The 59,923-nt window shown below is 58.2% G+C and overlaps 3 protein-coding genes and 1 long non-coding RNA gene across 10 annotated transcripts; 3 read left to right on the forward strand and 1 right to left on the reverse strand.

The window, feature by feature from the left end:
- The first annotated feature begins 629 nt into the window (after nucleotides 1–629).
- Nucleotides 630–38,188, forward strand: MAST3 (microtubule associated serine/threonine kinase 3). 7 transcript variants are annotated; one of them, XM_026500513.4, is made up of 28 exons: nucleotides 8,547–8,944; nucleotides 9,236–9,325; nucleotides 17,580–17,668; nucleotides 17,748–17,817; nucleotides 17,998–18,018; nucleotides 18,535–18,613; nucleotides 19,061–19,221; nucleotides 19,410–19,485; nucleotides 19,764–19,973; nucleotides 20,059–20,160; nucleotides 20,397–20,529; nucleotides 22,084–22,145; nucleotides 22,551–22,636; nucleotides 23,479–23,687; nucleotides 24,349–24,487; nucleotides 27,667–27,799; nucleotides 28,034–28,199; nucleotides 28,746–28,847; nucleotides 29,533–29,655; nucleotides 30,468–30,577; nucleotides 31,506–31,642; nucleotides 32,163–32,404; nucleotides 32,907–33,113; nucleotides 33,401–33,627; nucleotides 34,114–34,236; nucleotides 34,854–34,990; nucleotides 35,097–35,278; nucleotides 36,142–38,188. In XM_026500513.4, exons 1-28 carry the CDS (start codon nucleotides 8,898–8,900, stop codon nucleotides 36,672–36,674), a joined length of 3,996 nt encoding a protein of 1,331 aa, XP_026356298.3. In that variant the 5' UTR covers nucleotides 8,547–8,897; the 3' UTR covers nucleotides 36,675–38,188. The 7 variants fall into 7 exon arrangements, with proteins under 7 accessions (XP_048082394.2, XP_026356298.3, XP_026356299.3 ...); XM_048226437.2 differs by lacking the exons at nucleotides 8,547–8,944; nucleotides 9,236–9,325; nucleotides 17,998–18,018 and adding exons at nucleotides 630–683; nucleotides 6,724–6,755 and having other exon boundaries at nucleotides 17,745–17,817; XM_026500514.4 differs by lacking the exon at nucleotides 17,998–18,018 and having other exon boundaries at nucleotides 17,745–17,817.
- A 1,078-nt stretch (nucleotides 38,189–39,266) lies between these two features.
- PIK3R2 (phosphoinositide-3-kinase regulatory subunit 2) lies at nucleotides 39,267–51,673 on the forward strand. The gene is made up of 16 exons (XM_026500523.4): nucleotides 39,267–39,371; nucleotides 41,204–41,947; nucleotides 44,671–44,763; nucleotides 45,134–45,184; nucleotides 45,266–45,397; nucleotides 45,482–45,695; nucleotides 46,239–46,324; nucleotides 46,474–46,582; nucleotides 46,670–46,768; nucleotides 46,930–47,110; nucleotides 47,203–47,328; nucleotides 48,347–48,489; nucleotides 48,717–48,893; nucleotides 49,744–49,815; nucleotides 49,993–50,163; nucleotides 50,510–51,673. Exons 2-16 carry the CDS (start codon nucleotides 41,626–41,628, stop codon nucleotides 50,715–50,717), a joined length of 2,184 nt encoding a protein of 727 aa, XP_026356308.3. The 5' UTR covers nucleotides 39,267–39,371; nucleotides 41,204–41,625; the 3' UTR covers nucleotides 50,718–51,673.
- Nucleotides 43,905–45,550, reverse strand: LOC130543605 (uncharacterized). The gene is made up of 3 exons (XR_008959076.1): nucleotides 45,458–45,550; nucleotides 44,808–44,921; nucleotides 43,905–44,281 (listed from the first exon to the last, which is right to left on the reverse strand). It is a non-coding gene; the product is annotated as an uncharacterized LOC130543605 (long non-coding RNA).
- A 2,763-nt stretch (nucleotides 51,674–54,436) lies between the features above and the next one.
- Nucleotides 54,437–58,226, forward strand: IFI30 (IFI30 lysosomal thiol reductase). The gene is made up of 7 exons (XM_026500524.4): nucleotides 54,437–54,770; nucleotides 55,994–56,176; nucleotides 56,264–56,338; nucleotides 56,581–56,673; nucleotides 57,456–57,608; nucleotides 57,785–57,838; nucleotides 57,931–58,226. Exons 1-7 carry the CDS (start codon nucleotides 54,645–54,647, stop codon nucleotides 57,991–57,993), a joined length of 747 nt encoding a protein of 248 aa, XP_026356309.2. The 5' UTR covers nucleotides 54,437–54,644; the 3' UTR covers nucleotides 57,994–58,226.
- The last annotated feature ends 1,697 nt before the right edge of the window (nucleotides 58,227–59,923 follow it).

A 59,923-nucleotide genomic window follows, 5' to 3' on the forward strand; every position in this document is an offset into this window, starting at 1 on the left:
CCAGGTGCCCAGTTGGCTCGGCAAAAGCAGCCATCCTCAAAACAGAAACTGACAACAGTGGCTTCCTGTTCTTGTAAATAAAGTTTTATTGGGGCTAGGGCCAGGATTAGGGTGAAACAAGAGAGGTAGGGTCATGTAAAGGCAGAGTCTGATACTGTTTTTGTTTGAAATTGTGATGTTTAGTTCATCAAGCATCGTTTGCATTAGTTTAGATTCTTTAAATATCATATTAAAATCTCGTGTATCTTAATTACTTATATTTGTGGGCCCTCTTAAATTTTGAATGGAACTGAATGCTTCAGTCACCTCACCCTGGAACCAGCCCTGTTGTGTGCCCGGGGTACATTAACTTACTTCTAGGAGCCTCAGTTTCTTCATCTGTTCAATGGGGATGATAATGTTCCCTTACTTCTAGGAGAATTCATTGGGGAAAAAAATGTTTTCATCTTGGCTGGGGGGGTAGGGTGGGGCCTGGAAGGGCGGTCCGGCGATCCAATGGAGGCGGGGCCTTTCCAGGAGGGTTCCGAGGGAGGGGCGGGACCAGGCCACATCAGCTGACCGGCTTGACCAATGGCGCGGGGTGGCGGGGCTTGGCAGGTTGGGGCGGGGCCGGGGGCGGGCCGGGCGGTGCGGACTAGCGGGCCATGGACGAGCCGAGCCTCCTGCGGCGCCGAGGGCTCCAGGTGAGGCCCCTGCGTGGGCGGGCGGAGGGCACAGCAGAGCAGACCTGGCCTGGGTGCCAGGGGCGGGGCTTCGGCGTCCGGAGAAACTGAGGCGGAAGGCGGGGCGCGCGCTCCGGTCGCTCCCTCTGCCCACCCGCTTCTCAAAGTGCTTTTTGCTTAGTGGGAAGGGGATATACCCCGTTTGACATATGGGGAAACTGAGGCTCCAAGCGCTAGCGTGGGAGAAAGGGACTGAGGGCTGCGCCCCTTCCCACCAGCTGCTCTAATAATAATATGAGCAACAGCAGCCTTTGCGCGCTCACCATATGTTCATCCTTGTATTAATCATTTTACTAGTGGTATATTAATATTAATTAATGTGTATAATTACCTGCCTCATGCGGTTGCTGCGCCACCGCGCCCCAGCCTCAGATCACCCCTAAGCTGAGCCGGGGAGGCTGGGGCTGTCCAGGCGCCCATTTGTCAGACAAGGAAACTGAGGCTGGAGTCTGGAAAAGTCACAAACTCGAGGTGGCCCAACGGGGATTCAGTCCGGCGGCCTTAACTAGCTCTCTATCGCACAGAGCACTGCCAACTGGCTGCGGCGGTTGGGGGGGGGGGGGCGGGAGCCACTTTTGCTTCTGGGGACCTCAGTTTCCCCATTTGCTGTAAGGACCCTCCTTTTCTGACTTCTGGCCCTGGCTTTGTGTTTGGGAGGCTGCGTTACCAGGACGTAAGAACAGGGGTGTCAGAATTTGAGCCCACGCAGGGGGCCCTGTGACGCCCGGTGGGCAACTTCTTTGACCTTTCTGGGTCTCTTGTGCAAAGGGAATTAAGGTGATCTAGCCAGTTCCCTCTGGGGCTTAGACCACACCCTTAAGAAGCTCCCAGGTTGCCGGTCGGGAACCTGAAATGCATCATTTACCCAACAAACATTTATTGAGTGCCTGCTGTGTGCCCGGCAGTGGAGAGGCAGCGGGGTCTCCTGGATCTCCCAGCCTGTTGGGGGAAACAAACCCAGGGAGTGGTCAGCTGCAGTGTGGGACGCTCGGGCACACTTGGAGAAGGCGCCTGAACCAAGCGTTGCTGGGTGGCCTTGGAGCAGAGGAAGCAGGCGCGGGTGGCGGGGCAGGTGGGGTGGGTGTATGGGGAAATAGAAGAGTCTGAGGGACGCTAAACCCTTGAAAGGACGGGGTGGGGGGTGGGTCAGGGAGGGCAGGGCCAGAGCTGCAGGGCAGAAACACCCCCACCCCTACCCCCACCCCCGCCAGGCGTGGCGGGGGAGGGGGCCGAAAGGGGAAAGTCCCGAGGCCAGAGGTAGGAGTGAGGGGGGCCTGGGCGTAGAGGAGGGGGCGGTGAGCAGTGGGGTGTTGTGGGGGGACAGGCCCCGCCCCGAGCCCCAGTTAGACTCGAGCCCCGCCCGCGGCCTCTTAAAATAGAGAAACTGCCATCGGGTAGGCGAATGGGGGCGCTGCTGACGTCAGGAAGTGGGGGCCTGTTCCATGGGGAGAAGGCATCCGTACCCTGATGACGAGTGCCATGCTACAAAAGGGGAAACTGAGGCTCAGAGAAGTGTAGCCACTGTTCAGGTGTCACAGCATGCAGGTGACAAGAGGCAGGATTTGAACCCAAGCAGGTCTGGCTCCCCCTCCAGACCAGCCCTGCACTAGCAGGCCTTCCTCCATGGAGGCAGAGGGACAACTAGGGACCGCCCAGATGGGTGAAGGAATTCTGGGCGGAGGGCACAGCCTGTGCAAAGGCCCAGAAGCATGTAACGCTATGTGTTGTATGGGAAAACTAGAAGCCATTTCTTAGTGCTCGAGCTGGGTGTGGGAGAGGGGACCGTCTGCCTCAGGGGCTTCCAGCGCTGATTTCCAAGAGGTTAGACTTTGCCCCAGAGTGACGGGGAGCTATGGGAAGTGCTGGAGCAGGGAAGGACACACCAGATCTGAGGGCTTTGGAAGAATCCTCTGGAGCCGGTGGAGGGTAAAGAGGGGGCTAGAAGCCTGAGAGGGTCCTGGAGTGAACGACCAAGTAGGACACTATGAAAAATAGATTTTTTTTCAAGATTTTATTTATTCATTTGACAGAGAGCGCGAGCACAAGCAGGCAGAGCGGCAGGCAGAGGGAGAGGGAGAAGCAGGCTCCCCGCTGAACAGGGAGTCCGATTCCGGGCTCGATCCCAGGACCCTGGGATCATGACCCGAGCCAAAGGCAGACGCTTCACTGACTGAGCCACCCAGGTGCCCCTCTTTTTTTTTTTTTTTTTTAAGATTTTATTTATTTAGATAAATAAGTATTAAAAATATATATATTTTCGGGGCACCTGGGTGGCTCAGTCAGTTCAGTGTCTGCCATCGGCTCAGGTCATGATCCAGGGTCCTGCGATGGAGCCACGTGTTGGGCTCTCTGCTCAGCGGGTAGTCTGCTTCTTCTCCCTCTGCCTGCTGCTCTGCCTGCTTGTGCTCGCTCTCTCTCTGTCAAATAAATAAATAAATAAATAAAATCTTAAAAAAAAAAACAACCAATATTTTATTTATTTATTTGAGAGAGAGAGAGAGAGCACGCGTGCACATGAGTGGGGGGAGGGGCCCAGGCAGAGGGACAAGCAGACTCCTCCCCGAGCAGGACGCAGGGCTCAATCCCACCACCCAGAGATCGCGACCTGAGCCGAAATCAAGAGTCAGACGCTCAATCCACCAAGCCACCCAGGTGCCCCAGATAATGAAAATAATTTTTAAAAATAATATTAGTATGGTTATCGCATTAACGGGCACCTGCAAGTGCTAAACACTGAGCGTGCATTTAATTCTCGTCACAGCGCAAGTGATCAGTGCTATTAGTAGCCTCCTTTTTCAGAGGGGGAAACCGAGGATCAGAGAGGGAGAGTAAGAGATTTGGAATTCTAGCCAGTCTGGCTCCTGTGGGTACAAAAATGTTGAGGGCCTCAGTTTGGGCCCTTAGCTATACAGTCCCCCAACTGGAGCTCTGTTAGTGGGCCCAGGAGCACCCCGGGCCAGCGTGCTGGTCAGAGTCATTCAGGTACTCTGGAGGCTGACCCTTGCCAGAGGTCAAAGAGTCAATTCATAAAAGCTTGAGGAAGCGGAGGGGACTCGGGTCAGTTGCTGACTGGGCAGTCCAGGCTGTAGCTCTGGGCATGCTGGCCAGTCTGGTTGTTCCAATGTCCCACGCGCAGTTGGCTGTGTGCTGGGAGGTGGTAAACAGGACCTGTCTGGCCCTCTGCCCACGAGTTTGTGTTCGGTCACGGCAAGAGCCGGCCCCTGGGCCCTCCTGCTTTGACTTAAGCTCCGTCTTCTGTGCAGCGTTTCTGGGTGCCAGTTCATGCAAGCTGTTATTGCTACAACTATTATCTTATTATTTTATCATCATTTTTATCATCCCCCACTTGGACCTTTGCTTCACAAAGGACAGAATTTTAAAACCCCAGGTCCCCAGATCCAGGGGCAGTGAAGGTGGCCAGAGCTTGTGTCTGAACTTTGTCTCTGCTGCTGCTGGAGGGGTACCCGGGAAGGTCCATCCTGCCTCCTCGTGGCCCACATCCACTCATTCTGCTCCTCCCAAAAGCCCTCAGGCTGGTGCTATGTGGTCCCTGCTGACTTCTCTCCCTGCACTGCAGCTGCCAACTTCCCATGGGGCTTGGTGCCAACCGGGCTGAGTCCCACCTTCACCCTACAGATTCCCATTAGCCTGACACCCCCCTCCAGGAAGCCTCTTGCCTCCCCCCAACCTCCAGCCCCTTCTCTCCCTCTGGGTCCTCACTAATGCTTCCAGAATAGGGTTGTCCATGCCCTGCTCTGTCTTCTCCAGCTTGGGGGTTCCTCAGGATGGCACTGAGGCTTCTGACTGGGAGGCAGCATGGCCCAGCCCAGCCAAGAACACAGAGGATGCCGTAAATATTATCTTTAAAGGGCAGTTCCAAGGGATCGGGCCCCCACCTATCCCAGTCTACGCGGGAGTCACTCCTTGGGGAACAGCCTGCAAAGAGGGGGCTGAAGACGGAAGCAGATGGCTCTGGGAGCAGAGGGTCCGGGGGCGGTGCCGGGAGAGTTCCATGTGGTCCTAGCTTTCTACAGAGCCTTTGCAGGGGGCTGCCGACCTTCCCTCGCTGCTCTCTGCCACTTCACATCTTGTTGTATTTTGGAAGCAAATTAAAATTTGTGGTTCAATTAGTGGTTATTATTAACTTCACAAAATCACTGTCTTGGCTCGGATTTATCGAAGCCTCCCCCCAGTGTCAGGCGCTTGGCTTGCTACTTGATTCCTTCCAGGACCTTGTGTCACCGGGAGGCTTTCCAAATGAAGAAACTGAGGCACAGACGTGTGAAATTGCTTGGCAGGGGCCACACAGCTTGGATGAGGGGGAGCTTGACGGGGAACCCAGGACTGCAGGGCTTTGGAAGGAAATGCTTGGGATGGGGGGAGGAGTGCAGCCAGTAGCCCTGGGCTCAGATGCCGGCTCCTCAGTCAGGTTAGAGGAGAGGGGTATTAAGCTGGCATAAGATCCCAAAACAATTGGAGGGGGCTGAAGGAGGCCTTAATGGTGGTGGTGGTTCCTGGGACTATGATCAATTGCCCTGAATGATAGTGAGCTCCTGGTCCCCAGAGGTATTCAGGCAGACAGAAACATCTCGGGATGGCAGGTCAGCCTCTTCCCATCTTGAACAGCTCGGTTTTGCTTTGTGGACTCAAGGTAGCTGGGGTCAGGCCTCGGGGTGACACCCCAATCCTGTGGACCCTCCCCTTCCCCAGCTGGGGGACCCAGCCAACCTCTCCCAGCCCTGTCCTGCGCGGGGCAGGTTCCGGCCCCCTTGAATTGGCTGCGGAGGCCGATGACGTCAGTGGTTGCCATGGTGAACGCCCCGCTCTGGATGTGGGCAGCCCAGAGCCCACCTAGGTAAAAATAGTCATGTGTCCTCGGCGCGATCCCGCCCTGGCGTGTGTGTGTTGGGGGTGGCGGGGTGGGGAGGGATGTCCGGAGACCTGGATTCTCCGCCTTGTCTCTGCCAAAAGACATGGGCAGCTGGCTTCCCTCTGCGCCTCAGTTTCCCAGCCAGTAAAATGGCCCCTGCTCCTGGTCTGTAGTAGGCGGCTCAGTAAATGTAAAATGTATCCAGTCTTATGATAGTCGGCCTAGGCCCTTGCTGAGCCCAACAATAACACAGCAACACACAACAGCAACAGGAATACTGACCGATCATCATTACCGAACCCTCCTGATGTTACTTCCGCATTAGAGATGGGAAAATCAAAGCAGAGATAATACAAGTTACTTGCTCAGGGTCCCACAGCCAGGAAGGAACAAAGAATAAGTAGATCTGGACCCAGGTCTGAGTATCCCCAGATTCTAAACTGGCGCTACATGGCCTTTTGAGAATTTAAAAACCTTGGGTGAGCCACATTTGAATGTGGACTCTGGGGTCACCGTGGACCCCAAGTGCAGGGCTTTTTGCCCTGATGAGGACACCCAGGGTTGGTGCAAGTCAGCTTGCTGAGCTCTAAAAGCGTCTTCAGTGGGGAGTCACAGATCAGGGCCCCCACCCTCCACCAGTTCCCAGGACACAGATCTGGGGAATGGCTTTCAGATCTGGGAGGGGGCAGGGTGAGGATGAGTCAAAAATCTCCCTTTCCTCAACAGATTGTTAGTATTTAGCCACTATTGACATACTTCTTTATAAATATAACTAATTTGTTACTTAAAATAATGAAGCTGTTTTTAGTGCAGGCAGGGTATGAGCTGGGCAGAGCGGTGACTGGGAGTCTGGGAGGGCTTCCCGGAGGAAGGGATGCCTGAGCTGAAGGATGATGTGCAATTAACTAGCACCAGAGGGGAGGGAAGGCAGTCCTGGCAGAAGACACAGCTGGCGCAAAGGCTCGGAGGCAGGGCAGAGCCCAGCGTGTGGGGCAGCAGAAAGGAGGCATTGGCTGGAGCTGGGTGATCCAGGGGCCAGCGGGGCAGGGGGGTGTGTGTGAGGTGGGTGGAGGGCCAGGGATGTGAGGGGCTTGTCTCCATGGGAATGACCCCTGTTTCCTCTCATTTCAGAAGGAGCTGAGCCTGCCACGCCGGGGACGTGGGTGAGTTCATCTAAGGCCAGTGGGCTGGGCTGGACCCTGGGGTCCTGAGCACAAATTTTTCATCAGCAGCCTCCAAACTGTGAATTTATTTAATAATTATAACAAAGCTTTTCACCTTGATCCTTTCCCCTGGTGTTTGCGACATGCTTCAGAAGTGCTTCGCTTGGCTCTCACGAGCTGGGAGGCCCAGGCCAGTTTGCAATTGAGGAAACAGAAGGGCAGTAGGGTTGTACCACTGACACAAGGGCATCCAGCCTGGAAAAGGGAAAATTATCTTGCATCTAGAGTCCAAACTATAGAATTCCAGCCCTGTATCCTGGAACCAGCTTGCATGCTTCCCATGACGGGGTGCTCACTCCCAGGAAACAGGTAGAAAAGTGTATTCTTCAGGGTCACATTAGCGTTCGTCGGTAGTTTGGCATTTTCGGATCCCAAAAGCTCACAGAACATTTTGGTCAGTGCCTTTGCCAGTTTATGGATGGGAAACCAAAGCCCAGAACCAGGAGGGGGGGGTTTACCTTGTGTTGGTGGTCCAGAGGTGTGTGAGTGCAGACAACCCCTCTTTGGGGGCTGTGTTGGCCTGAGGGGTAGGAATTCTCTTGCCCCGCAGTGAAATCACCCACTTAACAAACTTTTTTTTATAAGTGCCTACTGTGTGTTGGTCCCTGTTCCAGGCACAGGGGCCCCAGAGACAGGATCCAATGCTGGACCCTGCCCATGAGCTCACACTGTCTTGGGGAGAGTGATGGTGAAGTGATACTATGCAGGGGAGAAATAAACTGAGACAGAGGGACTAGGGGGCAGCTTTAGCCCTGAAGATGTGGGGCCTCTTGGAGGAGGTGACATTTGAGCCTAGATCTGGAAAAGGAGGAAGAAGCAAAGGGGAAAATCCGAGGGGAACGGCATTCCAGCTAGAGGGAACAGCATGGGCAAAGGTCCTGGGGTGCAAACCAGCTTGGCATTGAAAGAACACCATGGAGACAGGGATAGCTGGAGTGAAGAGAGCACAGGGGAGGAGGAGGGAGAGGGAAGGGGGAGGTCCTGGGGGTTGGATGAGAGTTTGAAGTCTGATGGTGGGGGTGGGGTCAGACTGGCCCTCAAGCCCAGACCATCTGTTCTAGTTGTACTGGGGATAGTGCAGCTGGTGGGGAGGAGCCTGAGGGGCCCAGTAGGGGCAGGGCTCCGACATTGACCAGAAGGCGGGCACTGTCTCTGGCCTTTGCCCAGGCTGGGGGCGGGGTGGTGGACAGGAAAAAGTCAAACCATGGAGGACAAAGTCCTGGGCTACTGGGGCAGGACGAGGACAAAGACTCCCTGAGAGCTGTCTACTCTCTGGTACCTGCCGTGTTCCTGACTGGGTCCAAGCGGGGTGTCAAGGGGGCCATAGCCAGACACAAACAACCCCGGACTCTTGGGATCTGCGATGGACAAAGGGGAGGGTGGGACTCGGGGTGCCATGGGTCGTTGTGTAGGGACGGCTCCGCGAAAGAGGGACCCGTGGGAATGAACTCAGATGTGGGTGAGGGGGACGACGCTCCTGACTGCCAACCCGATGAAGCAAAGGCCTGGAGGCGTGGACCCGGCCTCTGGTGTGCGCGGGAATGCGGAGACCGCCGCGAGGGGCACCGAACGCTGTGCTGAGCTGCTGGGGTGGGGGAACAGGGGCCGGACGCGCTCAGAACCGGGGTGCGAGAGACCCCCCCCCGAGGGGCGGGGCGAGGGCAAAGACCCGGCCGCAGCCGGGAAGGGGCGGGGCCAGGCGATGGAGCAATATTGCCGATCCAGGAGACAGTGACCGCCCTTCCTTTCCGGCAGCGCAGCCCGGGGGCCCGAGACCCGGCAGCCTTGGCGTCGCTCTCCGGGAGGGGGTGGCACCTGCGACTCCAGCCTCCCGCAACCCGACTTTTCCTGCTGGGCTGGGCCTGCGCGCAGGTGCGGGGCTCTGAGCCCCGCCCCGAGGAGGAGAGAGCCCGCCCCCCGCGCCCCCAGCGGCCCAGCCTCGGCGCCGCGTCTGTCGCGCCCGCCAGGCGTGCTGTCCCCACGTCCGCGTCTGTGGGTCTGTCCGATCGCGCCACGATCGGGGTTTGGGGCCACAAAGGGGGTTTTGGTACCCGGCCGCGTAGACGCAGCCCCGGCCTCGGCATGAAGTCTCGCAGGGACAAGCTGCACATCCCGGCGCTGACCCTCGAGTGAGTGCTTGTCGGAGAAGGGGGGAAATAGGGTGGGGGTGGGAGAGAAGCAGACAGACAACCACCCTTACCCCGCGTCTCTGTTTAAATCGCCCAGAGTCGCGCCGCCGCCTCCGGGGAGCCCTCCGGGGTCATCATTCAGGCCCCGCCCTCGCAGCCTGCGAGAGACCCAGAATTCCGGGCCTTGGGGCCCCTTCTCCCTAAGGGAACCTAAGCCATGGTCCGTCTCCGGATTTGGCCACACGCAGGGGCCACCACCAGGTTCAACGTCCCCGGCCTCTTTCTTTGCAGTCTGTCTCTGAGCAGCCAGAGCCCATCTTTGCTGAGCCCCAGCAGCCCCTGCAGCCCCTGCAGCCCCTCGCTGGGCCTGCACCCCTGGAGGTAAGTGACAGCACATGGGGGCGGGGCTCGGACGTTGCCCTGGCACCCTAGAGCCTTGGAAGCCACCTAGACCCAGCCTCCTCACCAAGGTACTGTGAGCTGGTGACATCACCTCTCTGGGACTCAGTTTACCCTCCATAAAATGAAACTGCTATCCACACTAGGGCCTTGATAGGGAAATTCCATTTTCAGCCCTAGCCAACAAGTCCTCCATCCGACAGGTGGCTAAGATGAGGCGAGAACTTGAGCTGTTGCCCAAGGACATCCTTGAGACAGGTGCTGGGTTCCCAGCCTGCTCTGGGCCCTCCCTACTGAACCAGCCTGGCCTTCCAGGCTAGGACCTCAGGGGCCCTCCCCACACCCAGCTCAGCTGGTCAGAAAGCTCCTCCCTCTGAATGTATAACACACACACACACACACACACACACACACACACACACACACCCAAGGCGGAGAGTTCACCAAGACAGCCCCATGCACTGAACCCGGCAAAGTGGTGTAGGGAGGAAAGAACCAGTCTGACTGAGTGCCAGCTCTGTACCACATACCTTCTGTTTCCTCCACAACCCCCGGAGGGAGGTGCCCTTCCTGACCCCGTTTCTTAGCTGGGGAAACCGAGGCTCCGAGAGGAGACACCTGTTCTCCTGGTTCGGTATGTCTGGAGATTAAGCATCAGGGCCAGCTTGGCTGCCAGAGTCTTTTGAGGGTTTGAGCCACCCTCTGTGACCGGCACATCGCAGGGTCTTGCCCGCTGTACAGGAGGGAACATCAAGGTTATCATGGACTCTTCGCAGAGCTTGGGAAAAGTTCAGCGAAGTGACAGATGTGTGAGTCAGTGATGTCTAGAATTCGAGAGCCCATCAATCATTTATACCTTAATATGAATGAGCTGCTTAGATTCTTTCCATAGACCTTTAATGGGGAGAACAGAGAAGAATTTGGAGCCCACACTGGGTGCTGGGTAACAGACAGTTACCTTCATTAAGTGGGCACGTACTGCAAGCCAGGTGCTAAGGGCATAGCTGTGAACAAGACTGACACAGCCCCTCCTTCAAGGGGCTCTCAGTCAGCCCTCAGGAGGTGGGCAATAAACAAGTGAGTGGACAAACAGGATACACTCAGATGGTGACCTCTTGGGTGAGGTGGTATTTTATTTTATTTTATTTTATTTTATTTTATTTTATTTTATTTTATTTTATTAAGATTTTATTTATTTTGACAGAGAGAGAGAGCACAAGCAGAGGGAGTGGGAGAGGGGGAAGCAGGCTCCCCGCTGAGCAGGGAGCCTGATGTGAGGCTCGATCCCAGGACCCTGGGATCATGACCTGTGCCAATGGAAGATGCTTCACCAACTGAGCCACCCAGGTGCCCCAGGGAGGTGGTGTTTTAGTCAAAGCCTAGGCAGAGCTAGGGGAAGAGAGGCACCGGACAATGGGAACTGCACATACAAAGGTCCTGAGGCAGGACCAAGATTTTTAAAGCCTCTGTGGCTGCTTTGGGGGAAGAAAGGTCTGCTGGGGGCAGGTGACAGTAATGGAGGTGGCAGAGTCAGGGAGGTGACTAGGACAACATCTGGGTAGGAGATGGTGGGGCGTGGACCAGGTCGGTGTGTCCAGTGGGAGGCAGGGACTGCCGTACCCCCCATTTAGGGGAGGAGGAAACTCAGAACTTAAGAGTGTGTTGTCCAGGGGTACCCTGGGAGAGAGTGTCAGGCCAAATCTGACACTGACTCCTTGGCCTCCACTGCCCGTGAGGAAGAGATGAGGGGAGGCACCTGTTGCGGATAACTGAGTTTTACCAGGAGCAAATGGAGGCTGAGTGTTTGGGGCTCTGAGCAGAAAAGCGTCCTCACCCTCCACCAGAGGGCAGCAGAACCACATCACCTTGGGCTAGGCAAGGAAATGGGCCCCTGCCTCCCCTGCCCCAAGCACCCTAGGAATAAGCCTAATTTGTTCCTTCAGCCTCTGAGGCCCGGTGAGTCTGGCCCCTGCAACCCCCCACCTCCTCCCTGTCTATCTCCCCATCTGGCTCACCCTACTTTAGCCATGAGACATCCTGGGCTGCCAAAACACAAGCCTCCAACCTCAGGGCCTTTGCATGTGCTTTCCTCCTTTCTTCATTTGACAAGTCTCTATCAAGCCCTCAGATAGGAAGCTTTTCCAAACCACGGCCCCCCCATTCAGGGTCTCCCAATCCCCGATTACATCCATTACGCCTGTCCATTTCCCTCATGGAGACTGTATCATGGGTGTAATTTCCATGTTTTCTTGTGTGATTATTGGGTTGGTTTTCTCACCCAGGGGCTTGGGAGCCTCTTGAGGGATCTGTCCTCTATCCTATGGCAGGACTTGGTATATAGCAGATGCTCAGTTATTGTTTGTGGCATGGAGAAAGGGGAGGTAGGTAGGAGAGCTCTGCTGGTGCTGGTGGTGGTGGTGGTGGTGGTGGTGGTGATGGGTGGGAGGTAATTGAAGAAGACCAAGGGTTTGGCCCTCTCTGAGGGGATCGCAACAAAAGGCATTGTCAGAAGAGTCTTCTCTCTGGGGCCTTGAATGCCAAAGACAGGAAGAATTTGCATTTTTCTCTCCAGGGTACTGAGAACCACACAGCATATGGGGCTGGGAGGAGTGTGGACAGTGCATGGGCAGGTGGGAAGGGCTGGGGTGATCAGACCAAGGAAAGGTTGGGGGTAGGGGTCTGTATGCTCACTGGGACTTCGCCATTTACACGGTCGCTCGCACAAGCAGAGGGGGGTGAATCCTGAGTCATAGACAGGGTTGGGATCTGAGCCCTCGGGGAGGGATTCACCCAGAAGTGTGGTTTTGCTGTAAAAGCAGTGAGGGGCCATGGAGGGTGTGTGAGTCGGGGAGGCACGGGATCTGGTGGGCAGTGGGCTGGCGCCGGAGATCAGTGGCTCAGTCAGCCTTTCATGGGAGGCCTTTGCCGTGGCCACAGGCACTCTGGATTGTCAGCTGCAGCCCTGTTCTGCAGAGGAGGAAACCGAAGCCAGATGGGTGTGGGAGAAGTGGCTGCTGGGGGTGCCAGAGCAGTGGGTGTAATGCGGGGCATGGAGGCAGTGCGGGGTGGGGCCACAGCTGGGATTGAGCAGGGTAGTTCCTTTCCTAACTGCGCAGCAGTGTCCCTGGCACACGTGGCGGGGAGGGTTCGTGGGCAAAGCATGTTAGCATAGGGTGACACAAGACCACGACTCTGTCCCTACTTGATCCCCAGACCTGTGGGATCTTGCATTGCCCGCATGCAGGAGGTGCTGTCCTTGGCCCTTGGCTCAGATGGGATACCTAAGGGTCAGAAGTGACTGCTTCCATCCTCCCTTCCACATCTGGCCCCTTGGCAGGGCCAATCCATTGGCTTCAAAACAAGACCAGAATCTACCCGCTTTTCTCCACAGCCTCAACCTGGTCCAGGCTTCAGTGTCTCCCCCCTCCCAGACCCTGTCACAGCCTCTCACAAGCCTCCTGCCATCTGCATTCCTGTCCTTGAGAGCTCCTGTTCCCCATGGCAGACATGGGGGTGGCGGTGACAAATAATTCAGATCACGCTCCTCCCCTGCTCACACATCCTGCGTGGCTCCCCATTGCTTCTACTGTACAACTGCACTCCTCTTGCAATGCACAAGTCTTACATGGTAATCTCTGCTGGCATCTTCCCTTCAGTCCTGTCTCAGGGCCTTTGCCCAAGCTGTGCCCTCTACCTGGAACACTTGTTTCTTTTTTTCTTTTTTTAAGATTTTATTTATTTATTTATTTGACAGAGAGAAGGAGGGAGAGAGAGAGAAAGAGAGAGAGAGCCCAAGCAGGGGGAGCGGCAGGCAGAGGGAGAGGGAGAAGCAGGCTCTCCACTCAGTAGAGAGCCCAAGCAGGGGGAGCGGCAGGCAGAGGGAGAGGGAGAAGCAGGCTCTCCACTCAGTAGAGAGCCCAATGCAGGGCTCGAACCCAGGATCCTGGGATCATGACCTCAGCCGAAGGCAGACGCCCAACTGACTGAGCCACCCAGGTGCCCCTGGAACACTGTTTCCATGGCTGCCTCCTCTTCCTTCTCAATGTCTCAGCTGACTATAGTGTCACCTCCTCAGAGAGGCCTCCAGGCTAAAGTCATGCTTTGCCATTGTCACTTCTGTTCCTTTCCTTCCTTGACTTCAGTGTTTGAAATTACCTCGATCATTTCATTGTTTCCCATTTACTCGCTGCCTCCCCCACCGGACTTGGGGCCTCTTGAGGGCACGGTCCTCAGGGTTCAGCACAGGGTCAGGCATACAGTAGGTACTCAATAAATGTTGAGTGATTGAATGACCAGATATGGGTGTTTGAGACCCAGGCCTGGGGGACCTGGAGATGGAGAGCATTCTGGGAGACACACCCAGGAGATACCTGAGAGTGACACTGGCCGTGAAGACAGGATGGGGAGTCTCTTGAGAGACCCGAGAAGCAAAATTGGCGGCAAGAGGGTTGGGGAGAATTAGGATTACATACCAGGCAGGGGTATCTCTCTATGCCTTCTCTTCTCAGATGTGGGGTCTGGGCTTCAGCATCAGGCCTGGGTTGGTTCCCAAAGTGTTGTGTGGCCTGTGAAGGGGCCACTGTTAGGGTGACACTGTCCCTGCCTTCTGGGACTGTCATGAGAGGAAGAAGCATTAATTCACTGCCTGTTGTGTGAGGCAGTCCTATTCCCGTGGTGAGCATGTACTGTACTCCCAGCACTTTCCATGCCTCCGATTTGATTCCATTTTCATGATGGGACATTTGTAGATGGAGAAGCAGAGGCCTGGAAGTTAGCCTGATGCTAACATTTATCAAACATGTATCAGGCACTGTGGGCGCCACCTTGCATCTAATTCATGTAATCATCCTGTCAGCCCGGTTCCCCTCCCATTTTACAATTGAGAAGACAGGCCTGAGAAGTTAAATTAGGTGTCCCCTGAGTCCTGACTGTAGCCAGGCTGATGGCCTTTCCATCACATAGGCAGATCATGTCAGATGCCCTGACTCGGTTTGCTCAACATGCCCTTTCCGGCAGTCCAGTGCTGGGAGATGCTGGGACCCCAAGGAGCCCAAGCCTGGGGAAGACAGAGCCAGACACAAGAAAAGGCTTCCTGGGAGAGGGGATGCTGAATTTTGCCAGGCAGGAAGAACATTCCGAGAAGTGGAGCCAGCGTGGGCGCTGTAGCATGAGCCAGGCCAGGCCGTTGGGTAGTTCTCAAGTGCCACACTCAGAAGGGGTTAGCGCGGGGCGGGGAGAGAAAAGGGGACGTGAACAGATTTACATTTCGAGGGAAAGGGGCCAAGTTCCAGGGCCTAACCTACCAGGCGCCAACGCCCCGCCTCCGCTGCTCGCAGCCCTGGCAACGCCCCGCCCCTCCGCCCGCGGCCCTGGCAACGCCCAGCCCACTAGCCAGCACGCGGGTCCGCCAGCCTCGTTTCCGCGTCGCTCGCCCCGCCCCGCAAGGCCCCGCCCCCGCAAGGCCCCGCCCCCGCGCTCGCCTGGGCGGGGTTCCCGGCCGCGCTCTGGGGCGCGCGCTTCCTCCTCGCCCCCTACCCCCAGCCCAGCGGCGCGCACCCTCTGCCCCGCTCCGCGGGGCTCCCGGGGCCAATCCGGCCGCGGAGGTTCGCGCCCCGCCGCCGCCGGCTGCGCCCCCGCGCCTCCCGGGTCTCGGGCGGCGGCGGCGGCACAAAGAGAAGCAGCATGTCCGACCCCAGCTACTGGACGGCGGTGGCTGCGCCAGGCCACCGGAGCCGCCTTGCCAAGGGCGCGCTGCTGCAGCGCTCCAAGAGGTAGGGGGCACCGTGCGGGCAGAGGCGCGGCGGCCGGCCAAGCAAACACGAGTTGCCAGAAGTATATCCCGGCGGCGTGGCGAGGGCCGCTGTGTGTGGCGGTAGGGGGAAGGGGGAGGACGCTTTGGGATCAGGGTATTCGCTAGGGGTCCAGATACCCTCCTTTCGCCCCTCGTTACCCGGAGTTGGGTGTCTGCCTGCCCAGGTCGCAGCTAGGGTGGCGATACAGGCAGCAGGGAGTTGGGACCGAGGCAGAATTCGAACCCGGGTCTCTAGGCCTGGGCAGACCGGGGGGGGAAGATGTTCTTGGAAAAACTGAAGCTAGTCTGTCCCTGGGGCCCCGTCAGCGGAAATATTGTTTCAGAAGCAGATATTTACTGCACGAGGCTGGCGTGCAGGTGGCCTGGCAGGATCGGGTAAGTCGGGTAACATACTGGGTTTAACCACAGCAAAGCCTGGCCTGGCTTGGAGTCTCCGTTTCCCTTTTTGAAAAGCAAAGGCCAAGTAAGGGCCGTGGACTTTACAGGACTGGGTTCAAATAACATGCCCAGCCACTGCCTGGCTGTGTGACCTCAGGCAGTTCCTTAACCTCTCTGTTCTTGAGCTTTTCACTGGTGCTGGGTTGGGGCATTCCTAGAGGGGAGCACAGGCAAAGGCTGGGCAGGGACAGCAGCTGCTAAAGGACCCCGAATACTAGGTTCAGGGCTTAGGCTCTTCTCCCGGATCCTGTGGAGCGACAGAGAGCTTAGGAGTATCTTAGGGATCAGGTGCGGGCAGCTGGGCTCCAGCCAGTGTTTCTGCCATATTCTCATTCTGTGTTGTCCCACATGGGTGTTTATTGAATGGCCAGGCAGCTTCACAGGGTCCTGGGCCTTCTCCAGGGAGGGCTGAGCAAACTGTGGACACTTGACAGATGCTTGGCAAGTGAACAAATGATGCCCAGGTTTCCCTTTGAGACCTCAAATATGGCTGTGTTTTCAAGAAGGCCCTGCCTGAGCGCGAGAGGAAGGTGGGCCAAGTGTTTTTCCCAAAGGCTGCTGCTGGTGACAAATGCTGCAGCGTGGGGCTGAGGACCCAGATGAGGGCTGGGAGAGGATGTGGGACTGGCGGCTATATGGGTGGGGGGTGGGTGTTGGCAGGAAGTTTTGCAGGAACCTGTGGGTTTCACTTTTGCTTCTGCACATCAGACTAGAGGACAGTTCCCTGCGGCTGTTGACGTCTGTGGCCTCAGTTTCCTAGGCTGGGAAATGGGTGCAGGTGGTCTCTCCCACCAGAGTTGTTGGGATAGGCAAACGGTGACTGAATTCACCGGGGAGGCATTGCCTGCCCTACCACTGCGCGTACTGGGCCCTGCAGGAGTTGTGGGGAGAAAGACGACACTATACCTGCCCACCGTAGTCTACCCAGTGCTGGGCCCAAAGCTGAACACTGTATGTCGTTCGTCAAATCTTCCCGGCGCCTTGCAAAGGTATACAGATGGGGAAACAGACTCAGAAGGGCAACTGCACATGGAGCCGTGGACAGGCTGGATCCCTCCTCCTTGCCTGTCTTGTTGCCTCGGTGGCTTGCTGACCATGCTGTCCCATGCCTTAGCCTGCGCTGTGCCTTCTGCCTGGGACACCATTCCTGGCCCCGTGAGGCCCTGAGGTTTTCTCTCTCCCTCCCTGAACCACTGAGCTGCGTTGGCGGCTCAGGGTATGTGGGCTGATGCACTTGTCGAGAGCAAGCAGAGCCGTTGCTGGGCGACTGCACTGGGGAGGGAGGGGAGACCGTGTTGCTCTCAATTTCCCTCTGCCAGGGCGGGGGCTGGGGGCAGGGCTCAGGTGGGAGAGGCTGGGCAAGGGTGGGAGTGGCCTGGGCCAGGGGGTCTGGAGGAAGGGAACTGGGATGGAGGGAGGGAAATGTGTGGGCAAAAGTTAAGGACGGGATCTAACTGCAAGATGCTGACTTGAGGGTTTTTAAGGGTCAGATTGGCATTTTGGGGGGGACCCGGGGGAGGAGGGCTGCCAAGACATTTGGGGCCGTGGACCTGGGAAGGGGTGCCTGGGATGGAGTGGGGACCTGCCTCAATTCCCCAGTGGGCCCCAGGGTCCTCTCCACCCTCTGCCTTATTTGCCACTGCTTCTGGCAGTGGGCATGGCACAGGCAAAAGTGTGGGGGTGGGATAGTGAACACAGAAGCGAGCGAAGGCCAGCCAGGGGCTCCTGGCCATGGGCGGGGTCTACCGATAATAACCACAGCAGTCTTAATACTAGGTAATATTTGTCAAAAATGGCTACCCCAGGCCTCCAAGACTGAGCTAGGGGCCATGCGGCCGCCCAGCTGGGACCAGAGTGGCAGTGGTCACACCTAGCTTCCCGTCCCACCCCAGAGCTGGCCATGTGTGTGCTCTGGCCTGGGCATGCTGTCCTCTGAGCCCAGAGGTCTGGGCCAGCTCCTGATCCTGTCCCCACCTCTCCCGACAGCTGTCGCAGCGGGAACCGCAAAAGTCTGGTGGTAGGAACGCCCTCGCCAACCCTTTCCCGGCCCCTGTCTCCGCTCTCCGTCCCCACAGGTGAGTGTGGGAATAAGCATGCAGGGGCGGCGTCCTGCCCTCGCCCGCTCTGACTCAGTGTCCCCCTCGTCCTCAGCAGGCAACAGCCCTCTGGAGAGTCCTCGGAACTTCTCAGCTGCATCTGCTGTGAACTTCCCCTTTGCCCGAAGGTGAGTGGTCACTGGCTTTGAGGGATGGTGTCGGCACAGCTGGTGAGGGGATGGGCAGGGGCATGTGCTTGGTGGCTGGGCCTGCCTCCTCATTCACTTTTTCCCCTCCCCCATCCCCTGCCCTGTGGTGGTCTCTCCCTCTGGCTTCTGCCCCTGGCAAACACGCACGGCCTTCTGCAGCCACATCCCACGTGTGGACAGGTAATTTCAGGGAGCCCTTGGGGAGGAGGAGGGCACACCTTCCAGTCTAAAAACTATTAACTCACTAAAAGTCACGAATTCACTTAGTAAGAGCTAATGAAGGACTTCTTGTGTACCAGGCACTTAAATGTCACTCATTCACTCTGTAACATTCAGTACTTGCCACGTGCCATACCCTATGCTGGGGGCTGAGGAAGGCGAGGCTGGACTCTAGCCCTTGGGGAGTCCTCAGTCTGGTGGGGGCAACCAGCATGTATCCCAGCAACTGCAACTCAGAGAAGTCGGAGCTTTGATGGAGTATACGCTGGCAGCTGGGTCAGGGAGGACTTCCTGGAGGAGGCGTCTGAAGGATGAGGAGAAAACACACAGCAGACTGTTCACCTTGAATCTCTGTTCTCAGCCTTTTTAGGAGATTCTTCCTCCAACAAGGCCAGAATCTGCCAGCCGTGGTATCTTAGTCCCCCCAAACCGTGAGGGCCATGCCTTCCTTCCAACTATTCTGGTTCTCTTCTCTAGGGCTGACGGCAGAAGATGGTCCCTTGCGTCCCTCCCATCTTCTGGCTATGGAACCAACACGCCCAGCTCCACCGTCTCGGTACCCACAGTCCCACCTTGGCCAGCAGACAGGCGGGTGCGAGGTGGGGCGGGACACGTCTTTGGTTTTTATCAAGGTGTTGGATAGTTGTCCAGTCAGCCGACATCCTGGCTGCCCCCTTTGTGCCCCATTCTGGGCAATGTATGGGTCCCTGAAAAGACCCAGCCTCAGTCCCAAGGAGTCCCCCAGTCTGGAGGACACAGACATCCTCATCCCATGGGGTTAGTGCCTGGCCAGAGGGAGTCTTGGGGTTGCCTGGGGAGCAGGCAGGGAGGCTTGCTGGAGGAGGGGGCATCAGAGCTGGGGTTTTGAGGGATGCATAGGAGCCAGGCAGGAACGTATTACCATCCAGTGACCAGCAGGCAGCCTAGGCCTTGACGGTTAATGCTGGGGTTCTGGCTTTGGCGCTGACTGTGAACTCGTGGCCCTGATACCCCCTCCTGCCAGTCAAGCTCATCCTCCCGGGAGCGCCTCCACCAGCTTCCTTTCCAACCGACGCCGGATGAACTATGCTTCCTGTCCAAGCATTTCCGCAGCTCAGAGAGCGTGGTTGACGAGGAAGGCGGCCACCGCTCACCCCACCTTCGTCCCCGTTCCCGCAGTCTCAGGTGGGTCTTGACCTCTGACCCTAGCCCTTCCTTGGACTGGCTTTGGGGGCCACATTATGGCTCCTCCTCCATCTCCGCCCCTGACCCTGTCCAAGCTTGGCCTCTGATCCTTGACCCTCCCCTGGACTGGGTCTCTGGGCCCATGTTGCAAGCTGACTGTGTGTCATCCACCCCCCCCCCCCCCACAGCCCGGGACGCACAACAGGGACCTTCGACAATGAAATCGTCATGATGAATCATGTGTACCGGGAGAGGTTCCCCAAGGTGGGCAGGGCTGATGGCTGGACCGGCCCTAGCTCCCCTCCATGTTGTTGTTCCTCTTTGGCACTCTGTCTTCTTGGCTCTATCCCCCCATCTATCCCATTTCTGCCTGTTCCTGTCTCTCTGTCTCAAAACATCCCCCCAACCTAGGCATATCGCTCCCCCCCCAATTCACTGACCCCATCGCCAAGTCTCTCTCCCCAACTGTCTCTCTTGCCCCCGTCTATGTGTTGCTCCCCAGCCCCATCCAATGACCAGGTTGCCCCGTCCACCCTGCCCAGGCCACGGCACAGATGGAAGGCCGTCTGCAGGAGTTCCTGGCTGCTTTTGCGCCCGGCGCCCGGCTGGCACTGGCCGACGGCGTCCTGGGCTTCATCCACCACCAGATCATTGAGCTGGCCCGCGACTGCCTGGCCAAGTCTGGAGAGGCACTCGTCACCTCCCGCTACTTCCTGGAGATGCAGGAGAAGCTGGAGAGGCTGCTGCAAGATGTGCGTGGGGGGCGGGGGTTTAGGGGTCCCCAGGCAGGCCAGGGCCCAGGGCCTGCCGGTGACGCCATCACCCACCTGCCCCCAGGCCCACGAGCGCTCGGACAGTGAGGAGGTGGGCTTCATCGTCCAGCTTGTCCGGAAGCTGCTCATCATCATCTCGAGGCCAGCGAGGCTCCTTGAGTGCCTGGTGAGTGTCCACACACGGCTGCGTGACAGTCCTGCCGAGGCACAAGGGACAGTGCCCACTGAGAGGCGCGCAGGCCACCCCCAGGCCAGGGTGGGCTTCTTTCCCCAGGAAAGGGTCAGGAGCTGAGACCGGGAGGGGAGAGCCGGAGCCGCCCCTCGGGCTGCTCTGGACAGAGGGAACAGAGGTGCCTGGAGGTGAGGCCAAGCCCCAGCTGACCAGCCTCTCTGCACCCCCAGGAGTTTGACCCTGAGGAGTTTTATCACCTGCTGGAGGCTGCCGAGGGCCAGGCCCGAGAGGGCCAGGGCATCAAGACGGACCTGCCACAGTACATCATTGGGCAGCTGGGCCTGGCTAAGGACCCCCTCGAGGGTGAGCTGACAGGGGAGTGGGGTGGAAAGGGAAAACCCGAGGAGAAGCCAGGGCAGAGCTGTGATTCGAACCCAGGCCCATCGACTTCACAGCTGCAATACTGTCCTTCGTCTCTCTGTGGCCCTGCCCTCAGCCACCTGCGGGGCCCACTGTGGGAAAGTGCCTGGGGTCCCTGCATCACACGGCCACACGTCGGACCCTCTGACCTGCCAGGGCCTAGGAGCCTCAGTGTCTTCCAATGCCAAGTTAAGATGGGCCAGGGAGCCACCATTAGCAGTGGCATTCCCGTCAGCCTGGAAACTCACAATGTACTTTCTCGATGTCATCTGACTGTGGCCCAGGAGGTGGACTCGGGGTCAGACAGGGCGACCCGTGGGCTTGACCAAGCCGGTCAAGAACTCCCCCCAGACAGTTGACACGGGAGAACTGAGACATGGTACTAAGGGAGCACTGAACTTGGACCTGGCCTGGGCCAGGTGTGGTCACGGGCGGCTCTGGGGAAAGGTCAATGGATAAGCTGAGTGCTGGCGGATGGAGAGGTGACCAGGTACAGATCTGGGGAAGAAAGGGGGTGAACCAGGCAGGGGGAAGGGTGAACATGCCTGGCGCGTGAGCAGAACAGCGGGGAGGAGGGGTGTGGCTAGAACTGAGGAAGGAGGGGAGCCGGGGAGAAGGCGATGGGGTTGTCAGGGCTCTGCGCCGTGGCCAGTGTCCACCCAGCATCATTGCTGTGTTAACCCTGGGACCGGGCTGCCATTGTCCCCATTCAAAGCTGGAAAGTCTGAGGCTCTGGGCAGATGAGGTTGAGCCGAGGTTCAGACCTCAGTGGGCCCAAGGCCAGGCCATTTATAGACTTGCTGTGTGGCCATGGCTGTACCCGGCTGTGCAGTGGAGATAATGCAGGTGGCGCTGTGGGTGTCCCCAGTATCAGAGGAGGCAGAAGGTGGCCAGTGGTTGGCGGCTGTGACTGTGGGGCCATCGATGCAGTGCCCCCTGGGGGGAACCCACTGAGTAAAGGGGGCTGCATTCAAACCCAGGCCTCCCTCGCCCCTGAGACTCCACTGTCCCATCCCAGCCCTGCCCCGTGACTGTGAGACACTGTCTTCATTGCCATCATCACGGCTCATGTTCACCAACCACTCAGTCGGGGCCACCTCTCTGCCAAGCCCTAGGGCTAGTAAATTGGGGGGGGGGGGGCTCCTTCTGGACCACACCCTAAGCTGAGGAGGATATTAGGAGCCAAAACCCAGAGGGCCCGTGTCACAGCCTGTGTTAACAGGCCCAAGGCTTGGAGCCAGGATGACAGCTGTGCCATTCAGAGGCTGGGCTTCCCACTGGTCCTTCTGGAAGGTTCCTCAGTCATTATTTAGTCTGGCCTCCTGGGTTTGGCCAAGGCCTGGATGTAATAGGGGCTCAATGATGATATCATGGGAACTAGTCAGGGAGGCACCACGTCCCCAGCCCAGGATGACCCTTGGAAGCCGTAGGAAATCTCTGGGGGATCAACAGGCAGGGCATGGAGGCCCCATTTGAGGCTCCTCCCTTGTCTTACAGAGATGGTGCCTCTGAGTCACCTGGAAGAGGAAGGACAGCCTCCAGCACCCGAGTCCCCAGAGGTAAGTCACAGAGCTTTGGTGCTCCCACCTGTCTTGTTCTTTTCAAGGTAGACTAGGCGGCCATGGGAGGGGCTGGGTTTTTGAGGTTTTGCATGTAGTAGGTGCTTCATAATTGCTTATGACTCTAGGGAGAAGATAGAGGCAAATGAGACTACCCTGCCATGGCGGTTGGGCAGGGCCAGACTGGAGGGGGCACAGGAAAGGGGAGTTTTGGAGGATGTATAGGAGTTTTCTGGAAGGACGACATAGCTTGAGCCAAAGCTCAGAAACTCAGAAGTTGGGCTGTAGAAGTTTGGAAAAAGGAAGTAGCATCAGATGCCTGACCCAATGGTTGAGACTTATGGGCACGGAGAGCCTGGCCTGCCCAGAGGTGGGGCAGGACCCTGACCCCTCCTTGCCCCATAGAGCCGTTCCCTTGTCGGCCCATCACGGAGGAAGCCATGTGAGAGTGACTTCGAGACCATCAAACTCATTAGCAACGGAGCCTACGGGTAAGTCCTTGGGTCCCCATAGACCCATTTCTCAGATGCTCATGGGGATGACTGGGGCCCAGGTGGCCCCTGAGTGTGGAGACAGGGAAACCAAGGCCTGAAGAGGGAAGTAGAGATGCAGTAGAGTCAGGCTAGAGCCTCAGACAGCCTCATCCACAGTCTAGGCCGTTACCTGCCCCAGGTGTAGGAGTTGTAGGTATTTCAGGACCATGCAAGGAACAAGATGGCCGCACGGTGGCTGGAGCGTGCAGTGACCATTATTTTAGTGCCACGCTGACAGATTTGCGTGAAGGTGTGGGGGGAGGGGGCATCCTGGGCAGCATGAGACTGTCCAGCGGAGGGACTGGAGAGGGGCTTATGTGTCTAAGTGACGTCCCTCAGCAGCGTGGCCAGGAGTCTGGGTCAGACGGCTCCGAAAGGCAGTGGTCCTTGGGGTCTTTACAGCCCCCGGGCTTCATCTTACGGAGGGTTAGTCAGTTCGAGACGGTTTTACTAGATACGCGAACCTGGCAAGCTCTGAATGGTTAAAAATCTGCTCATTTTGGCACTCCGTAAAGCTATTTGAGTCTGGCTCAGGGGGCTTTTGAGCGAAAGGGTCTCAGTCTGCCGTGAAGAAGTCACCTAGGGGCCACCTTTGGCTTCTCCATGTGACACCAGGGAGGGGCAGCTTAGACCCCTAGGGGGCTGCTTTCGGAGAGGGCCCAGGTAAGGAGAAAGGGTGTCCCAGGTGTGGGGCATGGCACGGGCAGAGGCCTGGCCGGTTGGGTTCTGGGCCCAGGCCAGGCCCTACTGCCTGCGGGGGGTGCCTCAGTGTCCGGCCTCAGCAACCGCGGCTTCCCCAGGGCTGTCTACCTGGTCCGCCACCGAGACACCCGGCAGCGCTTTGCCATCAAGAAGATCAACAAGCAGAACCTGATTCTGCGCAACCAGATCCAACAGGTCTTCGTGGAGCGTGACATCCTCACCTTCGCTGAGAACCCGTTTGTGGTCAGCATGTTCTGCTCCTTCGAGACCCGGCGCCACTTGTGTATGGTCATGGAGTATGTGGAAGGTGCGGCCACAAGGGCTTGTATGCCTCTGGTGACGGGGAGCTCACCCTCTACCCAAAAGAAAGTCCCGCCTTTGACCAAGCTGGGGTCTACTCTGTCCTCCAAGGGGTCCCAGCCTGCCTCAGGGGACCCTCAGTCTCTGGCTGGGGGCCCATCTTGGGGGGTTGGGGCTGAGGGAGCTCAAAGAGGAGTGCGAGGGGAGGACCTTGGGGGGATAGGGTACGGATGGACATCTTCAGCAGAGGAGACTGAGCAGAGGCCTGTAGGCCAGAAGTAAGAGCAGGGGAGGGAGGGAGGGAGGTGTGGGGCGGAAGGACCAGAATGGTTGGGGGCCAGGGAAAGGAGTTGTGGGATCAAGTTTGCAGTTTAAGAATGAGCAGGCCCTTCAGCTGAGCGCAGGGGCGTGCATTGATCAAGGTGCTTCTAGGCAGGGAGAGGGAACGAGCACTTAGGAGGCACCAGCTGGGTACAGGGTAAGGCCCTTACAGAGCTGCTGTCGTGCCAGGGGAGAATCAGGAGTCAAGGTCGGCTCTCCCTCCTGCCCCTTCCAGTTCCCCACCTTGGTTTGGTACAGACCGGGGACGTTTTGCAGGAGGTGGGAGTGGTCCTGTAGGCCCTGGGTGAGGCTATAGAGCCCAGGGGCTCTGTTTGCACCCCCCACAGGCGGCGACTGTGCCACGCTCCTGAAGAACATGGGCCCCCTGCCCGTGGACATGGCCCGCATGTACTTCGCCGAGACGGTGCTGGCGCTCGAATACTTGCACAACTATGGGATCGTGCACCGCGACCTCAAGCCTGACAAGTGAGCCGCCTGGGGCCTCGGGGGCGGGGGCAGGGCCTCTGATTGGGCTCTGAGGCTGCTCAGAGCCCCACCTGTCCGGATTCTGCTGGCCCCTGGGGCCCCTGATGACAGGAAGACGCGGAACAGTGGCAATGTTGGGCACCTGGTGTGTAGAGAGGAGAGCAGGTACTTAACAGGCACCTGCTGTATGCAAGGGGAGGACAGTACATTTCTGGAGGGGCTGCCAGTCAGAGAGAGGGTGTGCACTTTAGGGTGCACAAAATATCCTCAGAGCTGCTGCTCCAGGGGGAGAAGACGTGCACTTAGGAGGCAGCATCTGTATACCGGGAACAGGGATATGCCCTTTGCAAGACCTTACACGTGAAGAAAGGGACTATGCCTCTCGAGCACCTGTTGAGTGTTCGTGCAGGGAAGAAAGGAAGAGAACGTGTTTACTGAGAGCCTCGGGAGGTTTATTTTACTCTCGCACCTAAGAAGCACCTACTGCTTGCCAGGTCCTCTATGGCTGCCTAAGACACGTGTGTGAATAATCCTTCATGCTTTGTAACCCCTACGTAATTTGCAAGGCCCTCTGCCCTGCATTAATTGAGTACCTGCTGTTTCAAGAGCCAGGGGCTGCTCTTTTATCAAGGCCCTGGGGAGTCCAGGCAAGCACCTCGAGTTCCTCGTGTTCTGGCCGCGTGGAGGTGTGAATAGAAACGTCAAGAGCCTGCGTGTTTTCGGGCATCTTGCAGCCTGTGAGTAGCTTAGAAAACAGAGCAGATGTGTATTTTCAGGAACCCAGATGGCAGTATGACTAACTCCTCGCACACTGATGACCCTTTCGGATTTATAAAGCACATTTTTTCATCTGGTGCGTATTCATGGGGCACCGGCTTTGTGTAAGGTGATTAGAGGAACAGTTATTAGGCAATGGCTGTGTGCCAGGCCCAGAACCCTTCGGTTCCCTTTTTACAAAGATTTTGTTTTGAGAGCAGCATGGAGCACCTTACTGTCCCTTTCTCAGAGGAAGACACTTGCTACGTGGAGATGTGAACAGAAGCGTCAAGAGCCCTGCCTGTTTCCAGGGCATCTCGTAGTTTGCCAGCAGCTCAGAAGATAAAGTGTGTATTTGGCACCTGCTGTATACCTGGGCCTCTGTGTTCGACACTCTAAGGATGCCCTGTGCCCAGTAGAACTCTGCCCAGTTGAGTGGGATGGGGTCTCCTGAGTGTCTCAGGTCAAACCCCAAAGCAGGACCTGCCCCTCCCAGGCTCGGGACCCTCATGTGCCAAAAGTGCAGGCAAGTGGCCAGCCCCAGAGGCCTCAGGGAGGTAGGCACACTTAATAGGTGCTTGAGAAAAATATATATATTTTCTCACTTTGGAAAATTTCAAATACATCCCAAAGTCAAGAGAAGGTGCATTCATTGGCTGGGGCCATCAGACCAAAGTAGCAGAGGCTAGGAAGCTGAAGCCACAGAAGCGTATTCTCACAGTCCTGGAGGCCGGAAGTCCAAGATCAAGGGCTCAGCGGGGCTCCCTCTGAAGGTGCCAGGGAAGGATCTCTTCCAGGCCTCACCCCCAGCTTCTGGAGGTTTCGTGGCTGGTGGCAGCATCACTCCGGTCTTCATGTGGAGTCCTTCCTCTGCGTGTCTGTGCCCACATGTCCCCTTTTCATAAGGACACCAGTCCTAGCGGATGAGGGGCCACTGTCCTCTAGGACGTCCTCATTTAACTAGTCACACGACCATCCTCTCCAAATTAGGTCGTATTTGTAGTTCCTGGGGGTTAGGACTTCCACATGGGAATTTGGGGGTACACCATTCAGCCCGGAACAGAAGGGTCCGGTGCCCCCCACCGTCCACTCCCCACATCCATCCTGATCCCACAGCTTCCAACACTCAGCCAGTCCCGCTTCCTCCCCACTTCCGGCTCCCCCCCTTCCCCCAGGCTGGGTAATTTTGAAGCATATCCTGGACATCATAGCATTTCATTTCTAAGAAGGAAAACATTTTTCTTAAATAGCTCATATAGTCAGTGTTCAAGAGGTGAATGTTTTTTAGACAGGCATGTGCCCGTAGGAACTCCAGAAGTATTGGTTGTCCTAACAGTGGATGGCCCCAGGCCTGCCGTAAGCCCTTGGTTTGGTTTGGTTTTTTAAAGATTTTATTTATTTGACAGAGAGAGAACACAAGCAAGGGGAGCAGCAGGCAGAGGGAGAGGCAGAAGCAGGCTCCCCGCTGAGCAGGGAGCTCGATGCGGGTCTCAGTCCCAGTACCCCGACATCATGACCTGAGCCAGTGGCAGATGCTTAACCGACTGAGCCACCCAAGCGCCCCAAGCCCCTGGTTTTAACTGTATCTGGCGGCTACACCGACATGGTTTTCCTCAACTGGCGTACACCCTAGTTGCTCGAGAAACATCCCTTATTTTTAAAAATAGCGGCTGCATAGTAGGTGCACAGTGTTGTTTCTTTATAGAGTCGAGGTACACATATGTGCCAGATAAAAGGTTTATCAGACAGCTTCGATATACACGGTGAGTTCTAGAAATGAAGCAGCAGGTGTACCAGGAGATACATGAAAACGTAACTTTATAAAGATAGCGTGTGGATTCCATTATCTAGCAAAACGTGCATGTACTTCAGCTGTTGGGAAAACTTGAACAGCAGGGTACATAGTAGGTGTACAAGTTTTTAAAAGCGGGTCTCATGAGGTTCACAGGAAGATTTCTGTATACAGCAGATGCTCAAGGTACGTTCATTGTTCAACAGGGAATGTAAACGATAAGTGCTCGCAAAGTGTTCAGTTTGTTGAAAAGAATGGACACGTGTACAAAACTATATTACAGATCCACCCAGTAGGTGTTCAGATGTTTTAACACATAGTGGGGAGACGGAGTGATTCTCAGGAAATTTATATTTGAACAGCGGCGTATACAGTAGGTGCTCAGCAGCAACAGCAGATGCATCCAGTAGGTGCACCAAGGTGTTTGCCAAATTTGAAATACTGCCCAAGACCTACTGCTTCTTGTGATAATGAGCCCATGTTCAGGAAGCGCTTTCAGATCCCCTCCGGGGAGTGAAGCTGCCCTGGCTGGACCTCAACCCAGCTGGGGTGGCCCCAAGTTCTGGGGTGGCATGAGCGACCAGGGACCTTGGGCCCCCCAGCCCTGAGTGCACCGCCCACCCACCCACAGCCTGCTTATCACCTCATTGGGCCACATCAAGCTGACCGACTTCGGCCTGTCCAAGATTGGGCTCATGAGCATGGCCACCAACCTCTACGAGGGCCACATCGAGAAGGACACCCGGGAGTTCGTGGACAAGCAGGTACGCGGGTGGGCAGGTGGCCCTGGGTGCGGGACCGCCTCCCTCTGTCTGGATCCTGACCCTTAGGACATGGGGAGACTTCGCAGCACAAAGGACAAGATAAACTGCCCCCTCCCCCGCCCAGCCCCGTAATTCTCTCCGCCCTTGTGCCCAGCCTGGCCTTGGCCTCTCCATCTCTCGTGGCCTCTCTGGAGGTGGAGGCCATCCTCCTTTTCCCCATTCTGCCTGACCCAGGTGTGCGGGACGCCTGAGTACATCGCGCCCGAGGTGATCTTCCGCCAGGGCTACGGGAAGCCAGTGGACTGGTGGGCCATGGGTGTTGTCCTCTATGAATTCCTGGTGGGCTGTGTGCCTTTCTTCGGAGATACCCCCGAGGAACTCTTTGGCCAGGTGGTCAGTGGTGCGTTTCCCCCACCATGGCCGCGGTTCGAGTCTTGGCCCCACTGGCACTCTGGGCGACAGCCCCCCTACAGGGTGCCTAGCCCCAACCGGACACTGGGGACATGGCCACGAGCAAGATAGACAGGGAGGGAGATCAATAAGCAAATTACGAAACATCAGATACAAAAAATGCCAAGGAAAAGAAGCAGGAAGAGGGGAGGGGATGGGGTCCCAGATGTGGGGGAGGGCTGCCTTAAATAGGGGGTCATGGAAGCCTCGCTGAGGTGACAGTGTGAGCAAAGCCTGAAGGAGTGAGAGGGAGCCACAGAAGTAGAAGAGGGGTACAGCCCTGGTAGAGGGGTGCAGCCGGAGCAAAGGCTGTGGGTGGGACTGAGCCTGGTGTGTTGGAAGGAACAGAGGAGGCCGATGGCTTGGTGTGCAGTGAGTGAGGGGAAGTGGTCAGAGGTGCAATGAAGGGCTATCCTCACCCTTTCTCTCCCTCTCCTATTTTATTTTATTTTTTTAATTTAATTTAATTTAATTTTTTCCCCTCTCCTCATTTTAGATGAGATCATGTGGCCAGAAGGAGATGAGGCCCTCCCAGCTGATGCCCAGGACCTCATCACCAGGCTGCTCCGACAGAGCCCACTGGACCGTCTGGGCACGGGTATGTGACTATGGGGGGGTGCGGCCAGGTGGGTGGGATGGGGGCTGGGGAAAGCAATAACTCTACTTGAGAGGCTGCATAGAGGAGGAGGACTTGAGGCTGGGGTTTGAAGGATGCATAGGAGTTCACCAGGAACTCGCAGGTAGCTGGGTCTGATGCAGACGGGACACCGAGGCTGAGTATGGGAGCCTGCAAGGTCACCACGGGCTGTGTCCTAAGGTCCTCAGAGGCCCAGCCCAGTAGATCCCACTGTCCAGATTTCCCTAGCCACCTAATTAATGGTTAAAGGACTGTTTGAGACTGCAGCCGCCCATGACGCAGCCACTACAGGTCATGTTCATGATGAAGCTCAGCCGCTGGGAGAGGACGTAGGGGCTGAGGCTGGGGAACAGGATACCTTCACGCAGTCAGCTCTACTGCATGGAGTAGAAATGCATGGAAAAGGCCTGGCAAGGAAGCCCTCCTAGGGCTCTGGGCTTTCTCCGGGTGGTGGGATCTCAGAATCCAGCAGAGGAAAGATCAGGGCCTGGCTTCTCGTGCCGGCTCCGTCCCTCTTCAGGCTCTGGAACAGTGGCTGCTCCCCTCGCCATCTTTACGGTTCTGTGTTGGCCAAGTTTGGGCTCATAGTTGGTCCAGGGGGCAGTGGGGACAGGGACCCGCAGGGCTGAGCTGGGCATGTCTACAGGTGGCACCCACGAGGTAAAGCAGCACCCCTTCTTCTGGACACTGGACTGGGCCGGGCTTCTGCGACACAAAGCTGAGTTTGTGCCACAGCTTGAAGCCGAGGACGACACCAGCTACTTTGACAGTAAGTGGGAGTCAAGGGGGCGGGCTCTTCTGTCCCACATTCGTCTGAGACGGGGAGGGGGTGTCTGCCAGGGTCTCCACCCCAGCGCCTCGCCCCGAGCCAGGAGCTTCTGACTTCCTGAGTCTTTTGAGAAATTAGAGCAGGTCTGCTGGCAGCTGCCCCCCCCCCAGCTGGTTTCCTGTGCATCTGGGTTCAGGAGGCCACGGCATCCTCCCGGGTTGTTAGAGGGGAAACCAAGGCGCCGAGTATGGCAGACCCTTGCCGGACATGTCTAGCAGGTTCAGCCTCCTGAGTGTCCAGCCCTGACCAGGCAGGGAGCCCTGTCTGTCACACAGCTTTGCTGTGCTTTGTGGAGGGAGCCCCTGTGACACTGGGTGGGCTCAGACAAGTCTTCCTCTGCCCACGTGGGGCTCCCGCCAGACAAATGAAATGCCCTCGGTTTCCAGCACCTCCTCCAGAATTTGCCGTGTGCTCTTGGGCATGTCAGAGATCCTCTCTGAGTATCTGTTTCCTCTTCTGTAAAATGGGGAGCATCCTTCTAAGATGCCCAGTATTACCTAATTCCGGGTGACCCGTCTCAAGGGTGAGGATACTGAGGGTCAGACGCAAGAATTCCCACCCACGATCCCGCGGATCATAGGGCTGCGGCTGCGTCGTTTAACTCTGCCACTTAAGCCTCCTGTGGTCCCTAAATACACCAGACGTGGTCCCATCTCAATGTCCCTGCCTGGGACACCCCCCCCCATCACCCCACGGCCCTTGCGGCCACCTCTGGGCATCAGGGGGGCTGCACGTGCCTTTCCCTCCTGCAGCACGCTCGGAACGTTACCGCCACCTGGGCTCGGAGGACGAGGAAACCAATGACGAGGAGTCATCCACAGAGATCCCTCAGTTCTCGTCGTGTTCCCACCGGTTCAGCAAGGTGGGCCCGGGGCCCGAGACATAGCTGGCACTCAGGAAACATGGCAAGAGGTTCATTCTGGGCGGGGAGGGGAGGGGGCGTTCTTCTACCTTTTTTTTTTTTTTTTTAATTATTATTGTGGCAAGAATACATATAAAATATACCATATTAGCCATTTTAAAGTGTACAGTTCAGCGCCATCTAGCATATTCAGAATGCTGGACACCCATCACCTCTGTCTAGCTCCAGAACATTCCCATCACCCCAGAGGGAGACTCTGTCCCCACAAGCAGTCACTCCCCTGCCCCACTCCCCCAGCCCCTGGCAACCACCAATCTGCTTTCTGTGTCTGGGTTTGCCTGTTCTGGACCTTTCCCCGAAGTGGAATCACAGAACATGTGGCCTTTCGCGTCTGGCCTCTTGTGTTCAGGACGACATCTTCAAGGCTCACCCACGACGTAGCCCGGGTCAGAGCTTCGCTCCTCTTTACGACCGAGTAATATTCCGTCGTGTGGATGGGCCACACTGCATTTACCCCTCCGTCGATGAACGTTTGGGATGTGTCCACATTGGGGTGCCTGTGAACAGCATTGCTTGACTGGGGCTCGCTTTAGAGCCTCCCCAGCTTAAGTGTCTTCCTTTGTTTTGAATTAGAGGGAAAAAACCTTCCCTGCTGCTTGTGGGCCTGAGCCCCACGCACAGCATCCTGAACCGCCACAGGAACCCCGGCTGTGGCGCCGTTGGTTTCCAGGCCCCTCTGAACCTCAGTTTCTCCATCTGTACAGTGGACGACAGACTGCTGTTCTCAGGGGTGTGGCGAGGATGCATTGAAGGCAGTGACTCACAGGGAAGCATTGGGCTTATAGAAAGCACTCAGCTAAGCCAGCTCTTCCCCAGGGGCGTGGCTGCCTGCCTCCTTGTCCTTACTGTTACGTTCTGTTGCTGCCAGGTCTACAGCAGCTCCGAGTTCCTGGCCGCCCAGCCCACCCCAACCTTCGCTGAACGGAGCTTCAGTGAGGACCGGGAGGAAGGGTGGGAGCGCAGCGGCGAGGGCGAGTTTGGCCGCCGCTTCAGCATGGAGATCCGGTAGGTGGGCTGGGGAGCGTGAGCAGATCCAGCCTCCAGGCCTGCCGGGAGGCGGAAGCACAAGGTCTAACACTGGAGAAAGCTTCCCAGGGGCCCAGTCGAAAAGGGTCAAACATGCGGGCTGGCATGTCCGAGCCCTGCCAGAGTGGCCCCTGGCTCTGCATCCCTAACCACACTGGGCATAGCACAGGGGGGCGGTCAGACTGCTAGGCTTTCGCTTGCCCTGTCCCCTCTGCCAGAATGCCCTTTGCTAACGAACTCCTGTTCATTCTTCAAAGATCAGACTCAACAGAAAAATAATCAGTGTCTGCTAAAGGATGTGTATTGGAAGCTGGGTTGTAAAAGACAGACAGAAATTTCTCGGGCAGACAGAGGACCCAGCACACAGAGAGAGCTCACCCCGCATTTACACATTACCTCTGTTTCAAAGCTGAGAGTTAAAATACGGCCACTAGGGGTGACTGGGTGTCCTGGGGTGAGGGGACCTGGCAAGCACGACCTTGGCTCTTCCCTGCTGCAGACTGAAGTCCTGGACATCCTCTGGTCCCTCCTGCCAGTCATCTTCCCAGCCGGAGCGGGGCCCCAGCCCATCGCTCTTGAATACTATTAGCCTGGACACAATGCCCAAGTTTGCCTTCTCGTCGGAGGATGAGGGAGCCAGCCCAGCCTCTGTGGGCCCCAAGAGGCCCATCTTCATTCTGGGGGAGCCTGATCCACCCCCAGCAGCCACCCCAGTGATGCCCAAGCCCTCAAGCCTTTCTGGTAGGTGAGGTCCTGGATGGGAGGGATAGTACTGTAGAAAGTTTCCCAGAGGAGGGACTATTTGAGATGGGTTTTGAAGGATGAGGAGGAGCTCTCCAGAGAGCCCATTCACTTATCTAACAAAAGCTTTAAGACAGGAGAGGCCAGGGCTCCAGAGAGGCCTCAAGCCTCAATGTTACTCCCAGTCTAGGGGGTCATACCCCTAGCTTCATGGCGTCAGGACGGGACTGGAGAAGGGGACGAGGCTGAGGAACTCTGAGAGGGGTGTAGGGGTCTGATGGGTGGAGGAAGGTTTCTTAGAGGAGGAGACTTAAAGAGTGGAGCTTTCCAGGGAGAGCAGGGCAGGAAGGAAGTGTAGGAAGAGGGAACTGCCTGAAGAAAGGCCAGGAGGAGGCTGAACGGTGTACATGCCGACTGCGGAAGAAGGGGCTTTGCCTTCCGAGGGCAGAGGGGCGGAGTGGCGAGACTGGCCAGGCTGACCCCCAGCCCTGCTGACCCCCAGCCGACACAGCCGCCCTCAGCCACGCGCGCCTGCGAAGCAACAGCACTGGCGCCCGGCACTCGACACCGCGGGCCCTGGATGCCGGTCGGGGCCGCCGCCTTGGGGGCTCAAGAGACCCAGCTCCCGAGAAGTCTCGGGTCTCCCCCAGTGGGGGCCGCGTGCCCAAGTCTGCCTCAGTGTCCGCCCTATCCCTCATCATCACAGCCGGTACCGCATGTGGCCCAGCCTCGTCTTTGTTTGTCTGTCCACGTCTATTTTGACCACCGGGTGGGGGCCGTGCCATGGGACAGGGGAAGCGGCTAGAGCCAGGGAGAGCTGGGGGGCTGGCATTCCTGGCGGAGGGCACTGCATGTGCAAAGGCCAGGTGGGGGGACCATGCTTGGGGCATTGGAGCAACAGCAAAGCAGCCAGAGTGATCAGCTTGGTTGGGGGGGCTGCCCTCCCAGCCCTGGTCCCTGCAAGGGAGTGACCCCCTCCCAACCCTGGTCCTGCAGATGATGGCAGCGGCGGCCCGCTTATGAGCCCTCTGTCCCCACGCTCGCTGTCCTCGAACCCATCATCCCGAGATTCTTCTCCGAGCCGAGACCCGTCCCCCGTGTGTGGCAGCCTGCGGCCCCCCATCGTCATCCACAGCTCAGGCAAGAAGTACGGCTTCAGCCTGCGGGCCATCCGCGTCTACATGGGTGACAGCGATGTCTACACCGTGCACCATGTTGTCTGGGTAAGTTGGCCTTAGGGTGAGCGGGAACAGCGGGACCTGGTTTGAGCCTAACTTCCCCCTGGCAAGGCACTTCACTTTTGGAGCCTTCCTTTCTAGTCTTGGGAAAGCGGGCTCATTGCCGGCAAGGTTTTAGAGCCCAGGGCAGGGAGCTGGTGCCAGCTGGGCCTTTTAGTCCCTCTTCCATAATTATGGGGGGTCAGGGTTGGGCAAGACCGACAGGGATGGATAGAGGGATAGAGACCTCAGGTGGGCATGAAGTTCCCACCCCAGGCCTGCAGGTGCACAGTGGGGGTGTCATCCTGCCTCCTCCCAGTCCAGGGCCTTTTTCCCTCCTCACCGGTCACTCTCTGAACAGCCCCCAAGGTCCAGGAAACAGCATGGGCGGCAGCCGCTTGCTGGGGTCCCACGGCTGACTTGGCTGGCATGGGGTCTCCAGCTGTGGGGCCCCAGACCGCTGATACCACCCACCCCCACCCTCACCCCCAGAACGTGGAGGAGGGAAGCCCTGCCCAGGAGGCGGGCCTGCGAGCTGGGGACCTCATCACCCACATCAACGGGGAGTCAGTTCTGGGGCTGGTGCACATGGACGTCGTTGAGCTGCTGCTGAAGGTACAGCCCCCACCAGTGCCCACCCTTGGGGCTCCTAGAACCCCTACCCCCTGTCCATCCTCAGGGTCCCCAGATCTGCCCCCAGCGCCTACCCTCTGGTTTGCTCCTGTGACCCCCTGACAGTTCCTGATGTTGAGGTTCTCTCCCTGGAGCCACACCTTTCCACACGTGGTCCCACCTCCAGGCCTTGCATGTCCCCTCCCCTCTGCCCAGGATGTACCTCCTCCTTTGCCCCCCGCCCCGGGTGCCCCTACTTTTGGCCCTCCCTCTGGCTCACCCCGACCATGTGTGCCTGGGGATATGCGTACTGTCTTTGTCTTCCTCAGATCAGGGGTCCTCAGGGGCTGAGGCCTGAGGGTAGGGAGGTGGGCACAGGCCAAGAGGCAGGGCCTTGTTTGGATAGCTCCTAGGACCGGCAGGTTGGGGGTGGGCAAGCTCATTGCATGGACGGACAGATGGTGGACATGTACCTTTGGCCCACTAGGCGGTGGGTCATTAGGTGACAAGTGGGTGGATAGGATCAGGGGCTTCGATGGATGAAGAGGGAGGTGGGTGGGTCGGTGGGTGGCTCCCTAGATGGGAGGCACCCAGGTGACCCCTCGCCATCCCTCCTGCAGAGCGGCAACAAGGTTGCCCTACGGACCACAGCCTTGGAGAACACCTCCATCAAGGTGGGCCCCGCCCGGAAGAATGTGGCCAAGGGCCGCATGGCTCGCAGGAGCAAGCGGAGCCGCCGGCGGGAGACACAGGACCGGTGAGCAGCGGGCGGGCCCTCCACGGAGTGTTGGTGGACCACCCAGGGCCGGCTCCCTGGACTGCTGGGGTCGCGGGTTCTGAAGCATCGGGGCTCTCACCCTCAGGCGGAAGTCGCTCTTCAAGAAGATCTCAAAACAGTCCTCCGTGCTGCACACCAGCCGCAGCTTCTCTTCCGGCCTCCACCACTCCCTGTCGTCCAGCGAGAGCCTCCCGGGGTCGCCCACCCACAGCCTCTCCCCCAGCCCCACCACGCCTTGCCGCAGCCCAGCTCCTGATGCCCCAGCAGGTACGTGTGCTCCCCGGGGCCACCCCGGGGCAGCTCAGGTCTGTGGTGCCTGGCCCCATGGAGCGAGCCAGCAGGGTTTAAAGGAGGGAATGACATGATGTAGGAAATGGGGTGACCAGAAGGGCCTTTCCGGGCAGCCTGGAGGTGGTAGGAGAAAGGTGTGGGAGCAGAGAAGAGCGTACCCAACAGAGGGAGCATCAAGAACAGCGGGGGCTGGACTTGGGGGGGTGCGGTTGTGAAAGCAGGGAAAGGCTGGGGAGGGAGGAAGTTGGGAGATGGGTCAGGCCAAGGAGCTGGGCTTATGTTGTTGGGCAAATGGGAGCCATGGAGGGTGTGTGAGCTGGAGAAGGGGGTGTTTTAGAGGGGTCTGAGTTTTAGAAAGATCATTCTGAGGCAGGAAAGGATGATGACTTGGCCCAATGCTGAGCACCCCCAGACCGTGAGATAGCCAGACACAGACACCCCCAGCCCCACTGGGTTAGCATCCAGCTGAAGGGAGGAACAGGCTGGGGCAACCCAAAGGGGAAGAAGGGAAGGCCTCCAGGAGGCCTGGGCACCCTGGTTGCTACCCCTCTGGCTCACCCTGACTTCACGGGGTGGAGCATGTCTTTGGCCCATTGATTGGTAGGCCATTAGATGTGAAGTGGGTGGATAGGAACTAGGGCTTTGATGGATGAGTAGGAGTTCACCAGATCTAAGCCAAGGAAACAACTTGCACACAGAAGAGGAGGCAAGAAAAGCAGGCATACTGGGTGGCCACGGAGAAGGGCGTGGGCTTTGGCAGGTGCTCTCAGCCCCAGAGCCCCACCTCAAGGCTGGAGACATTGAGGCTGGTGGCCCTGACCCTCATCTGTCACCCACAGACACCACATCCCCTCCCAGTGCCTCCCCGAGCTCCAGCAGCCCTGCCTCTCCTGCTGCCGCTGGCCACACCCGCCCTAGCTCCCTGCATGGCCTGGCCGCCAAGCTCGGGCCACCCCGCCCCAAGACCGGCCGCCGCAAGTCTACCAGCAGTATCCCGCCCTCCCCACTGGCCTGCCCACCTGTGCCTGTGCCCCCACCCCGCTCACCCTCTCCCCTCCCCGGGCACCCACCCGCACCCGCCCGGTCTCCGCGGTTGCGCCGGGGCCAGTCAGCTGACAAGTTAGGTTCGGGTGAACGGCTGGATGGGGAGCTGGGGCGCCGCGGCCGCGGGCCAGACTCAGAGCTGGTGGTCATGCGGCGGCTACACCTGTCCGAGCGCCGAGACTCCTTCAAGAAGCAGGAGGCGGTGCAGGAGGTGAGCTTTGATGAGCCGCCCGAAGAGGCCATGGGGCCGTTCACCTCCGTACCACAGATTGCCGTGGAGGGTGCAGAGGCTGTGCTGGGAGCCCTTGGACCTGCCGGGAAGGACTGATCCCTCCCACCTGGCCTCTCCCTGGCCTAGAAGTTGGGCTTTTTTTGTGCAATGTTTTTTCCATAAGGTGACTTCTGGATGGAGACTGAGCCACCAGACTATGACACCTGGAAGGCGAGAAGCCATCTCGGTCCTTACTGGAAGGCGGAGACAGCACCTCCCTTGTGTTCTGGTGCAGATCAGGGGCCGTAGGGGCAGGAACGGGGAACAAGGGTGGCATTGTAAATAGCAGCAAATCCCTGCGACTAATTTATTACTTTTTATAAGCGATAGGTAGACTGAGTCGCCATATGAAGGCGGCTGCCTGGGTCCTGCCCCCTGCACCTGGGAAACCCATTTGCAGACGCTGCCCCACTGGGCTGAGAAGGAAGCACTTTGGACAAGTCATGTATGTTCGTGTTTTCTAGGTTTTCTGTATTTTTTAGTTTTTTTGTGTTACTTGATCCCATCTTGGCCCAAGACCCACTGATTTGAGGGGATACGGGCAGGCTTACCTGTCCGGGCCCAGTTTGGATATGACCTGGAGGGTCTACAAATGATTCCCCTCTACCACAAAACAAGCAATCTTGATGATGGACTGGATTCTGAAAGCTACTTCTCACTATCATAGCCTCCATCCCTAGGCCAGTCTTGCTAGAGTTTGCTTCTAGTCCTGAAGGCTTCCGCCTGGAGGAAGGGATGTAGGAACTGGGACTTTGATGGATGAGTAGGAGTTCACCAGATCTAGGCAGAGGGGTCACCGATCCCAGAGGGTGACACTGATGCCCTGGGAGGGAGACTCAGGACTCCAAGGGTACTGCCAGGGCAGGAGAATATCTGCCCTGCACAAGATTTCATGTGCTTGATGCCCACCAGGGTGAGCTCTTGACCATGATGTGTCTGAAACACCCCATGGCAGGGGGTGTCCCTCAATGTGTCACAGCCTTCCTAGAATGAAATTCAAGTGAGAAAACCCAACTGGGGGGCAATGGGGCCCAAGTTTGAATCTTGGCTTCCCTGTGTGGCTCTGGGAAAATGGCTTTCCCGCTCTGTGCCTCAGTTTCCTTGTGTTTACAAAACTAATCCCAATGACTATTTATTAAGCATCTACTCTATGCCAAACGCTTTTACTCGTGGCTTCTCCCTCAGCCAGCCTTGAGAAGGCTGCAGGTGGTGTCATCATCCCCATTTTACAGACAAGTAACTGAGGCCTGGTGAGGGGTGGAGACTTGTCTCACAGTCACCTGGTAAAAATCATGCAGCCAGGCCTGAGTCATCTCCAGCTCTCTTCCCTAGGATGCTATGACCCCCTGGGCATGTCAGACCGAACCTCCATTTCCAGTTTGGAGGTGCCTGGCAAGATCACTGTGTCCCACATGGTGAGGGCACTTTCCAGGCACTGCAGCCCACTCTGCATCCCTCCCAGAGACCCCCGCCCAGCACTGGCTGGTGTTGGAGCTAGACCAAGGCTGTGCATGACTTGCTCCCTGTTTCCATCCTGGAGCTGACAGTGAATAAAAGCCCACATTTACAAAGAGGAAGTCCAATGTCTGGATTTGTGCGGGGCAAAGAAAGGGGTGAGGGAAGAGTGCGGTGGGGACAGGGTGAAAACTGGCTTCATTTAAAGGGGTTTTGTAGGCTGCATAGGAGTTCAATGAGGTTTCTCCCTGAGGCCTTCTCGGGTCCCTGGCCTCCTACTGCCCTCTTCCTGAGTACCCATCACAGGCTCTGCCCTTAAAATCATCCAGACATCGATCTGGGGCCCTGCGCTGTGTTAATAAAATAAATAAACCATCTTTGTGTCCTTTCTATATAGGTTTTTGCTTGGACTGTGCCCCATAACCGGCCCCGCCCCAATCCCCCAGCCCAGCCCAGCCCAGCGCAGCTCCAGTGCTTTGGGTTACTTCTGAGCTCTAGGGATAGTACCAGAAACCTTTGGCCACTCCCCCGCTTCCGAGTGTCCTCGGGTATTTCCGGAAACAATCGTCCGCATCTGGGTCCTTGTTGGGCGTGTTCTCCTGCAGTTCGTTCAGCTGTTTCCGGACGCTCTAGGCTGCCATGGAAACGCTTTCAATCCCGGCCTATTCCGCTTTCCTGAAAAGCTCAGCTTTCTGTAGCGAGTTCCTTTCCCACCCCAACGTCTCCTCTTCCCTGAGCTCGGGGCCTCACTTGCCCTCTGGAGTCATCCATTCTTGGCAATTTCTGGAAGCTGATGGTCAGCCTCTGGGTCTAAATTTCCAGGGCCTCTATCTGAGTCCAAGCACACTCGGTTCTTTCCAAAACTCTCCGCAGTCCGGAGGCTCAGCCCCTGTTCCATCAGTCCAGCTGGAAGGCGCTCGGCGACTTCCGGAATCGCTCGGGCATCTCAAAGCCCCGCTGAGCCCAGGTAAAGGCTTAGCTGACCCGATTGCGCTCGGCTGTTTCCGGAAATGATCGACGATCTCGTGGCATCCTCTACCCGCCAGTCCCGCGGGAGTATGTTCGGCTCTTTCCGCAAATACTCGGCTGTCCCGAGGCTCCGCCTCCGCCTCGCTGCGCCCGCCCGGCCCGAATGCGCTCGGCCATTTCCGCCGGGGGCGGGCCCGGGTGTTCGGAACCGCGGCGGTGGTGGCGGAGGCGGGGATCCCGCGGCTGCGGCGACGGCGGCCGCGGTGGAGCCACGGGACGGGCTCAGCTCGGTGTGACGGCGGCCTCGGCGGCGGTGGCGGCCGCGACCAGGTAAGTCCAGGCCGGCCGGTGTGGCGGGCTGGGCTGGCGTGCGCTCAAATGCGGGGCTCTTAAGCAGAATGTGGGGCCGCGGTGGAAGTCAGAACGCGAGCGCCGAGCTGCATCGCGCCCCGCGGGAACTGGGGGCCTCAGGGAACGGGAGGGAGGCCTCGGGCTCGACCTGGCAGCGATGCTGCCTGCCCGGGACTGTGGGAGAGGAATGGGGTGCCCCCAGGCCGAGATAAGAGGCTGGGGCTGCGGTCCCGAATGGAAAGAGGCCCTGCCTGGAGTGGGGCGTCGAGCAGTAATGAGGGGCACCCAGGCATTGTGTGGGACATAGTGGGATGCAGGAGGGTCGGGGGTCGACTCCACTTCCGTTCCCCGGGCTAAGCTGCTGGGTCCACGCAGGCCCGAATGCGCGTCTGAATACGCATGAGCGCGCGCGGGCCCTGCGTCCAGCCGCCGAGCCCCAGGCCAGGCCTGACCCCTCCACCCCGCCTCTTGGATTCGGGGAGCGCTGGCTCCCGGGCGCACACACCGGGGCGTGTGCAAACCTGTGCATGCTGGAGCGCGGAGGCGGGCAGGCAAGCGGATCCAGGCGGTTTCCTGGATGGCCCCTTGCTGGGCCTCAGTTTCCCCACCTGTAGAATGGGAGTAAGGGGGCCAGAAGCGGGTAAGTTTGGGCGCCCCGGAGTGTGGAGCCTCTGCTCCCTGCTCCGACACCCTCTGGGGCTCTCGTGGTCGGGGGGATAAAGCCCCGACCCTCTGTCTGGTACTCGAGGACAAGCGTGGTCGGACACTCTGGTACTCGAGGACAAGCGTGGTCGCTGCTCGGTGGCTTTCATAGAGCCACCCCGAACTCTTGGCAAGCAACTTCCCGCTGTCAAGCCCTAGCACGTACTACCCTCTACCCAGTGCTGTCTCCTGTCCTCTGTGAAGACCCGCCCTCTAGAAAAGAACGCCTTCCCCCACTGCCCAGTCTCAGGAGAACTGAACCTGCAGGGTTGAGATGGGGAATGCTATCTGTGGTGGGCTGTTTCCCCAAGACTTGGGGCTCCTGGGGCTTGAGCATCGCCCTGCATCCAGCAGCCTCCTCCCTTGGCAGCTGTGATGCCCATTCACACTCTCCTGGCTCCATGTCTGCCTTGGGGCCAAGGTCCCCTTCGTCTCCCATGACCCCCCTCGTGTTTTGAGATCCTACTCCAGGCCCCTCATTTAGCCAAGCCCGGATACCGTCCCCCCACTTCATTTCTCCCCTGCAGAGACCTTGAACTCACTTCTTATTCCTTTGCCTGTGCTGGGGCCTCTGCCTAGACCTGCTTTCCTACCTCTTTGCTTCCTTACTGCCTCCTTCTGTGCTTAGCTGGCGGGCCCCTCCTTGGGGCTCCCACAGTACCCTGAGCATTCCCCATCACACTCCACCCACTGTGGGTACAACCATCTAGCCATGTGGCTGCTGCCTCCTGCAGTCTGTTCTGGGCCTTGAGGTTGGGTGGATCTCGGTTTATGAGTCCTGGCTTCCTGGCCCACTGAGTGGTCCAACAAAGACCTCCCTGCTCTGAGCCTCAGTTTCTCCATCTCTAATGAAAGGGCAATGAAGAGCTTGTTTACTGAGCATGCATTATGCCTGGGGCAGGTTCTTGGAAGCTCTGCTCCCAGTGACCCCAAGGGAGGGCTGTTGTTACACCCATTTTACAGCTGGGGAAACAAGCCTGGAAAGGGGCTGGGACTGGCCCAAGGTTACCTAGTGAGTCAGGGGATTCCGACCCCATGTATGGGCCCATCTCTGGTGGGGGTGGGAGGAGCCCAACCTGGCTGATGCCACCCTGCCCATCTCCCCTTAGGTCGGCGTCCTGGCCAAGCATGGTGACAGCCTGTGCCCTCGGCCCCCTCGTCTGGCGCAGCCGGAAGAGCCGCCAGCCTCGGGCGCCGATGGCCCCCCATGTGAGGGAGTGAGCAGCCTGGCCCTGCCCTACGGATTGAGGGGGGACGCAGCGGCTGAGTGACCTGAGACCACGCTGCCGACCCCCTCCCACCAGTTGACGAATGGTGGACCGAGCAATGAGTGACCCATGTCAGGGTCATGGAATAATGGTGGAAAGCAAGGTGTGAGTGACCCCCGTGGTCACCTGTAACTTCTCAGTAGAAATAGTGGTCTCAGTGCCCCAGGCCGACTCAGCGGACCCTCCCGGCCCTTGCCCCAGCTAATGGGGCCACTGGGGCCCCGAGCAGCAGCTTGACCGTCCAGACCCCACCCTGCCCAGCCATGGCCGGTGCTGAGGGCTTCCAGTACCGTGCACTGTACCCATTCCGCCGGGAGCGGCCAGAGGACCTGGAGCTGCTGCCGGGCGACGTGCTGGTGGTGAGCCGGGCAGCCCTGCAGGTGCTGGGCGTGGCTGAGGGCAACGAGCGCTGCCCACAGAGCGTGGGCTGGATGCCTGGCCTCAATGAGCGCACGCGGCAACGAGGCGACTTCCCCGGCACCTACGTCGAGTTCCTGGGTCCTGTAGCCCTGGCCCGGCCTGGCCCTCGTCCACGTGGCCCCCGCCCACTGCCCGCCAGGCCCCGGGATGGGCCCCCTGAGCCAGGTGAGCAGCAGGCAGGGGCCCTGGCAGGGACGGGGTCCCCTCAGATCGTCAGTTTCCTCTTCTTTCTAGTGAGGCAATGGCACGTCTTCCAGGGGAGGAGGAACAAGCCCATTTGGTCAGTCGACAAGCGTTGACTGCACTGCTGTCAAGGGCTGGGCTCAATTCATGGCACTGGGAACACAGTGGTGGACATAGGCCTGGCCCTGCCCTTGTGGGGCTCCTGGTTCAAGAAGTGACAAGAATGTGATTAGGTAATGAAACATGCTGTGAGGAAGGAGCCTCACACGGGGAGAGCTGGGGGTGAAGGGCTGCAGGCAGCAAGCACGGCAAAGGCAGAGGCCGTGAGGTAGGAATGTAATGGCAGGTTTGGGGAACAGCCAGTGTAGTCGACTGGGAAGGGAAGGGCAACAGCTATGCCTCAGGGACTCTGTGGGATTGATTTTGATGACAATGGAGAGTGTTCAGTAGGATTCAGAGGTTCAGTTTAGCTTCATCCCTCAGTTTGCAGATAGGGCCCCTTGAGAAACCCCCTTTGTTATCTGGTTTCCAAAATGAAGGGAGCCACGAAGCCAAAAGAGGATGGGATGATCCCTTGAGGCCATGCAGCACACTGGGGTATGAGGACCTCACATCCCTCCCCAAAGAGCCTTGGCCATCTACACTTCCGAGGAATGTGCTAGGAGTGATGAATTGAGGACACTGAGGGTGTGTGGAAATTGCTGTATGCTGGGCAGAGTGCATGGGTTCCAGCCAGGGAAACTGAGGCTCAGCTTTTGGGGAGGAGGCTAAGTGCCAAGTGCCTGGTAGTCTGTACCAACCTACACAGCAACCCAGGGAGGCCCCGCGCACAGATGGGGAGACCGAGGGGCAAAGGGGTCAAACCTCTCACTCAAGGTCCATCCCCCAGTGAAGGCCAAGGCCCTGGGAAGTGCCATGGTCCCGACCTTTGGCCTGCCTGGTTTTGCACAAGAGGGACACTGGTGCCCCAAGAGGGTCACTCCAGGGCGCCACAGCATGGGGCCGGATGGGAGGCACCCAGGCTAGGGTTTGCAGCATCTGGTGCCTCCAGGGCCGGGGCCTACGTCCCGCCTCAGCCTGGAGGAGCAGGAGGCGGCCCCATCCGGGCTCCCAGCCAAAATCTGCCTCTCCCCCCTGGTAACAGCCGCCTCCCTCCTCTGCCTGGCCTCGGTCCAGCCTCTACACACATGCCCACTCCTGGAGGCTGCCCGGCCCCGCCCTCTAAATCTTCCAGGGCTGTGTGACAGCGACTGGGGCCAGCCCTCCCCGGGCCTCAGTTTCCTCGTCTGGCAACTAGAAGGATTGGTCCTTTGCACGTTCAGGCCCTGCCCCTCTGGAGTCCTAGGACCACCCAGCAACATGCTGTGGCTGCCTGGGTTTCTTCCTTTCAACCCCACACCGGGTGCCAAACGTCGGTGTCACCTGGGCGCCCGTTGCTCCCTCTCTCAGCCTTGGTTCCCGATCCATAAAGTGGGGGTGACACGTATTCTGAGGAGACTTCCCTCCCCATTTTGCAAGCTCGTCACAGGCAGATTTCAGAACTGTGCCTTCCTCCGCCCCATCACCCACCTCTTTTCCCCTTGCTCTCTCTCTCTCCGTTTTTTTTTTTTTTTCTTTAGTGTTTTTGACTTAGCTGGGCCTTTCTCCAGCTTGAGGCACCACCTGGCCCATCACTCAGGGAGGCCCCGCAGGCCTGGGCTTGCCCCTGCTGTATGCCAGGGCGTCCCTGCCGAGGCCCGGAGCCGCACCAAATGGTGGCCGTGCAGGCAGAGCGCGCCTGCACACAAAGGGCCCAGTGGAGCGAGGAACGCAGGGCCAGGAAGGCCCCTGGTGCCCGCTGGGGGGGGTGGGGGGGGGCATACTTTTTTTTTTTTTTTTTTAAACAAAACAACTTAGAGAATGGAGGAAGGTCCTTGGAATGAGGTGTTCTGACCCGCAGAGGGATTTTTGTCCTTTTATTCTTTTCAGCCACTTTGTTGTTCCCGCTAAGGAGGGAGAGAGGACACGTAAGCCAGTTTCTTACTTGAGGACACCGAGGCGCAGAGGGGGTGGGTCCCGTGCCCCAGGTGGCACCGCAAGCCATGGTAGCGCCCTGAACCTGCTCTCATGAACTCCCACAAGCTCGGGGGCCTCAAGCAAGTTTACTTCCCCGCTGTTCTGGAGGCCCGAAGTCCAAAATCGGGGGCCGCGCTCCCTCTGGAGGTTCTAGGAGTGGATGGTTCTTGGCTTCTTCCAGCTTCTAGTACCTCCAGGTGTTCCTCGGTTTGTGGCCGCATCACCCCAATCTCTGCCTCTGTCCTCACATGGCCTTCTCGTCTATAAAGACACCAGTCATTGGCTTGAGAGCCCTAAATCTAAGATCTTGTCTCAGAATTCTTTAATTATATCTACATAGTAAGGTCACAGTCACAGGTATCAGAGATTAAGATGTGGACATATCATTTTGAGGGACACTAATCAACCCACTATACCTGGTCTCTGAAGTTGTGTAAACTGATATTTTAACCCAGAAAATCGTTTACCAGCAACTCAGCTCTCCCAGCCCCTCCAGCCAGGTTTTGGCTTCCCTAGGATGGTGGTACAGATGCCAGGCACTTGCCTAGACCAGACCCTACCTGGAGCTCCCCAAGCTGAGGGCCAGTAGGCAAAGAAAGGGACTGGGGTCCTTCCAGGGACCCCACCAACATGCTGTCCCGTTCTGCCAGGCCTCACACTCCCCGACCTGCCAGAGCAGTTCTCCCCACCTGATGTGGCTCCCCCCATCCTGGTGAAGCTGGTGGAGGCCATTGAGCGGACAGGTGAGCCTCAGCCCACCTAAAACCCCTGTATGCTGCTTGCTTACCTCTGCTGATGGGCAACTCATCCCCTCATGGGGCTGCCAGACTCAACTGGGCATGGAAAGAAGCTGAGCTTGGATGCTCTGGGCCTCCGTGTTGAGTTGTGGCAGTAGTGACTCCTAGGGTGTGGATGGGAATGTGGTCACCAGACCTGCCATTGCATGTACTGTGCCCTCTGGCACTGTCTCTCCCTTCCCTCTCCCCCCCACCCCCAATTATCTCTGGGAGGATGAGTAGCCATCCCAGGCCCCACAAGGGATCCAGGAAGCATTTGAGAGCTGGGCTTGCCACCTGGGGTAGAGCTGATCCACCCCTTCCCCTTTCTCCCCAGGGCTAGACAGCGAATCCCTCTACAGGCCTGAGCTGCCAGCCCCGCGCACAGGTGAGGGGAAGCTTCGATGGACAGGGGTGGGGGGACAGCTGGCCCGGACATCACGGCCAACATGTTCCCCTGCACCTGCAGACTGGTCCCTGAGCGACGTGGAGCAGTGGGATGCCGCAGCCCTGACAGACGGCGTCAAGGGCTTCCTGCTGGCGCTGCCCGCACCCCTCGTGACGCCCGAGGCCGCGGCCGAGGCGCGCCGGGCCCTGCGGGGTGAGCCTGGCGGGAAGCTCGGGTGGGGACGGGGCCGGGCGGGCGCCGGCCCCGGCTCACCCTGCCCTGGCCGTCTGTCCGCAGAGGCCGCGGGGCCGGTGGGGCCGGCGCTGGAGCCCCCGACGCTGCCACTGCACCGCGCGCTCACGCTGCGCTTCTTGCTCCAGCACCTGGGCCGGCTGGCCCGGCGCGCCCCCGCTCCGGGTCCCGCCGTGCGAGCCCTGGGCGCCACCTTCGGGCCGCTGCTGCTGCTGCGCGCGCCGCCTCCCTCGCCGCCGCCAGGGGGCGCGCCCGACGGGTGAGCGGCCGGAGGGGGCGGGGCCCCGGCCTGAGGAGCAAGGGGGCGGGGCTGAGCCGGAGCTGAAAGGGGTGGGGCTTTAAATGGAGGAAGGGCCCGGAGTCTTGGCTCAGGCAGGAGTCCAGACCGAGTTAAAGGAGTGTGAACAGGGCCCTGGGGCTAAGAGACCAGAGCTGTTGTAAGAAGGGATAGCAATGGTGGGATCTGGGCTCCAGGGAGACCCCAACAGGCCTGAGGCGGAGTGATGGGACCTAGACCAGACAGAAGGCACGTCGGTGGTACTTGTACCTTCACTTCTGCTCCCCCGGCGCCCCCCCCCCCCCCGCCCCGTACCCCAGGTGCCGGATTCCTATGCATTCGTTGTACGAACATTTATTGAGTGCTTGCTGCATGTACATAAACAGGAGTTGGCCCCCCACACCTGCCTGCCATTTGCCCTTCTTCCCTACACATGCTTTCCCGTACATCTGCCCCAGGCGTGCAAACCCAGTGCAGGACCCGGGGCACGTCAGGCCCTACCCACTGCACTCCCCTCCCCCCCAGGACTGAGTCCAGCCCTGACTTCCCGGTGCTGCTGGTGGAGAAGTTGCTTCAGGAACATCTGGAGGAGCAGGAGGTCGCACCCCCAGGTGACCCCCCCTCCCCACATGATCTCTTATTGTTGGGAGCCATGAGTGCTGACTCGGGGCCCTGCCGGTATCCACAAGCTCTGTTGCAGTAGGAGCCAACCACAGTATACACTTGGTACTCAATATGCATTTGTTTTCCTGTCCCCCAGCTCTGCCGCCTAAACCCCCCAAGGCAAAGCCTGCCCCTGCAGGCCTGGCCAATGGGGGGAATCCACCCTCCCTGCAGGACGCTGAGTGGTACTGGGGTGACATTTCCAGGTAGGGTTGTGGAAGGGGGCCATGTGGCGGGCAGGGCCTGAAGGGCAGGGTCTCTGGGCGGGTGCCCAATCCTGGGTGTCCCCGCAGGGAGGAGGTGAACGAGAAGCTCCGGGACACGCCTGATGGCACCTTTCTGGTCCGAGATGCATCTAGCAAGATCCAGGGGGAGTACACACTGACCCTCAGGTGGGGGCCTGTCCCTTCAGGGGTGACTGGGTGTGAGAGCTGGGAGGGAGGCCACCAGGTTAGAAGGACCGGGGGTTGCGTGGGGAGTGGGACATGTGCAGTGTCAGCCAGGATGGCTGGGGGTCCCCCTGGCTGCTGACCCCCCTCTCACCCGCCCCCAGGAAAGGCGGGAACAACAAGCTGATTAAAGTCTTCCACCGCGACGGGCACTATGGCTTCTCAGAGCCACTCACCTTCTGCTCCGTTGTGGACCTCATCACCCACTACCGCCATGAGTCACTGGCCCAGTACAATGCCAAGCTGGACACCCGGCTCCTCTACCCCGTGTCCAAGTACCAGCAGGTCTGTGGCCGGCGTGGCAGCCAGGGAGGGCGGCGCCAGCCTCGGGCGTAAGTGTCCCGGGCAGCTTCTCTGATCATACCGGCTGTCCCCAGGACCAGATCGTCAAGGAGGACAGCGTGGAGGCGGTGGGTGCCCAGCTCAAAGTCTACCACCAGCAGTACCAGGACAAGAGCCGCGAGTATGACCAGCTCTATGAGGAGTACACCCGCACCTCCCAGGTACCACAGGCACGGAGGGGCAGTGGTGAGGCCCTGGGGGCAGACGTCTGCTTCCAGGTCACAGAGCAGCCATGTAGTGCCCAGGGCTGCCCTAAAAACAGAAACCGATGTTTTCAAAAAAACAAAAAAGAACTGATGAGAAAGCACCAGCCAGCTCCCCCTCCCCTTGGAGCAGCCGAGTCAGGACCTACGTTACGTAGGTGTCTCCCTGGGCTTCACTTTCCCCATCTGGAACTGTAATCTGGGGCTGTGGGTCTGTGTCTGCCCTTCAACCTGGTTGTTATTCAAAGTGCTAGCTGATAACCTGATGAGAGTTGACAGAGATAGAGAGTCAGGAAGTCATGGGAAAGGGCAGCGTCTTTTCAAACAGGGACGGGGAGGATGGTTTCATCACACAAGGGCTCTGTTAATAAATTGCTTTCTTAAGTTGGGATGTAGCTCTTTTAGACCAAACATCCCATCCCAGGCAGAGACTATCTCCGTCTCCCCTGTTATCCCCTAGAAATTTCTTTCTTGTCCACTTTTTTACCTGATGGATCCACTGAGGCTCTGAGTGGACAAGACAGCTGTCTGGGATTGGTTATGAACATCAGGATCTTGGAAGTGGCGTCGGGCCCGAGTCTCGGTTTCCCCGTTAATAGTTCTGACTTTGTAGGAGCCTGTTGGCAGGTTCTACGAGATGATGTGTAGAAAGTACTCCACGAAGCGTCTACCCTGAGAGGGAGCCCATGAACTGTATGTCGCAACTAGATTTGTCTTTAATTCTCAGCAGTGCTAACAGATCTGGGTGTTGGTAAGATACCCAAAAGAGGATCTAAAGGAAGAGTGGGTTTGGGAAGTGGGGTTCTGAAGGCTGAATAGCAGTTCGTTCGGTATAGTTGGAGCCAGAAGAATGATGCACCTGATAGAGGGAACAGCTCGAGCAAAGTCTTCATATCAGAGTTGGGACCTGCCTTCACCCCTCATGAGGGACCTGCAAGGAGTCTCGGCAGAAACTAAGATTCACCCCCTTCCGCAGGAACTGCAGATGAAGCGCACGGCAATTGAGGCCTTCAATGAGACCATCAAGATCTTTGAAGAGCAGGGCCAGACGCAAGAGAAGTGTAGCAAGGAATACCTGGAGCGCTTCCGACGTGAGGGTAATGAGAAAGAGATGCAGAGGTGAGTCGGCTCCTCTGCCCTGCTCTACCCCACCCTGCTCTGGCACAGCACAAGTGGGGAAAGAAAGGAAACATGGGGCATCCTGAGTTCCAGGAAAAGGGGGGGTCATTTGAAATGGGCATTGAAGGATGAGTGGGAGTTCACTAAAAAGCAATTCGGGAAATCCGCATGCACAAAGGCTTAGAGGCTGGGAGCCATCCGAGGCCTCAGAGCCGCTCCTCCCACAGGATCCTGCTGAACTCAGAGCGGCTCAAGTCTCGCATCGCTGAAATCCATGAGAGCCGCACAAAGCTGGAGCAGGAGCTGCGGGCACAGGCCTCAGACAACCGGGAGATCGACAAGCGCATGAACAGCCTCAAGCCAGATCTCATGCAGCTGCGCAAGATCCGAGACCAGTACCTCGTGTGAGTGCCTGGCCCCGTGCTCACCTGCAGGCCCCTCGGTTCGGGGACAGCTGGTGAGGCGGTCTCTGCTGGTGTCTCGCTTGTGTTTTCACCACCAGGTGGCCCCACCTTGCCCCTGAGACCCCTCACCTGTCCACGAGCCCCCTCCCTCTCAGCCAGGCCCCTCCTGGCCCCCTCGGCAGGGCTCCCTGGGAGTTGGCCTCAGCCTCCTAGTTGTCTATGAAATGGGAGCACTGGTCCCATGGGGCTGGGTCATTCGGAGCCTCCCACAGGATCCACTCCGTGAGTGCCAACTGGAGGACTCCGCACGGGCTTCATCGAGAAGCTCCCTCCCACCCCTGCCTTACGTGCTTACATGCTCCTGCTGTGTGCCGGCCACTGTGCTGAGTCCCCTTTACACATGAGCTCAGTCTGTCTTCTCAGCGTTCTTCGTAAAGTTGCCCCTTAACAGCTGAGGGAAACTGAGGTACGAAACCGCTGCGCTGTGTGAAGGCACACTGCCGTGCAGCCCTCAGGCCTCAACCTCCGGTAGTGATAAGACCTTGCTGGAATGGCGCATTCTGGGGGTTCAGTAAGAGTTCACAGACACGTAAGAATAAGTAGGGGGCGCCCTGGAAGATCCCCAGGTTCAAGCTTTCCTTGAGCAAGCCCAGGCTGACCCCTTGTGGCAGCTGGTGTCATTGCGCCGAGAACAGGCCCTAGGAGGTACCACCCCCCCCCCCCCCCCCCCCCCCCCCGCCCTTGTCTCTAGCCACGCTGCGCTAGCCCACCCGATGCAGGCCGGCCTGTGCTACAGCTTCGGCTCCCCTACCAGCAGAGTGGACCGAGCCCACCTTTCCTCTTCCTGCAGGTGGCTTACCCAGAAAGGCGCCCGGCAGAAGAAGATCAACGAGTGGCTGGGGATCAAAAATGAGACTGAGGAGTAAGGGAACACCTACCTGATGGGGGCCAGGGAAGGCTGCCCAGAGGAGGGGCCATTTTCAGTGGGTTTTGCAGAATGAGTAGGAGTTCCCCAGGGAGGGGAAACTTATCCAGGGGGCAGGAGAGCCTCAGAGGCTTGGGGGTGAATGACTAGGACCCCTCCCTGCTTCGCCCACAGCCAGTACGCGCTGATGGAGGATGAGGATGACCTCCCCCACCATGAGGAACGCACGTGGTATGTGGGCAAGATCAACCGAACACAGGCTGAGGAAATGCTGAGTGGCAAGCGGGATGGTACCTTCCTCATCCGGGAGAGCAGCCAGCGGGGCTGCTACGCCTGCTCTGTGGTGTGAGTGCCTGGTGGGGGCGCCAAGAGTGAGCGGAGGGCTGGGGACCTGCACTTTCCTTCTGACTGCTCTCCTGGAGCACCTACCATGTCCTAGACTTTGGGAAAAACGGCCAGGAAGGAGCCCCCCCCCCCCCAATGCCCGTCACAGGCAGAAGGGATTGTTGGGGGCCAGGGAGGAAGCTAGGCCGGCGTTCCGGCAGGAGGTGGTGGCATCTGGACCAGGTTGGGGTCCCGGAAATGGGGCAATGCGAGTCCTGGGCGGAGGTCACCTGAGGGGGAAGAGCAGGAGCCGGGAGAACCGCGCGGAAGCCCCCCTGACTGCCGGCCCCTCTGCGCGCGCCTGCAGGGTGGACGGCGACACGAAGCACTGCGTCATCTACCGCACGGCCACGGGCTTCGGCTTCGCGGAGCCCTACAACCTGTACGGGTCGCTGAAGGAGCTCGTGCTGCATTACCAGCACGCCTCGCTCGTGCAGCACAACGACGCGCTCACGGTCACGCTCGCCCACCCAGTGCGCGCCCCCGGCCCCGGCCCCCCGCCCGCTGCGCGTTGACCTCCGAGCGCCGGGACCGCACGGAGCCGAGGCACTGCTGGGCCTGGAGGCTGGGGCGGCAGCCCCACCCGAGGGCTCGGTCTTTTGGGTTTTCTGTCTCTCTTCTTGATGAGTCTCTTCCTGTCTCTCTCTCTTTCTCTCCATTTCTCTTTCTCTCCATTTCTCTTTCCGAGCCTCTCTCTCCGTCTTTCCCTGTCAATCTCTTTCCCTCCCTGTCGGTCTGTCCTTCTCTCTGGCCCTCCGTGTCTCTGGGTTGGGGGTCCTGCCTCCCCGGCCCCATACGCCCCTCTCCCGTGGTCACTGCCCTCTGGCCACCCCGAACCCTGTGCCCTGCCCCCCAGAGGCCCCCCCAGGGTCCCCGAAGACCCACCTGGCTGCACCTGCCATGTTTACAGAGGCCCCTGGGCTGTGCGGCCCGAGCCTGGGTGCCCCAATTTTTAAGCCATAGACCTGGGGTCACGGCAGGAAGGAACTTTACTTGGCCACTTCCAAGAACCACTTTGGCCAGGACATTCTGGGCTGGGCGGGACCCGCCCCACAGACCCCAACTTCCCCTCTAAACCCTGAAGTGAAACCACCACTTGGTTGTCCCCACATAGGGGCCACTGCCAAGAAGTACCCCCCAAAAAAGAAAAGAATTAAAAATAAACAGCCGAGCCGGCCCCACCCGGCAGCAGGCCTCCCAGAAATAGAGGCTGCCCCCGCTGCTGGGGCGGCGAGACGCACCACTGCCCACGGCACTTCTACTCCACGTAGAGTCAAGGCTTCTCCTCGATCATGTTGGGTTCTGATTTTATTTTTTCTTGACTGTAAAGCCCTTTTTTCTCTCCTCTTTTGGGATGAGAGCCCTGGTTTTCTACACTCCCCGCGGACCCCCCCTCCTGCCTGCCCAGCTAGGCTGGCGGCAGGTTTTGTATGGTACGTTGATACTGATACGGATATAAAACATGGAACATGTGGATGCTTTTTTTTTTTTTTTTTTTTGAGATTTTATTTATGTGACAGAGCACGCCAGCGAGAGAGGGAACACAAGCAGGGGGAGTGGGAGAGGGAGAAGCAGGCTTCCCACTGAGCAGGGAGCCCAGTGCAGGGCTCGATCCCAGGACTCTGGGACCACAACACAAGCCAAAGGCAGACGCCTAATGACTGAGCCCCCCAGGCACCCCATGTGGATGCTTCTGTCGTTGGTGATGGGGCTTCTCCACGGCCACTGTGTGCTGGGGACCCCAGCATTCACAGGGTCACACAGATCTGGCCCATGGGTTTCTAATTCCAGGTAGCCAAGGAAGGCCAACAACCCGCCCCCCCACCCCCCCAAGGTTAGCTGCTTGTGACCAGAGAAGCTGAGATACTTGTCCAAGGTCACAGGACAGAGAGGCTCAAACCCTGAGCTCTTCCCTACAGCATGGCCTGCTCAAGACCCCCCATACTCCTGCCCAGCTTCTCACCAGTGCCTAGGCTGGCCCCCACCTGGCCCCTCAGGCTTGAGTCCCAGCACCCAGCCACCAGCCAGGCCCTTGGGAAAGTCACCCTCTCCTCTGATGTGCGGCTTCATCATTGCCCGGTGGGGTCAATAGCATGACCCCACCCATGCTGCCCAGAGAGCCCCCACCCCCATGTCCTTAATGCCCTCGGTGCCAGCGCCTCCCTGCTGACTATCCTCTGACCCCTTCTCTCCACACCTGGCCCTGACATGCAGGCCCCCAGGTCCCGGGGGAACACTGACTTGGGGCCTCATGGTGTCTTTGACCTGGACCACTCATCACCCTCCCCTCCTCAGGGTCCCTGTTTCTCAGCCCTTCTCTCCTTAGAAGGAAGACTACGCCTTCTGCCCCCTCCCCTCCCCATACAGCACCTGTCAGGGCCCAGCTTGCCTGCAGCAGCCGGGGGTGAATGAAGAAAGCTGCTCTCTGATCCATTTCTCCTCCTCTGGGCTCAGAGGGACAGGAGCTGCCTCCCTAGGCCTCAGAGCTCACGGGCCTTCCCAAGTGCTGTCCCCGCTGTGTGCCCCATCAAGAGGTGCCGCATGAGTAACCCCAGCCCAGATGCTACCTCCCCTGCAGGCTTCACCCACCGCATGGGGGAACACAGGATAAAGGTCACTTTCTAGATCCCATGACCCCAGGCCCCTGAGCCTGAAGACAGAAGATAACAGTCCACGTGGCCTCACATGGCCTCCCCAGGTGTCTGCCTTCAACCGCCAGCCATGTATCCTTGGAAAGTCACCCCCCACCCCTGACCCTCAGATTCCTCTCACCAAGTAGGGTCAATAGTTGCTTCCCCCACCCCCAAGGGGAAGTCTTTTGAGGGTCGGACAATCAAATGAGTGAGGTTACCTTTATGAATTCATCCATTAGAGCTGGTGCTTAGTAACCACTGGAAAAATTGTAGCAATTTATTATTGCTTCTGTCCTGCCCAGCATAGGGCAAGCACACCCAACTCTGCGGAGTTGGGCTGCTTAGCCTTACAGGGGCTGCACAAAGGAAATGGGGTTTGCAAAGGGTTCAAAGGGACAGGGTGGTGGCGGGATCATTGAGCCATGTGGACCCAATCCGGGGCCTGCTGCTATAGAGAGCAGGCTGGGGCTTCCCCCAGACCGGAAGAAGACACAGGAGCTGGGGAACTGGGGACTTCGCTGTAATCTGGGCCAGGTGTGGGTGTTTCCTCCTGTGGGATCAGGTCCTGTGTCACGCGAGGTATTTGAGGCCCTGCAAAGTCTGAACATCTGGGTTATTCCCTCACCACCCTCCACGCCTTCAGGCGGGCTATTCTCTGCCTGCATTAGTGTCCTGTGTTGACACCTTTCCAGTGGTGCCCCCACCCCCACCCCGGCCTGGGGCAACTCTCCCACTGCCTCTGAGCCCTCCCTGTGGCTTTATTCCCCAAACTTCGCTCTTGCCCCATTTGACAGAAGGGATAGCTGAGGGTCTATGGCTTGAGGTGCCCAGAACGGTCCGGGGGCAAACCCGGGTCTAGGTGACTCCAGCAGGTTTGGGTCCCACTCCACCAACACCACCCCCATCCCCCCCCCTCCGCCAGCCTACCCCGTGTACACAGTATAGGCTTCGGGTAATGACTGCCCCAACCCGGGGTTCGCTCCTCCCGTGGGAGTTCCCTGCGGGCCTGGATGCCCCCCCCCCACAGCCTCGAGCTTTGGAGGGCGGAAAGAAGGAAGGCCAGCTTTCTTTTCACCCCCCACCTCAGACAGAAATGCAAGGACCAAGAGAAGTGAGGGGCCTTCCCCGCGCCGGCTTCTGCTTTCTGCCCCAGCTGTGGCGACGCCTGAGTCAGCCCCGCGCGACCACGCTTGGTGGGACTGGAGCGTCGGGGCTGGGGACCCCGAGAGAAGGAGGGGGCGCCGGGGGCAGGTCCGATGGGTTGAGGATGAGGCAGCGGGAGGGGGCCCGGGCTGCGCAATCCCTGCCCGCTTTCCGACAGGGGATCAGCCGCGTAAGAGAGGGCAGGGTAGCGAGGCGAGGTGCCCAGGCTAGGAACTGGGGGGCCTGGCTCACCCCGGCCGCCCCCAGAGCGGTCCGCGGGGCGGGCCCGTGGAGACCCTCCCGTCTCTCTCTGCCTCCCTGTGTCTCCCTGTCTTGGAAGCCGCCACTTCATCTCTGCTCGCGGCGCCCTGGCCCCAGGCTCACATGACCGGGCGGCTCTGCTGGCCCGGAGGGGTCGGGGCGGGGGAGGGGGAGGGCGGCCCCACGGCCTCGTGATTGCAGGCCCAGCACCTGGCGGGAGTCAGGACCGGGGCCAGGTTGGAAGGGGACCCACACAGGCCAGTAGACACCGAGAGACGCCCGCCCCAGCCCCCGGGGGCGTGGGCACCGGGAGGCGGGTCCGGCCTGGGGGCTGGGCCACCGCCGGGTTAAAGGCGGCTCCTTCCCGGGCCGCTGCTCCCGCCTCCGCACCCTTGCCCCGCCGCGATGGCCTCGTCGCCCCTCCTGCCTTTCTTGCTGCCGCTGCTGCTGCTGCTGCTGCTGCCGAAGGTCCCCGCGGCGGCGCGGGCGTCCCCGCTGGAAACACTCCCCGAGGGGGCGGCCGCCTGCAAGGTAGGGACGGCGACGCGGCCGGAGGGCCAGCGGGGACGGGCGTCCAGGCAGCGGGTGGTGCGGGACCAGCGACTCCTCCCCTCTCCCCAGATTTTGCCGGGAAAGACCGGGGTTCGGGGTGGCGGGGGTGGACGCTGCCCCGGTCGGGACCGAAAACCCCCGGCACTGTGGCCCCGCTCCGAGTCGTTTCACTTCCCCATCTCGCGTCTGACACTCTCAGCTGTCCCCCAGCCCATCCCCGCTTGCCCCGCCCGAGGGTGCACTGAGCTCCTACTGTGTACATTCCCTACTCTGTACGGGAATGGAGTTTCCTTTCGGAGTCCAGGGGAAGCCCAGATAACTCGGCCCGTGGCACCGACCCTCTAGGTGCTGCTTACTGGGCGCCTCTCGGCCAGGGAAGAGCTCGCGTGTTTCTGGAGTGGGGCAAGCAGATGCCCCGGAGTCTGAGCCACTTGCTCATGGCTGCACAGACGCTGGCTGCCTGCCGCCCGGCAGCTGAAACCGGAAGTCAGCACATATTAGGCGCCGCCTCAGCAGTAGGGCTTGGGAGGGGTTCACCTGTGCCCCTTGAGAGGAAGAATAAATAAGGGGTCAGCCCAGGTGTAGGGCCTTGCTCATTCAGGGCCACGGCTCTGGGGATGAAGTGGCAACACATGAGCATGCATTAGTCTCCTGTGGTATGCACCTCTGAGAAGACAGGATGGAGAGCGGTGACCAGAAATGTGCATGCGTTGAGTCCTTACTGCATCCATTTCCCCTGGGCAAGGGGTTTCACCTCCACTGAAGGAAAGCAAGAGCTGTTCATAAATTAAGTGCCTGCTGTTTGCAAGTCTTTGTCACATCCGTTTTGCAGAAAAACAGATTTAAGGGGGCGCCTGGGTAGCGCAGTGGTTGGGCGTCTGCCTTCGGCTCAGGTCGTGATCCCAGCATTCTGGGTTCGAGCCCCACATCAGGCTCCTCCACTAAGAGCCTGCTTCTTCCTCTCCCACTCCCCCTGCTTGTGTTGCCTCTCTCGCTGGCTGTCTCTCTCTGTCAAATAAATAAATAAAATCTTTAAAAAAAAAAAAACAGATTTAGGAAGATTTAGAGATGCAATAAAGCCTTAGAGTCAGGATTCCACCTGACACCATCTGAAAGGAGTGCAAGATGGAGCACCTACTGTTTGTAGCTGTAAGAGAACCAAGCAGGACTCTGATCCCTTCACTCCCCTTCCTCGCGCACAGGCTGGGGGCCTGTGCCTGCAGGTGCCCCCCAGGAAGTCACAAGCACCGCCTGTCAACGTAAGCCTCTACTACGAGGCGCTGTGCCCCGGCTGCCGGTCCTTCCTGGTCCGAGAACTCTTCCCGACCTGGCTGATGGTCCTGGAGATCCTCAATGTCACACTGGTGCCCTATGGAAATGCCCAGGTATGTTGGCACTGGGGAAACCAAGGCACTAGGCCAGGGAAGGGAGCACCTGGTGGGCCGGCCAACACTCACCTAGCTGCCTTGCAGGAACAAAATGTCAGCGGCAAGTGGGAGTTCACATGCCAGCACGGTGAGCAGGAATGCAAGCTGAACAAGGTGGAGGTGAGCAGCCCCCAGGGTCTCTGAGCAGTGGGGACACAGAAGCTGGGGCGACTGCCGTCGTAAGGAAGGTGAAAGCCAGGCTCAGAGGGGATTGGAAGCAGCTCCATCCTCCGCCTGCCCCCCTCGTTGATCACATCTTCACTCCCCGCTTCATTAGTGAACACCAGTGGTCACTCCCGGAGTGGTCTAGGGCTGCTCTGGGCTCGCTTCATGCCCTTGCCTGTCCACCCCCTCTCCCACAGGCCTGCCTGTGGGACCAGCTAGACAAGAGCTTGGCCTTCCTGACCATTGTCTGCATGGAGGAAATGGATGACATGGAGAAAAATCTGAAACCGGTGAGCAACATCCCTCGCTTGGCCCCGGGTAGGGAGACACTGGTCTTCCCTGTCCCCAGACAGACCCAGGTTTAGGTCCTGATCTGACCACCACTCTCTTGTGTAGCCCCAGGAAAATGGCCTTCCCTCTGGAAGCCTCAAATCTCCAAAGGAAGGGAACAAAGATCTTTGGGGGGCATGGGTAGATCAAGGAGGGCTTCCTGGAGGAGGTGCCTCTGAGCTGGGCTCAGATGAACATGATCCTCATCTGGGGTATGGGGATGACAGGACAGGCCCGCCTACTTCTCTGGAGGATTTTGAAAAACAACTCCCAATGGAGTGACTCACTGACACCAATAGTTTATTCATTCATCAAACATCTGGACCACCCAAAAGGCTCACCCCAGGACACCCCCAGCCCTGCAGAGTCATAGTGGGGCCAGAGGAGGGCAGAGGAGGAGAGACCACTCGAAAGATTCTGGGGAAGGAACTGGAAGGGTGTTCCTGGTGGAGGGAACAGCACATACGGAAGCTCCGAGGAAAATGAGACAATGTAAGGGGTCCAGGGCTGCGGATCTGGTCTTCTGAGAGGCAGGAGCAGCCTGAGCCCCTGCCTTGGAGGCCTCCACTCATGTAAGTGTTAAGCATGTGCTATTTATGCTGTGGACCCAAACTGCGGACTCCTGTTGCCAGGGAGGAACGAGCTTGGCCCTGCAGGGGCTGGAGGAGGGACCGTTGGGGAGATAACACGGAGGAAGCTGAGGCAATGCTCCTGCTCACCAGCAACCCTTGTGCACCCCCAGTGCCTGGAGATCTATGCCCCAGAGATGTCCCCGGACACCATCATGGAGTGCGCCATGGGGGACCGCGGCCTCCAGCTCTTGCACATCAATGCCCAGCTTACAGATGCCCTGCAGCCACCCCACGAGTATGTGCCCTGGGTCGTCGTCAATGGGGTAAGAGCTCTTACAGCCCTCGGTATGGCCACCAGGCCAGCACCAGGATGGTGGGATGTGCCCTCTGGTCTGGGAGGCAGGGGCCAGACTCGAGGCCGTGTGCAGCCCCTTCTGGGCCGGGCACGGGTTGGCGGTGGCAAGGGGGACTGTATGACTTCCTGTCTTGCTTCGTGCAGAAACCCCTGAAAGATCTGAGCCAGCTCCTAAGCCTCGTCTGCCACTTGTACCAGGTAAGCCGGAAGGGGAACGGAGGGATCCGCTGGGGGGCGGGGGTGGGCAGCGGCTCCTTTCAGGACCCCCAGCTCACGGCCCTCTCCGCCAGGGTGAGAAGCCAGATGTCTGCCAACCCATGGCCAGCTCCCACAGGGAAGTCTGCTTCAAGTGACCGCTGGTGCCCCGGGAGGGAGCTGCTCGAGGAAGAGCAAGAGCGCACCCGTCCCTGTTCTTCTTCTGATCCCTGATTCTCGGCAGCTGCTGCTCGTCATCCAGACAACTTTCACACCTTCCACGAAAGCCCAGACTCAGAATCCTGCCCCAGATCAAGCATCTCACCCCACTGAGAATGGTGCTACATTGAAACACGTTTAATAAACACTTCTGGATTTTGTGATTTCATTTGATAAGTTAGCAAATCCCCCTGGACTGACATGATGCTGGGACCCCTGAGAAGTCCCCTTTCTAGGAGAGGCAGAGCCAGACAGACACTCCTTGTCTGGTGGGGAGGAGAAATGGGCCAGAGGGAGGCACCAGGGCTGGAGGAGCCCAGAGAGGGAGTGAAGGCTCTGCTTAGGGAATAGGAGCATTGGGGCTGGGGTTTTGAAGGGTGACTAGGAGTTCATGAGGCAGAAGCCATATTCAGTAAATCAACAGACAACCTTATCTACTCCCTTTTGTGGACCCCACACTGGCAATAGGAGTTGAGCCAGAAGATGGAGCAGGGGGTCTTGTCTAGGGAGTTGCAAAGAATGTGTTCACTGGTGGCGGGGGATGCATCATGGTGTTCCAGGAAAGGGGAACAGAGTGTGCAAAAGACAGGCCAGCAGCAAAATCTGGAGCTGGAATGTCAGGCTGAGACATCTGAGAACACCAGCGTGTGTTACAGGATACTTTTCAAAAAAGCAACACATCATGATTCTTAGACTGATACAGAATGATTACACACCAGAGATTTTATTTAGTTCATGGTAAATGAGGGAAACTGGTCAAATGTTCAAAGAAGGATTTGAAGAACAGGCAGATTCATAAATGAGAATCTTGAAATGATGGTGAAAATAGAAGCAAAACTGACTTACTTTTTCACAAAGCAGTGGGGGTGGGGGTGGGGTGGCACTTTTTTCACCCCTGGCTTTATTTTTTTTCCCAAATCTTAATAGATTTTATTGGGGTGGTGCAGTGGGTTAAAAGTCCAACTTAGTTTTGGCTCAGGTCGTGACCTCAGAGTTGTGAGCTCGAGCCCTGGGTCAGGCTCTGCGATCGCGGAAAGTCGGCTTGAGATTCTCACTCCCTCTCCCTTTGCCCCTCCCCACCACTCTCCCTCTCTCAAATAAATAAATAAATAAATAAATCTCTACCCCCCCCCCAAAAGGAACAGATTTTATTTAACCTGATATATATCTGATACATTATCCTTTCAACATGTAGGCAATATGAGATCCTCTTCATTCTTTGAAGAGGATTATTAACAATAAATATTAACAATAAAATTTAATAACAAGCATACCTCATGAATACATGGGAAATAGCCACTAAAACTGAGTAAAACTCCCCAAAGTGGCCCAAGCCGCCACTTTTATTTTTTTTGAGATTTTTTATTTTTGTTTTTATTTTAGATTTTATTTGAGAGAGAGAGCGGTGCGCGCACCCGAGCCAGGGGAGGGGCAGAGGGAGAAGCAGACTCCCCGCTGAGCCCAATATAGGACTCAATCCCAGGACCCTGAGATCATGAACTGAGCCAAAGGCAGATGCTTAACCAATTGAGCCACCCAGGCGCCCCTTTATTTTTATTTTTAAGTAATGTCCGCACTCAACATGGGAAATCGAACTCACACCCTGGAGATCGAGAGTCACCTGCTCCACCGACTAAGCCAGCCAGGATCCCCCTAAGCCATCACTTTATTTATTTTTTTTAAAAGATTTTATTTATTTATTTGACAGCGATAGAGACAGCCAGCGAGAGAGGGAACACAAGCAGTGGGAGTGGGAGAGGAAGAAGCAGGCTCCCAGTGGAGGAGCCTGATGTGGGGCTCGATCCCATAACGCCGGGATCACGCCCTGAGCCGAAGGCAGATGCTCAACCGCTGTGCCACCCAGGCGCC

This window comes from Ursus arctos, unplaced genomic scaffold (genome assembly GCF_023065955.2).
Source record: "Ursus arctos isolate Adak ecotype North America unplaced genomic scaffold, UrsArc2.0 scaffold_14, whole genome shotgun sequence".
Taxonomy (NCBI): domain Eukaryota; kingdom Metazoa; phylum Chordata; class Mammalia; order Carnivora; family Ursidae; genus Ursus; species Ursus arctos.

What these genes read in the sequence shown, in the direction of transcription:
- MAST3 (XM_026500513.4), top strand. Translation starts at nt 8,898, where the DNA reads ATGAAGTCTCGCAGGGACAAGCTGCACATCCCGGCGCTGACCCTCGA. An exon ending in CACATCCCACGTGTGGACAG is followed by an intron (nt 18,019 to 18,534) that starts GTAATTTCAGGG and finishes TCTCTTCTCTAG; the next exon opens with GGCTGACGGCAGAAGATGGT. An exon ending in CGACACCAGCTACTTTGACA is followed by an intron (nt 29,656 to 30,467) that starts GTAAGTGGGAGT and finishes TCCCTCCTGCAG; the next exon opens with CACGCTCGGAACGTTACCGC.
- PIK3R2 (XM_026500523.4), top strand. Translation starts at nt 41,626, where the DNA reads ATGGCCGGTGCTGAGGGCTTCCAGTACCGTGCACTGTACCCATTCCGC. An exon ending in GGATGGGCCCCCTGAGCCAG is followed by an intron (nt 41,948 to 44,670) that starts GTGAGCAGCAGG and finishes CCGTTCTGCCAG; the next exon opens with GCCTCACACTCCCCGACCTG. An exon ending in ATCAAAAATGAGACTGAGGA is followed by an intron (nt 49,816 to 49,992) that starts GTAAGGGAACAC and finishes CTTCGCCCACAG; the next exon opens with CCAGTACGCGCTGATGGAGG.
- IFI30 (XM_026500524.4), top strand. Translation starts at nt 54,645, where the DNA reads ATGGCCTCGTCGCCCCTCCTGCCTTTCTTGCTGCCGCTGCTGCTGCTG. An exon ending in TGCCCTATGGAAATGCCCAG is followed by an intron (nt 56,177 to 56,263) that starts GTATGTTGGCAC and finishes GCTGCCTTGCAG; the next exon opens with GAACAAAATGTCAGCGGCAA. An exon ending in TGGAGAAAAATCTGAAACCG is followed by an intron (nt 56,674 to 57,455) that starts GTGAGCAACATC and finishes GTGCACCCCCAG; the next exon opens with TGCCTGGAGATCTATGCCCC.